The 60,948-nt window shown below is 32.7% G+C and overlaps 4 protein-coding genes, 1 non-coding gene and 5 pseudogenes across 9 annotated transcripts; 2 read left to right on the top strand and 8 right to left on the bottom strand.

Annotated features, from left to right (window-relative positions):
• Positions 1 to 2,823: 2,823 nt before the first annotated feature.
• NUDT9 (nudix hydrolase homolog 9) lies at positions 2,824 to 6,455 on the bottom strand. Of its 3 annotated transcripts, none has more exons than XM_022875123.2 (9): positions 6,104 to 6,449; positions 5,937 to 6,011; positions 5,785 to 5,841; positions 5,439 to 5,521; positions 5,175 to 5,233; positions 4,665 to 4,813; positions 4,414 to 4,557; positions 3,687 to 3,845; positions 2,824 to 3,143 (listed from the first exon to the last, which is right to left on the bottom strand). In XM_022875123.2, exons 1-9 carry the CDS (start codon positions 6,185 to 6,187, stop codon positions 3,048 to 3,050), a joined length of 906 nt encoding a protein of 301 aa, XP_022730858.2. In that variant the 5' UTR covers positions 6,188 to 6,449; the 3' UTR covers positions 2,824 to 3,047. The 3 variants fall into 3 exon arrangements, with proteins under 3 accessions (XP_022730858.2, XP_089619435.1, XP_022730857.1); XM_089763309.1 differs by having other exon boundaries at positions 6,179 to 6,448; XM_022875122.2 differs by lacking the exon at positions 3,687 to 3,845 and having other exon boundaries at positions 6,104 to 6,455.
• Positions 6,456 to 10,025: 3,570 nt separating this feature from the next.
• LOC111285648 (3-ketoacyl-CoA synthase 12-like) lies at positions 10,026 to 12,024 on the bottom strand. The gene has a single exon (XM_022875199.2). The coding sequence runs from the start codon at positions 11,772 to 11,774 to the stop codon at positions 10,377 to 10,379; it is 1,398 nt and encodes a 465-aa protein (XP_022730934.2). The 5' UTR covers positions 11,775 to 12,024; the 3' UTR covers positions 10,026 to 10,376.
• Positions 12,025 to 24,955: 12,931 nt separating this feature from the next.
• LOC111284221 (exocyst complex component EXO70H1 pseudogene) lies at positions 24,956 to 27,097 on the bottom strand (annotated as a pseudogene). The gene has a single exon (XR_016342675.1). The product of XR_016342675.1 is annotated as an exocyst complex component EXO70H1 pseudogene (transcript).
• Positions 27,098 to 36,002: 8,905 nt separating this feature from the next.
• On the top strand, positions 36,003 to 36,076 carry TRNAR-UCG (transfer RNA arginine (anticodon UCG)). Its single transcript has one exon. It is a non-coding gene; the product is annotated as a tRNA-Arg (tRNA).
• Positions 36,077 to 36,275: 199 nt separating this feature from the next.
• Positions 36,276 to 37,982, bottom strand: LOC111285697 (large ribosomal subunit protein uL29-like). Its single transcript, XM_022875264.2, has 4 exons — positions 37,883 to 37,982; positions 37,647 to 37,782; positions 37,391 to 37,547; positions 36,276 to 36,577 (listed from the first exon to the last, which is right to left on the bottom strand). The coding sequence occupies exons 1-4, from the start codon at positions 37,884 to 37,886 to the stop codon at positions 36,503 to 36,505; spliced, it is 372 nt and encodes a 123-aa protein (XP_022730999.1). The 5' UTR covers positions 37,887 to 37,982; the 3' UTR covers positions 36,276 to 36,502.
• Positions 37,983 to 41,911: 3,929 nt separating this feature from the next.
• Positions 41,912 to 43,939, top strand: LOC111286273 (protein SODIUM POTASSIUM ROOT DEFECTIVE 3-like). 2 transcript variants are annotated; one of them, XM_089763308.1, is made up of 4 exons: positions 41,912 to 42,428; positions 42,620 to 42,695; positions 42,896 to 43,041; positions 43,232 to 43,939. In XM_089763308.1, the coding sequence occupies exons 1-4, from the start codon at positions 42,012 to 42,014 to the stop codon at positions 43,241 to 43,243; spliced, it is 651 nt and encodes a 216-aa protein (XP_089619434.1). In that variant the 5' UTR covers positions 41,912 to 42,011; the 3' UTR covers positions 43,244 to 43,939. The 2 variants fall into 2 exon arrangements, with proteins under 2 accessions (XP_089619434.1, XP_022731891.2); XM_022876156.2 differs by lacking the exon at positions 43,232 to 43,939 and having other exon boundaries at positions 41,913 to 42,428; positions 42,896 to 43,215.
• Positions 43,940 to 46,716: 2,777 nt separating this feature from the next.
• On the bottom strand, positions 46,717 to 48,757 carry LOC111284220 (small ribosomal subunit protein mL103 (rPPR7)-like; annotated as a pseudogene).
• Positions 48,758 to 48,800: 43 nt separating this feature from the next.
• LOC111286023 (cytochrome P450 93B2-like) lies at positions 48,801 to 50,854 on the bottom strand (annotated as a pseudogene).
• Positions 50,855 to 57,379: 6,525 nt separating this feature from the next.
• LOC111286154 (dirigent protein 25 pseudogene) lies at positions 57,380 to 59,184 on the bottom strand (annotated as a pseudogene).
• LOC111286335 (uncharacterized) lies at positions 59,132 to 60,137 on the bottom strand (annotated as a pseudogene).
• Between the last annotated feature and the right edge of the window lie 811 nt (positions 60,138 to 60,948).

Below are 60,948 nucleotides of genomic sequence, written 5' to 3'. Positions count from 1 at the left end.
TATATAATTAAGTCATGAATCTTTTATTTCAAATTAGTTGAATTTTAACTCTTAAACATATATTTTCACCAAATTAAATCCTTAAACATCTAATTTTATCTAATTAAACCTTTGATTAGATAGAAATAATTTATTATTTTTCCTTTAAAAATATTATTTTCACCAAATAAATATTTGAGAATTTAATTAATTGTAATAAAAATAAAAAATTAAATAATTATTGAATTTTAATTTAAATTTTTTTAAAACTTTTTCCTTTTTTATAAATCATGTTTAATTGATGGATTTCAAATAATAATCAATCATATATTCCAAATACAATTTATAAGAATGTACAGTAATTATCTTCTAAATTTAAATAAATTTTATTTTTTGTATAAAAGATCATCTTACAAGAAAAAATGATATTAATATAAAAAAAAGTGTGGGTGAAAACTCAATAAAACCATGGAAATTGATTTATGTCGAAAAAAAAAAAGATTAATTGAAAAGCCAAAAAAGGAAAAAAAAAATTTGATAGAAGCTTAATCATTAGTCAATTACAAGTGAAGTTTTAGTATTCAAATTGTCATAATGATTGCGAACGTGAATATTAAAAGTAACACAAAGCTGACCACGCTCAAAAGCCAATGGGACCACACGTGGATCCACGCGGTAGACCACGTTTGCAATTTTGGACGGACTCGCGAACGCCCATGTTAGTGACCACTCAATATGAAACAAGATTCCCAAATTAATTCCATTCAATATTCACTCCAACCCCACGCGCTGTCACTGATACACGCCTTGTAGTTACAAATACCCGACCAATAATGGCACCACCATTGTGATTTTGCCCATTACCAGGTAACAACGGACTCTAATTCTAACCATATATTATACCAAAAAAAGGACCAAAACCAACACGATTCCTTCAATTTCGGATCCTACGCTAGATTGATTTAGCCTTAATTTTAGCAAATAAAAGAGTCGTGCTTCTTCACCTACTACTTTGTCTCAAACTTTTATATTTTTCTAATTTTTTGTCAAAATATTTATTACATGTATTAATTTTTATGAAATTTAAGAAAAAAAATTTTGATTTTAATAATTTAATATTAAAATTTAAATTTTTTTATAAAATTAAATTTTCATAATTTTTAAACTCAAAAATAAAAAATAATTTTAATATATAAAAATAAGAGTTTTAAATGTATAAAAAAAAAGGGCATAATTTTAGAATATTCTAAAAAATATATATAGACAAAGAAAATAGAACAATGAGAGTATAATAAAATCAATTATATCGAATATAAAAATCTTTGAATAATTAAATAAGTAAATTAATCAATAAATCAACAAAATAATTAGATAAATTTAATATAAAATTAAATAAAGCTCAAACATTTTTAATAATATTATAAGAACAAATATATCTTAATTTAAGTTATGCCATCTCCATTTGAATAAAAAGTAGGTTTGGGGGCAATTATAGAGGATTAAGAAAGCCATAGATGGATAGGTGAAGTTAAACGTGAAAGGAACATTAATAATCAAAGCATAAAATAGTTACTAGAAGAGAAGCCTATAACTTATCAAATTGAAAAAAAAAAAAAAAAAGAAAAAGAAAAAGCATTGCGTGGAAGAGAAAGAGTGAAAAGATACTCTTGAATAGTAAATCATCTTTTTAACATTTAAAAAAAATTTATTAATTGATCCATTATTTGAATAAACAAATTATATACATTTGATTAATGCAGCAAAAAGGTTAACAAAGCCAGTGGTGTTCAGCATAAGATACAACCTTTTTTTTTTACAATCAATACACAGGGAAAAGCGATTGCTTAGCATTGAAGGAAGCATAAAAAGCCTCAAACTTTTGGGTTTTATGCTTAAAGCAAATTGAAGTAAAATATACAATTAATTCACATGGAGCCATTGTATAATCCAAAACAAGGCCACCCCCATGGCTCTTCACATGGTTAAAATGAAAAAAAAATTGGGTCCAGCACAAATGGGAATCAGCCAGTCAGCTGAACCACCGTGCACGTGCTGTTTCAAGACATGGTTATGTTCTTTGGGGTTGGTGTGGTGGTGTCTTTGCTTAAATGACTGCCACTGCAAATAATGTTGCTGTTATTCTTTAAGGCAGATGTACTGATATAGTAGTATACTTAAATATATAAATTGCTTCGATAATGACCAGCTTTTATTGACCTTTGACTCACTATATTGGGAGAGATAGCTGATGAAGGACCATTTAAATGGTCAAATTTTGTAGTATTATTGAATTGGCGTGACATATATCTGATAAAAGTCTCCTACAGATGATTTTTTTGACTTGGAAAGGACCCTGCTGAAAGGTGCTTAGGTGACAAAATTAAATGATAATGTTTGTAGCTTGGAGATCAGATGAAAGGAGAAATATATGGAGGGTTTCAATCTGTATAAACTCCAACCCTAAACCCTCCTCTTGACAGAAGCCATCCTTCAGCAAACTACTCTGGAATGAATTTTTCTGGTCCAAAGAAAGTTGATCACGTTAACCTATTCCAGATATGTTATGTTTGTTAAATGCAACATGCCTCAAGTACCCTAAAACTTTTTCCAGAAAAGCTGGAACTGTTTGCGATCACATATGAAAGTCTGAAGTCCAACAGAGGAAAATCCCCTCAATAGAAGCAATAACTCCTCTGATTTTCTACTTTCAGCTTGATCCAAGGAAACTTGTATTGTTCATATATTCTGACAGACTGCTATATAAAATGCATCTATTCAATGTCCATAATTAATTGAACAAACACCGGATTGCTTGGAACTAGCTTGGAAATTCACTGAAAGCAGTTGAAATGATATTATTTCATCAAAATTTATTGATAGAATGTTGCTTCGACATCAAATAGCAAAATTAAGATAGAAATATATAGAGTGATGCATTTGCTGCATAGCCGTAGTTTGTCCTTAAGCAAGCGTATTAGCAATATAACATTTCTTCCAAAAATTACTAACTGAAGAAACTGAAAATAAAGAGGTGAAATCTTCAACAGACCAGCAGCATTGAACCATCATCAGATATTCTTCAAGGCTTCAACCATCAGTTTATAGAGAGCAAACCCACCTTGATGGCAGCCAGGCATTTTTGATGTCAAACTGTCTAGTTCAATCTGATAAACAGAAAAACGAAATGCAGTGACATGTTTAAAGATAAATGAAGAAAATAAATTTATTAACTATCAATAATAGCGTCGAAAGCTTTTTAGTTGGCATTTTTTACTCAATCCTAGAAGACTCAGCATGAAAAATTGTATATTCAACTTTTGAAAACAAATGGCTTTTACTATAGCATGGCCCCAATCAGGGGACAAAAGGGGGTTAGAGGGGAAGAAAACACTCCAATCAACTTACGGTCCTACCATACTTGACCATTGAACCCCTCCTTACCCTGCAATCTCAACCAGTGGATTCCTGATGCATGCCATGACACAGCCACTACCAAAAGTTTCACTACAACGTTGACATCACCACAAGAGCACTAATGACCACAACACCAAAAAATTGTGCCACCATGAACACCACCAAAGTATTTGCAAGACTTTGACTTGTAGTTTTTTTTTTTTAATTAAAAAAAAAACCAGTAATTTCAGCAAAAATAAATCAAGTTATAACATTTTGAAAGAAAAGATGAAAGGAAAAAGGGAAAGACTGACCAGTGAGACTGTATAAAGTTGAGTGGATTCATAGCCATCTTGTGCGTTAGAATACAGTTGCTGAATTTCTTTTGATTCGAGACTACATTTAATAAAGAAAAAGATAGCTGGTCTAACATTCAAAACCCTACGAGACATGCCAATAAAAAGTGGATCCGACTGCCAGCAGAAGAAAACCAAAAGCCATATCAAATATTTTTCAGAGAGAATTTAATAATTAAGAATGAACAAGAAAATCAATTATCAAGGAAAATGCATTGCAATAGAAACCAGGAAGGCAACTAGGGCCAGCAATATGGTTTTCTTTGACAGAAATAAGCTATTAATTCAATAATGACAACGGGATGAAAGCCATGTGAACATAACAAAGTCATTTTTCAACTGTCTGAAGATGAATTTATGATGGGGTTTTTCCCTTTTTCTTTTGGGAACACAGACTAGCATCTCTGATGGGGAAAATGTCATTATTGTTAACAAAATAATGCTACAACAATGAGGGCCAATTTGGACGAAATGTATATCGTTTGAAACAAGGGTCTCATATCAAGGACCAGATATTTAACTTCCCCTATTCTGAATTTCAAACCTAAACAGTTGTGAGGTTCAAACATTTATTTTGTGTCGATCAAAGAAATGACTAGCAGAGCTCTGCATTCCAGATATTTTGACAATTAAAATTAACCATAATTTCACAACCACGGGAACACAAAAGTGACTTATCACTTACCAGGGATGTAGTTGGTACTCCTATTTCCTCAACAACTTCACGAATAATACTATCAAACATCTCTTCAGAAACCCTTTTATTAACAAGCTCATAATCTTTTGAGTCCTTGCTGCATTTGTGTGTTTCTATTCCAACTTCTTGAGGCTGTCGGACCAAAGAAAAGTAGAAATACACCAATAAATGCAGCTAAACTTGGTATTATTAATTTTTCTGCGAAAGAATAACAGGGACTAGCTATCAAAAAGTATTACCTCAGGGTGGCCTCCTGGGAAAACAAGATGCCCAGGAAATTCACCAACATTATTACTTCTTTGCAGCACCAATATTTTCTTGTCAGATGTCTCCACAATTGCACCATTACCTACCGGGCTTGAGGTGTGTTGACACTGTGTTGAGTCATCTGCAGAAAAGTAAAGCTAATGGTCAAGAGATACAGAATCACATGTACAACAATCAAAAGGTTTGTAGCTTTGTTTGTATAAAACTTCAGCAGCACAAGGTATTTTGTGATTAATGAATAGTAGTGATTGATACCTTTCATTGGGGAATTGATTTCTTGGTGATTATCTTTAGTAGAAAATAGAAAATTTCAACGGTTTCATTTCTATGTTATTTTAGGACACAACCAAATTGTTAGCAGAGTATTTTGTTAATATGTAAGACGCAACATACTATATACCAATTTGTGTTAACTGCTAACAAGAAGAACAAGGAGGGAAGAGCTTATCTGCAGTGAATATTATAAATTTGCATTGAGATACCTTCTGATGCAACCAAGAATTTTTCCCACAAAGGATTCAAATTTGTACCCACAAAAGTTCTGGTAACAAGTAGAAGTTATTGAATCATTATTATATCAGAAGAACATCAATAAGATACGATATAAGTAAACACTCGCGTTATATGTTAGGCTACCAAAATGAGTGGATAAAGTCATTACATTTGAAAAGATAGTGCAGTTAGAGCATATGCAGAATTAGTAAGTTAAGAAATGCATGCATAAACAAATAGAGTGAAACAGAGACCTATAATCTGTCAATCCAAGGTGGAGGCATACAAATGACTCTTCGTTTGATCCATCTCCACTCTTCTGACTATATCCTCCATACTGTAAAAAATTATAAACAATGCCAACAATGATGACGAATGCTAATTCAAAACAAAATTTATCAAAATGAAATAACTTTGTGAATGGTGAAGCATGATCATCTTGGTTCTTGGTTTTCTCATATTTTACATTTGTTTATCATGTTTATAAAATACTTCATTACAGAAAAGGGATCAAATTTTCTTTCCTTGCACCTCAAAAGAGTACCCTAAAAGTTTACATTGAAAAAACAAACATAAGAGGTAAATAAGGTCAGAACATACCCTAAATTTCTTGCCATTGAATAAAGATTCATTTTTCTGAACCCTCTGATCCCATATCTAAGCAAACCAAAAAAAATAAAACATTAGAGGTAAAAAAAAACAGAAAAAAAAGAACATCTTGACTTTCAAAAACTTCAAAACTTTAAGTTTACCTCAGAAATGGAATTCTCCAAATTCATGTCTGAATGAGGAATTCTATCATATGATTCGTCAAAAACCACAGACAGCTTCATCCACCAAACCAAACAATAATTTCATAATAAATGAAAAATGAAGGCTAATACAAATGCAAAAGAGAATAAGACAGAGATGTTATAACCTGTGGCAGAGACAGACCAAAAGGGCATGAGAATAAAAGCTTGTAAGCAAGAGGAGAGCACCCATTACACCCTACCTTTTCCATTTTGAGAAATTTTAATGAAAATTCACGACTATTCGATTTCACCTCCTAAAGGTAGCCTTGGATTTTATTTTCTTCTTTTCACATCAGTGCTTCAATTGCAACATGAAAGTTGATTCAGGTTTTAAAGGTGCAAATGTGATTATACCAGATTTTTTATCCTGTCAGCAATCAGATATTTGTCTGAAGAGAACCTTTTTTTGACAACCTAAGCACATTTTTTTTAGTTGTGCTCTTGTTGTTGCTTTTTGACGTTAAAGATTGCATCCAATTCCTATGGCATGGGATCCATGAAATGGTAAGTCTCAATCAAATCCCAGTATCTTTAATCTGTAATCAATCTCATAATGACACTGTTGGGATTAAGAAAAGGTGTAAAATGAGCATTACTTGGTATCAAGACTTGGATTAGAGTGTCAGAGATCCTTTCAAAATGATGGGCTCTGAGTCCCAAACATAGTTGGATATGGTCCTATAATTTTGGGTGCAGCTGAGCTCCTGCCTTCTGGACCTGGCAAAATCTTTTCACAAACAAGTTTAACTCCTTGGGCTTTCATTATCATCAAAGTAATTTGTTGCATTAGAAAATGAACTTGAAACCCAAAAACATGTGAATCAACTAAGGCTTCGCACTAGGGAAGATCAAACTAAGGGTTGATTGAGCCCCAAATACTAAGAGAGGACTCTGTTTTAAAGGGCTTATTAACATCACTCCATCAGCAACATTTAAGCAATATCCAAGCTTAGCTCTGATAACTCAAGGGTGTTAAGCAAAGTTGACATGCACTGGCTTCATAATCCTTTTCCAAAAAGAAGAATTAAACTTGGGATTTAATTCTTATATTTAGAGACATGTCAAACACATGATAGTACTATTTAATTTCGGATCAGATTTCTCAACTTCTTTACCAAACCAAAGAAAAATGCAACGACTCTTTTAGTGTAGCTAAGAAATAGCAACCAAGATTGTACGTGAAGGTATTTATGAACCACTTTTAAATCTGTGACTAAGTCCCAGCCAGGATAGGCCTGATCACACTTAAAAATTAAAATATTAAAAAGTATTACTATATTAATATTTTAAATATTTTAAATATATTTTAAAATTGAATAAAATTTTTATAAATAAAATAATAATCCAAGCCAAACTTAAAATTTACATCACCCGATTGAGTTAAGTTCATAATGCGGATTTAGCTCAAACTGTGGACAAATCTAATTACACGTCAGAGAGGAAGAAGAAAAAATATGGATATTCTTGGTATAGTTATGAAACACTAGATTATAATTTGTATGTTAATATCCACATTGAAGGCCATTAATGTTAAATTGCTTGTGTCCAAATCCTCCAAAAATTTATGGTGAAGTCTATCGTTATGTAAATACAGCTAATTGATCACAACCATACATTGGACAACTTCACGTGAGTATGTAATGCAGTAAAGAGTGTTCTTTTTATTAATTTAACAAGCCAGCGAGGCGTCATAATTTCTAGTTTAAACTGAAAAAAGAATATTTTGGTTGACGAAAAAAGATGGAAAAGCTTGGCTGCTTCATGAATATATAAGCATACCGATGAGAAATGCAACTGCCTTGGTGGCGGCTGCTATATTAAATTAATGCTTCCTCAGACTTTCACAAATTGACCAGATGAAAAAGATTGGCCTCTAGCTTTAGAACGTGATTAAACTGCAGAACCTTATAAATTCTTGATCGTTCAGAACGCTTGTTTTTCTAGTTATACCTTCTTTGGGTGGGTGGGTGTGGGGTTTGGGATTGTGGCATCTCTGATCGTATTTCCTTTCTATTATTTTTAGTCTCTTTCTATTGACAACTTCTATCCACACTTCCACTACCACAAAACAAAAATAATTGATATTTTTTAGAAGAAAAATCCTTTTCTCCCCTGGAGTCATAACTTTGGAAAATGTTAATCATTTCTGCTAACATCAGGGTCTGGCTTTTCCTCATGGACCAACATTTTTGCCACAAACTTTGGGTGAGAAAAAAGCTTTTTGATTTTTTCCTTCAATTCTTTCTTTCCTTTCTTAGCTAGAAAGAATGAAGGTTAATAAAGTAGTAGTAATAAAATTTCCTGCCAAGAGAAGATTGCAGGATTAAGGAATTGAAAATTCAGAATCATATACAGCTTAAAAATATTATTGTTCCATGTAGGTAGCACTGAAAAATTTTCAGCAGACATACGCTGATTGATAGTTTTTACTGTTTAAGTGTTTGGTAGATTAAGTGATTTTAGAAATGCGTTTTTATTTGTTAAACCCCTACCTTTGCCTGTTAGGTGAGCAATCATTTTATAATATATAGATACCCAAGTCTTCACTTCATCTCTAGACTCTTGGAGGTAGGTTTTTTGAGCTGAGAAAAATGTCATTGGCCTTAAAGAGATCAGGAAGAAATTAAGGAATTTTTTCTTTTTTTTTCATATTTGTTCTCATGTTGTCTCTGCCAAAGGAAATGTTTTATTGTCAGTAGCAATCACAACAATGGCAAAGGCCATTAAATTCTCCATTACTTGATCTCTTTCTTTATCACAGGTAGAATCACAGAGATCAGTTGGAGTGTTAATTCCATGTACAATTGAAAATGGGGGTGACGAAAAGTACATTTCATCAATGGAGCCATGAAGGCCAAAGTGCAGTGCAGAAACATGGAGCCATGGCTGGCTGAATTGACCAATTCATCAATGGTGCATTTAAGGGTAAAAGGTGGCCATGGACCACTATGACTTGCTAGTTCCTAAGTTAACTAGGGACCAATGATTTATTGCTATCATTAAGAATTTTGGAGCTGGCTGGCATTTGCAGCTGTCAAACTTTTATTTGTGACCACGGGAATGGTGAGGACAGTTAAATTTACCAAACAAAAAAACCATTAATTGAAGAGTGGAATTTTTTTAATAAATAAAAAAAGAAAATCGATCTATTTTGAAGGTTTCTTCAATTCTATTCCTTAATTGATACATGAACACAAGTACTTTTCGTGAATTTTACTTTCAATGAATCATCATTGATGTGAAGTAATCAGAAAGCAAAGAAACAGGAAAGGGCTTTAATTGAAAAATTGTTGATGAGAAATCAAAATGAAGAGAGCAATTAATGAATAACTTTCAGCTAACACTATCTATTTTTAAGTCCAAATTTAAGAGCACTGAAAAAAAAAAATTCTTCATATTTTTTTACTTATATGCACTCCAATAATGCCTCTTAATTATTAATCACATCTTAAAGTGTGCATGGCCAGCATTTGTTTCAGTTTTCTAAAATTCATATGTTTACTATTCTTATTTAGACAATTTTTTTTCGTTACTAGGGAATGAGAGTACGCACTTTAAAGGAAAAAGAAAGAAAATAAATTTCCATCATACTCTAAGTGGTTCCTAATTGAAAAATCTCATGAAAAACAAAAAAAAAAAAAAAAATCATTCACCCCAAATTAATTTTGGATTGTGGTAAAACAAAGTTTGTAAAACAGTAAATTTGATGCATGAAGAGAAAAATGGAAGGATGGAAGAGACTACATAAATCCGAATTCAAAAGAGCAATAAATTCTGTAACCCTCTTTCATTAATTAATTCATGAAGATCAAGTGACAAGATCATGATATTTTTTCTTCTAAATTAATTTTTTGAGCATATTATTATTATTATTATTATTATTATTATTATTATGAGATGTATTAATTTATAACATTTCATGACATCTGGTATTGTATTTTTTATATTATCATCCATACTGGACCTCGATGGATGATCTTAAATGTTTTGGCATGAAACATATCAACAATTAACAACAAAAAAGAAAAAAAAGCAGTATTTCAGCATGTGCGTGGAACAGACTATTACTAACAAAAATATAATAAAGGCTTAAAGCTCTACTTTGTAAACTGTAACCCTCAAAATCCAACAATAAAGGAGTACCAATCAAGAAGGAAAAGAAAAAAAAACTAAAAAAAAAAAACCCAGCTCTCCAATAGAATATGACAAACTTCTCATTGTTTGAAGCTGCCCATCTTATTGGTTATGAATCCACCATGGGATTTAACAATCTAAGAACTTTGTAGTATACCATAAATGAAAGGAGCCATGATCTTTTTGAAAGGGTATGGGGAAGAAAAAAAAAAATGATAATTGATTCTATTTTCCTTATTATTATTCTTTTGCCTCTCTAGAATTTTAGTCCTCTGGAATTTTGAAGGTGCTAAGATCTTCATCCTGGATCCAACCGTACTTCTCCATGTAAGGATTAACCAATGTCTTTGGTGGGTACCTGTCAATTTCATCTTTCCACACATTTCCATCCCCTAAATCCCTTAGAACCTCCCACAAACAGCTGTTGCATTTAAAACCAGCCCCGAAGCTTATCATCAACACCCTGTCCCCTTTCTTCAACCTCTTTTTGGCTTCCATGTATGCTAAAACATACCAAAGACTACTAGCAGAAGTGTTGCCAAATCGATGCAGGGTCATCCTAGCCGGTTCCAGATCATACTCAGTGAGATCAAGGCTTATCCCAATCCCATCAATCACTGCTTTCCCTCCTGTGTGGATGCAGAAATGATCCACTCCACTCTTGAAGTTCACCGCAGCTTTAATACGTCCCTGAGTAGTTCCCTTGGGAGAACCATGTCGGTTCCATTTTTTAACAATTGACACTATCATGAACCGAAGTAGTTCCCTAACAGGCAGGATCTTTGGGGTAATCACCCTCAAATTGTCAACAAAAGAACGAGTAGCAGCTTTAGGAAGGTTTTTGCCAAGGTGAAATCCTACCCTTCCTTTCTCATCCTCCCTTTGAATACAACAATCGTATGACTCATCTCTGGCTCCATGATGTGTTCTCACCAAGCATTTCAATTTGAACATTGCACGATGCCTTAAGGACTTGTTGTTAGTCAAAAGAATTGCGCAGCCACCCGAACGGAACAAACAATTCGCAAGAATCATGGATCTGTCGTTGCCAGCATACCAATTTGGACTCAAAGACTCTGAGGTTACTAGCAAAGCGTACTTGTTTTTGTAAGACTTGAAGACATTGCGAACAATATCAAGAGAAATCAAACTTGCACTACATCCCATTCCGGTTAAGTTAAAAGACTTGATGTCTTGCCTCATTTTGTAGTGATTTATGATTCTAGAAGACAAAGAAGGAACTGCAGATAACATGGAAACGTTGACGACTAGGAGATCAACTTCCTGAGGGGAAATGCCTGCCCTGGACAAGAGCTTTCCAATGCTGTCATAAAAAAACTCTTCCATTTCCAAGATGCCATCTGCCAATGTTGGGCTCTCTTCTCTGCCTGAAAACATGATTCTTGGGGCGTAGGTTTGTTCCCCAATACCGGAACTGACAACGGCTTTCAACAGGAACTTGTACTCGTTGAGTCCAAGATTCTTGTTCCTTTTTATCACCTCCCCACAGAACTCAGTCCCGACCATTCTATCATCAGTTGGCTTGTAACATTGGTAGTCTAAAATGTAACATTCTTGGTCTCTCTTGTCATTAACCCACTTCCAAATTGTGAAGAAAAGGTGTAGGATTGGAAGAAGCAGCAACAAGGAGAGCAGCTCCATGAGAGAAAAATAATCAAGGGAGACGGGAAAACAAAGGGACGATAAAAGGCAAAGAAAAAGATAGAGAAACGGAGGAGGAGTGGAAATTTTTGAGCCTCTTGCGTTAGCTAAACTTGGTTAGATGAGGAGATCAAATGAAAGCCTTATAAAGGAGAGATCCCTGATGAGTTGGACACGTGAATCTGCTTATGAACCACTGCCATCAATCAACTCCCACCAACTGAATTTGTGTGTCATTTCGTATGAATCTTTATTACAAAGCTGAACACTTGTCACCCCTTGAGCAAGCTTATTGTTTTGGTCCGAAAGAGTCATGAATCTGATTCATTGGTCGTATACTAAAGATATCTTTTTAAGATACAAGTGCTCCCGTCATTTTTAATTCATAAAACATTTTTTATAAAAAAAATAAAAAAAATTTAATGAGTTAAAATAAATAATATCTTGTAAGTTAATGTAAATTATCTTAATATGTGAGAGAGAATAAAGAGAAAAATGCCGGCTTAAACCCAAAGAGCCAAGAGGAGGCAAATTGCGATCCTTGTCAACGTTTCTTTAATGACTTAAAAACTCCATTTCCTAAAACTATATTTTCCTAATTGATTTTACTTTGTTTTTCTTATTTCATTTGGGTCGGCAAGGTGTTAAAAATTCAAATTAAGTCTATTGTACACAAATGGAAAGCCATTATAGTTCACAGTTAGCAGCTTGCCCAATAAGGTCATCCCCATTTAAGAAGGATGAGGCTGATAGCCAGAAATAGAGACATATAAGGAGGGAAATAAAAAAAAGATGACCCTGCTGCATTGTTATTCCTACAAAGGAGCCATGAGTCTATGAAATTTTCACTATATATCGATAATGAGATCTATATCAAAATAACACTCATAATTAGGAATTGAGTGTTGGTATAGATATGCTGATTCAATTATGAAAGTAGTTTCTTGGTGTAAGTATGGAAGAATTGGAATGGACTTTGCTTGCATTATTGAAAAGAAAGCTCTGCTTAATTTTAGATTTGTTCTGCATACAAGTCAAGCTAGGGCAAGTATTATATATTATCAAAATACGTCAAGCATTAATACTGGCCCTATAGCAAAATATAGTAGAGGTAACCCTCCCTGTCTCTACATTATCTCGAAAGGCTTCCAGAAGTCAACTCCTGTTCAAGTAATTAAACCAGCATGTTTTGGGAAAAAAAAAAGTTCCTTTTTCAAGGGTGTGTAATCTATCCTTAATTTCTCTTAAGAACTAAATTTTTTTCAAATATGTATTTTTTAAAATTTTAACTAATACATATGTCATTTGAATTAATATTTAATTGATTTTCAATAATAAATCTTAATCGAGTATGAACAAATATTTTTAGGACACCTAGTATGAACAAATGTTTTTAGGAAGATGATCAGTGTTAGATTGGATTAGTGTCTCTTTTTTTTGGGTCAAGTATAATTTTACAAATTTCAACCTTTCCATGGAGAAAAGGAAAGAAGAAAAAGATAGAGATGATGCAAACATAGTAACTTCTTACTAATATTTTTCTAGTGGCATTAAATAGAGAGGACAGTGTAATAGTTAGGTGAAGAAATTAATAGCAAATAATATCAGACGCCTCCCAATTCAGTCAACTGGCTATTGGCTACAGAGATGTGCATTACAGACTTACAATATAGGTAAAATTCCATTACTCTCAATTCTCAAATCCCATAATGGAAAAAGAAACCTTTAACTTGCTACACTTATTTATCTATTATTTATAGGAAAAATGGGCTGACCAAATTAGGAATTTTTTAAAGATGATTTCGGAGCCTCCCACAACTGTTTTCATATAGTGACATGCATGAATGAAAATAATTCAATTTCTCACAACTCACGGACATTGATTTTCAGCCCCAAGGGGGGCAATGACTCGATTATGATCCCTGAGACACACTAATAAAGGTTTTCATACAATTTTCCCTGTCAGATCTTTATATAATCTCTCGATGCTTATATACTCATAAAAGCTTAATTCAAGCGCAATTAAGGTTCTATCCTTATAATGAAATATTGTTAGTAATACGGAGTCCAGTCCCATTCTTTTGGTTTTGATTATTTAAAGGCCATGAGCCGTTTAACTTAACGTGTAATAAGAACCTTACATATTAAAAAGACGGGCATTTTTTGGTGTGAAAAAATGAGAATGGGGGCACCAAAACCAAGAGGAAAAGAAAATGTCAAAAAAGATAGAGAAAAAAGAGAGAAGAAAGAGTTAGTTAAATCAAAATCGATCCGTAATTCAATTGAATTAAAATTTTATTAACATGTTCATGATGCAATGTTTTACATTTTGAAAGATGGAGATCAGATTTAAAGTTTTCTTGAAACAAATCTAGAGTATCCTTGTTAAGTCAACTATTTAGTGAGATTTTTTCAATTGTATCTCTAATTGTTGATTAGTTCTAGTTTTAGTCAAAGAAAAATTTTGTATATCTATTATTTGATAGTTAAGATTTTTTTTTGTGGTTCGTAATTTTTTTTCTTTACTTTGAAAGGTTTTTCACATAAATATTAGTGTACTTTATTTTTTTTGTGTTGTTGATTGTTGATTGTTATCTATTGACATGGGTTTATTGGGATATATTATTTTTGCATTATTGTGTTTGTCACTTCAGACCCAACAAATAGTATCATAACAAGAATTATTTTTGAGACATCAATACAGAAGTAACCCAAGATAGAAGTAAATTCTATTTGAGATCATGAAAGGTGATATAGGTTTCATGATAAAATTGACAGCATTAAATTATTCAATTTGAAAGCCTATGATAGAAGATCATTTATATTGTAAAGATTTGTATGAGTAGGTATTTGTGATTTAGCTAAGCTAGCAGATACGAAAGATGAAAATTGAAAGAAGCTAGGTAGAAAGATTCTAGTTACAATCAGAAAATAGGTTGATATCAGTGTATTCTATCATGTAACGTAGGAGACAGATACCCGCATTATTTAAAAAAAATTGATAGCATTGTATGAGAGGAAAACATGCATGAATAAAGTTATGTTTGTTAAAAAGCATGCAACTTTATAGTACAATGATGGACAATCGATCACAGAGCATTTGAGTGATTTTCAAGATATATTTAATCAGATGACTACTATAGAGCTTAAAATAGATGATAAAATGGTGTTATTTTTTTAGGTTAATTACCAGACAGCTAGAATAATCTAGTTGTGACTATTTTTAATTTAGCTCATGATTACAAGGTGATATTTTAGATGGTAAATGACAGTGTGCTTAATGAAAAAGCAAGGTGAAAAGATTTAGATCCTGGGAATCAAGATATTGTCACAGAGAATAAGGGTAAAAATATCGATAGAGGTTAAACTCAAAAGATCATAGTAAGCTTAAATATATATTCAAGTCCAAAAATAAAGTGAAATGCTTTCATTGTAGTAAATTGGGTCATATAAAATGATACTGTAAAATCTTGAAACAAAAACGAAAAGATGGAAAAAATAAGAGTTCAGATGATGGCAATGTTGCAGTAATAAATTCAGATAATGATTCAATTACTTTGATTTGTATACACAGTGATTGTAATCATGTTGATGATCCCGACATTGAGTGGATAGTTGACATAAGAGCAGCATATCATTATGTTCCTAAGAAAGATTTGTTTACAACTTACAAAACAAGAGACTTTAGTTACACCAAGATGAAAAATAAGAGTATGTCGCAGATTGTTGAAATTGGTGATATTATTGTACAAATTAAAATGGGCTGCATGTTAATTTTGAGGGATATCAGACACATTTCGGATATAAGAATGAATTTGCTTGCTATTAATGTCCTTGATAGAAAATGATATTAAGTCGACAAAAAAATAGAAAGTGGAAGCTTTTCAAATAATCTATGGTAGTTACAAAAAAAAAACTATGCTACACAATGTATAAGACATTGATGCAATTGAATAATAACTAGATAAATATCATTGTAGATGATGCTTCAGCAAATATATAGCACAAGAGGCTAGCACATATAACTGAGAAAAGGTTATAAATTTTGGCAAGATAGTCTCTTATTATCATAACCAAAGGTATGTTTTTTGATTCATGTGATCATTGTTTATTTGGTAAGCATTATAGAGTTTCTTTTAGTAAGAGTTTTCAAAGAAAAAAAAACAAATTTAAATTGTTTCATTCTAATATATGTGGTTTTATTGAGGTTAAGTTAATGGATAATAGTAGGTATTTTGTTACTTTTATTGATGATACTTAATGTAAGACTTGGGTGTATATATTGAAAAATAAAAGTAAGATATTACAGTATTTTCAAAAAATTCATGCTATGGTGAAAAGAATGATAAGGTTGTCTTTGAAATGTATTCAAACTGATAACGTTAGTGAATACACATTCAAAGACTTTAAATAATATTGTTCAAAATATGTGATCAAGTATAAGATGATAGAACCTGGAACATCATAGTATACTGGTGTAGCTAAAAGAATAAACTACATTATTGTGAAAAAAGTCAGATGTATGTTGAGGATGACAAAATTATCAAAGCTATTTTAAGGTAAAGTAGTCAATACAGCTTGTTATTTAATTAACAAAACACCATCAATTCTTTTGGTCTTTGACATTCTAAAAAGAGTGTGGATAGGAAAAGATGCTTTATATTCTTACTTGAAAATTTTTTAATATAAAGCATTCATGCATGTGCCAAAAAAGCAAAAGTTAAAACTTGACAGTAAAACCACATAATGTGTGTTTATAAGATATGATGATGAAAATTTTGGCTACAAAATATGAGATTCAGTAAATAAAAAAAAATCAAAAATAGAGATATGATCTTCTATGAAAAAAAATCATAACAGGCCTTAAAAAAAAAAAACTATATGAATTACTATTGAGTGTGATATTTTAATATTTATAGGGGTTCCATTGAAAAGAGCCATAGATAGAGAAAATAAGTAAAAAATAAAACTTGGGGATACGAATGATCTAACTACAGTTAGTGATAAGTTAGATGTAATTAGTTTTTAGTAAGGTGAGCAGTCCTCTCCATTAGAGAGTATTAAGTAAGCAGAGTTATCTTCGATATCAGGTAATAGAAAGTTTCAACCTACGAGATCTATTTAAAAGCATTGGCCATTTACCATGTATCCAAGTTTCAAGTTCAGATTTTATTTTAGCTATCGGTGAGGATGAGTCAGAAAGCTTTCAAGATATGTAGATTACTTCGGATAGAGAGTACTAGTTAAAAGCAATAAAAGAATAGATGAAGTCATTGTGAAAAAATAGTACATATGATTTTGTTAAACTTTTGAAAAGGAGAAGGTTGTTGAAGAATAAATGGGTGTTCAAGTTAAAAAAAAGATAGTGACAAACTAGTGAAATACAAAGCTTGATTAGTGGTAATAGATTTTTTTAAAAAACCCAATTTCAATTTTGATGAGATATTCTCTTCAATTGTGAAGATGAGTTCCATTCGAGTAGTATTGAAATTAATAGCTAGTCTGAATCTTGGGCTTGAGTAACTTGATGTTAAGACTGCATTCTTGCATGGTGACTTACAAGAGGATATTTATATGGATAAGCCTGAATGTTTTAAAAAAAAAAGAAAAAAAGCACTTAGTTTGCAAATTAAAGAAAAACTTATATGGCTTGAAACAAGCTCTGCCACAGTAGTATAAAAAGCTTGATTCTTTTATGGTGAGCCACAGCTATAAAAAAAAGATAACAAATCTTTGTGTGTATGTCAAAAAATTTTTTGATGATAATTTTATTATTCTCTTATTTTATGTTGATGATATATTAATTGTGAGACAAGATACTGGTATGGTTCATAGGCTAAAAGAATAATTGTGTAAGTCACTTGACATAAAGAATTTAGGTTCAGCAAAATAGATTCTCGATATGGATATTATCTAGGATAAGAGAGCTTGAAAGCTATGGTTATCACAAGAAAAGTATATTGAATTAGTGCTTAGTAGATTTAACATGCAGTAAGCTAAATCAGTTAGCAGTTCACTTACCAACCATTTTCATTTGAGTAAGAAATCTTATTCGGTGACTAAAAAAGAGTAACTAGCTATGTCTAGTATTCATTATTCTTTTATAGTTGATTTTTTTTATATATTTTATAGTTTGCACAAGACCTAACATTGCTCATGTAATTAGTGTAGTGAGTAGATTTCTTTTTATTTCGGGGAAGGTTCATTAGGAAGTAATAAAATGGATTTTCAAATATTTGAAGGACACCTAAAAAATGTGCTTGAGTTATAGAGTTTCACAACTAGTTCTAGAAGGATTTACTGATGCTGACATGACAGGTGATCTTGATAGTAGAAAATCTGCTTTAGGGTGTTTGCTCACTTTTACAAAAAGAGCTGTGTCTTAACAGTCTAAATTGCAGAAGTATGTTACCTTGTCAACTACAAAAACTAAGTATATTATAGCAACTGAAACAGGTAAAAAATGTTTTTGATGAAATTTTTTTCTTAAATTGAGGTTAAATAAAAAAAGTATGTGATATTTTATGATAGCCAAAGTACTTTAGATTTGAGTAAGAATGTCATGTACCATGCTAAAATAAAAGTACATTGATGTTAGATATTACTAGCTATATTCGATGATTGAGGAATAGTAGATGCAGTTGAAAAAAGTTCGTACTAATGAGAATATAATAAATACGTTGATTAAGATACTTCTTAAGAAAAAGTTTGAGCTCTGCACTAACTTGGAGGAAATGGGTTTCTTGGCCAAGGTAAGTTCCTAATAAGACTGATATAATAATGAATCTCCTCCTAATAAGGCTGGAGAGGGAAATTGTTAAGGGTGTGGGATCCAGTCCCATTCCTTTGGTTTTGACCATTCAAAGGCCATGGGCCTTTTTAACTTAACATGAAATAAGAGTCCTACATATTAAAAAGTTGGGGCAATTTTTGATATGGAAAAATGATAGTGGGGTCGCCAAAACCAAAAGGAAAAGAAAAAGTAAAAAAAGATAGAAAGAAAAATGATAAGAGAAAGTTGGTTGAATGAAAGTTGATCTGTAGTCTGATTGAGTTAAAATTTTGTCAACCGGTTCATGATTTAGTATTTTACATTTTGAACAGTGGAGATCAGGTTTAATGCTCTCTAGGAACAAATCTATGGTGTATTTGTTGAGTCACCTATTTGGTGAAATTTCTCCAATTGTTTCTCTAATTATTAATTAGCTCTAGTTTTAGTTAGAAGAGAACTTTATAGATAAATTATTTAATAGTAGAAATTTTTCTAATAATTCATGGTTTTTTTTCCTCTACTCTGAAAGGTTTTTTATGTAAATTTTATGTATTTTATTTTTTCTGCGTTATTAATTGTTAATTATTGTGTATTACTGTAAATTTATTACGACATATTACTACTGCGTCATTGTTTTTATCACTTCAAACCCAACAATATTATGAGAATTAAATTTTGAATAGACTAAATTAACTTTAAAATGTATTATTTGAAAGAAAAGATTAAGTCTAAATAAAATCTAAAACTACCCTTTATTGTATTATCAAAAACAAAAATTCTTACCACGAACTGGATTTCTTATGATGACTTAAGTAATAAACTGTTCATATGCTCTCAATTAAAAAGTTCAAAACTCTTTTGACCATAAAAGGGACCAAGAATATGCTGTAGAGAATAAGGGGTACTTGGTGGGGAGATTAAGCGAGAAATTTTATGGTTGATTACTAAAGTTTGAAGTAGTGTTTCAAACATTTGGGATTCAAATTTATGAAGTGACTTGTTCTAGCTGTAGTTGTTGTTCTTATTGCAACCATTTCAGCTAAATCACAAAGATTGAAAAGAAATGACGGATGGTTCCTAGGAGAGATAAGGACATGAAATATTGCATTGGTTAGTTGTATCTATGCTTAATTTTGTCAAAAGATTATGAAATTTTCTTGATTGGTCTAAATAAAATGGCTGGGGTTGGATTATAACCTGTTTTTGATAGGATGATGAGGTCTGATCTGGTCTACTTGCTGGTTTAAAATTAGCAAAAAAAAAAAACAAAGGATCATTCTAGGTGAAAGATCATACGAAAATATATACTATTAAGTCTTTGAATTACTGGATGCAAAAAAAAAGTCAAAGCATTTATAAGCTGAAAATAACAGCTTGTTTACTCACTGCCTCATCCCAAATTTTTTATTAAGGACAATGAATCCACCTTAATTGGATAGGAAACAATCAGATTTAGAAAGTGCATTCCATTGGCAGTGACTGCAATCCTCTCATCTGATTGAAAAGGACGGCAGGTCAAGACTCAAGAGCTAACATATGATTGAATTCAATAATTAATGGAGGATAGAGATATCACTACAAGAAATTTGACAATTAGCAAGAAAAATGTTATGTAATGTCGCAAAATGTCATGTTAAGAAAATTATTTGCAACAATATTTATGCACACTCACCGTTATTGCAAAAAGTAGTTTGCAAATTACAACATTTTATTTGACTTTTTATGTTATAAAAAATATTATGCCAATTGTTGAAGATGTTGCAAATAGTAATATTGTAAATATATATATATATATATTAGTAGTAATTTTGTATATATTTTTACTTCAAAATGTAACTTTTACTATCTTATTGATGCATAACACTGCTATTTATGCTAAGAATTACTAATATACATCCGATGCTAAATTAATGTAATTAACATTCACATTTTAAAAAAATGGGAACCCCATGACTTAAATTTAACATAGAGAAATGATCATGCACATTGTTCTGCCTGGCAAAAACCCTTCATATTGCTGGATTGATGGAGAGAGTACTTTGCATGAGACATTCGTAACAAGCTGCAGCATCATACATAGAGAAGGTAAAAAAACACGTAACCGATGGATTCTGATCCGACCCGATTTTTTAAGATCGATTTTTTTTTTTAAATTAGGTGTCGGGTCAAATCAGGTCTGGTGGTATGAAGAAAAAGTCAAGGTCGGGTTTTAAGCAAACTCGACCCGACCCGATATATATAAATATTTTTTTAATTATTTATTTAATTTTATAATTATTTTTATATAATTATATATATATTTAATTTTATATTTATATTAAAAATAATATTTTATTAATTTCGAATCGGATCGGATATAATTTTATATAATATTGAGTCGGGTAAAGTTTGGGTATAAAAAATAATAAAAAATTATCGAGTCGAGTTCGAATTTTGCATGTTTAAAATCAAGTTCGGAACGAACAAAAACTCACGCCAATCCAACCCGTTACCATCTTTAATCGTACAATATGCCACTTGACTTACAAGCCAAAAAATTTAAGTCCAATTGGGCTAACAGCACCAGTTGCAAGGTCATATCATGTTATCGTAATTAATATAATAGCAACAATATGATACGTACAATATAATATAAAATCCAAAACAATAAAATAATATATATATTTCAATAATTAGAGTTTAATTTCTAACAATAGGTATTTTGGAGTCTTAAGTTATTAAGTTTTCTTGGTTCCTTTTCTAAGTGACAGCAACTATAATTAACATTTAAAATGTTTGGAAGCAAAGTATGGCCAAACTTCAACGGTTTCCAAGTAACGTGCGGACCAATTTTCATTGAAATAGAATAGTGCCGTACATCATCAAAGATAAATTAAACTGAATGATCAATAGTTAGCTAGCACTTGCTTCATATGTACAAAAATGATCTGTTGCTTGGAAGGCAGATGAAATATCTTTGTAACAACCATATAACCAAACATAAAACCTTACAAATATATACGTACGCAAAAAAAATATATTCACGTCGTCTGGTATTTTCTCTCCCTTTTAGGTCATTGTTGGTTGATTATAACAACTGCTACTGTACGTTCACAGCAAAGTTAAAAGTTAAGAATAGGAGTAATAAATTGGATTAAATTTAATTTAATTTTTTTAAATAATATATAATATTTTAAATTTTTAAAATTTGATTCGAATTTGAATCGATCTTCTTTTAAAATCGATTCGATCTAAATTGATTTTTATTATAACTGCTATACTATTATAAAAAAAATTTTAATTTTAATATATTGAACATTTAATGTAAATATTAACCCTCTAATTAGATTAAAAAAACATTTTGAAAATTTATTTATTAAAACCTAGAACTTAATTCAGTTTTTTATATAACCTCCTTAAGCTGTAATATTTAATAAATTTATAATTTATATCTCAAAATATATAATTTTTTTTTTAGATTGTAACTTAAAAAAAAAGCTACTTTTTCATTAATGTTTTGAGTCCATAATTAATGTTTTTGTCCTTTTTAATAGAAAATTGACAATAAATTCTTTATAAGGCAAAGTTTTAATACAAATCTAGTTAATTAAGGAAGATATATTTTAAGAAACGTAGAGGGAAATTGGAAAATGGGACATATAATGCATGCTACTTCTATTTAAGTAATTTGTTGGAGGAGAAGTGAGGGTTTTTTTTTTTTTTTTTAAATAAAAAAAAAAGAAAAGAATTTTATGTGGAGAAAATCCATTTCCTAGAGTTAGGAAAAAAAAAAAGGTTGCAATCAATTAAGCATACAAAATTAGTTGTAAGTACATATTTAATCATGTTAATTGCCCACCGAATTTAATAAGTATAAATATATATTAAAATTTTTAATTAGTAATGAAATATAATTAAAAGAATGGTAATTAATTAAAAATAAGCCTAGAAACAAATAATTTTTAATTTAAAATTTCAATTCTCCAAACTTCAAAGTCCATAGGCTCATAGCCTCATACTTAGCCCTCCCAATTAAAAGTCTAAATTGTACAAAACTACAAAGAATTTGATGATATTGTGCCCTTAGCTAGGGGTGTTAAATTAACCCCAAACCATATACACTTTAAAATTTAGAAAAATAACAAATTTTATTTATTGCCAAACAACCCATGATTCAAAATTATGAGAAAATCACATTACATGTTAAAAGCATAAATTTTATTATTCATCAACAAAAAAAAAAAAAAGGAGGATTAAACTTTTGATTCAAATTCTTTATATATTATGAAACAAAAATGATGGACCTCTACTTACATTAAATGAGTAACATGGGAGGATCAAATTGGAGTAAAAGTTTTTAGACTTTTGAGAACATAACAAAGAAAGATAATTAAAACCCCATCTATTTATGACTCATATAAATAGTTTGAACAACTCATTATTTCAAATTATTATTATTATTATTATTATTATTATTATTATTACTAATAAATGCTCGTAAATTTTCAAATGTAAGTGAATGTCTTCTATGCACAAATAACCGAGTTTTAATTTATTTTCTTTTAAAATTAAAATTAAAAGAGATGACGGTGTTTATAGCCCACGATATGTGTGGTTTGATGGGTCTAGCAAACAAATAACGGGCCTACATCAATATCTAAACCTCAGACATCGATGCATGGATCGTGTTTCAGACAAGACGAGGCCCTAACCCGGTAAGTCCAGTAAAGTGAACAGTTAGGACCATGACCCATGACCATGAGCTTTGGTTGGGTTTGGAACTTCATCCTAGCTGGCCTTGGAACTTTCCCTCAATTGAACCCTATGGACTTAAAAGGAAAAACAGAAAGCTTCCTTCGCTTGTCTTGCCCTGATGAATGGTGATTCAAGACAAATACCCAAGTTAGATGAGGGAGACAAAATCTAAGCTATATTCATTTTTGGTAATTGAGACCTCCAAAGATTAAGCAATGATCATTAAAATTAAAAGCTTAACATTTTATTAATAGACAACATCATTGTTAGCAAAATCCAAGCAATGTCTAAAACAATCATTTGTAGGGCATATGTCTTTGAGTTAGAGAATTATTGTAGGATGGTTGAATTAGAATAAGCTAAGCAATGTCTTTGCTATTTCCGCCCGTTGATAATTAAAGCCACTAATTAAAACATATATTATTATACTATACTATTCTATTCTATGCTATGCTTATAATAGTTAATTACCTTATTCTTCCTTCAATCAGAATTTGCTTTCAAGTTTTCAAAATATATTCCAGAGAGAGATGAATATATACTCCTTTTACGATTTTTTAATTCAATCTCAAATTCAAAACATTCGAAGGAATATCTTATCAATTATCATCGGTTCGTTGACAGGTTAATGTTGTTGCTCTCCCATCATAATCTCAAAATAATATAAATCTCACGTCAATTATGTAATAAACTTCAACTAAATATATAAATATTTTAGTCATCTCCATTTTCTTTTATTATTTAAGACAGTCATGACATCATTCATAACTAATTCATTCCAAAAATAATTGAGCCTATAGTTTGATTGCTCAAAGCTTAATCTTCAAGTATATAACAAGTCATCAAAACTTATCCTTCTGGTTGGTCAAACAAAAATGTATTAGCCAATTATATTAAAGATTTTGCCAAAGTCAATGTTTTGCCTACAATTATATATGCATAAGCTTTCAATGCTATATTGAACTCATCTCCCAAGACAGCAAGACGCACGTTACTCGTTTTAACCTTATATATATTACAAGTTATAAGATGCTATCACCAAAGATCAATAATCCAAGTTTTCAATTTATATTCTAAAACTAACTATGTAAAACTTTACTTTTGAAAAAAAAAAATCAAATACTACATTTAAATGGAGGAAGAAACATAATTATCGTAAGCTAATTTCTTAGATAATGAAGAGTTTAATTATTACAAAATTTTATCCCATTAGCAATTAAAAACGAATTAAATGTGATGAAGATTATCACAAAATGTTTTTTTGGTATAAATGAAATAATAATTTAGAGATAAAAGAATTCAAATATGTTAAAATTTGAATTTGAATTATTTAAAAATAATTACATGAATTGATTGAATTAAAATTAAAATTTAAAATAATATTTTAACGAAATCATTCATATAATATATTATTGGAATTCACTTTTTCTCATCATTATGATTTCCTAAAATCACTTCTTTGGGCTTCACCTCTTTCCCAATATCTTGTATCGGTAATTAGAAGCTTCCTTTTAACGTAATTAATTAATTAATTAATTAATTAATCTACCTCATTATTATTTTATAAATCCATTTACTCATTTTTCCTTCAATCCAAAACCATAAAACCCTTTGGATCTCCCACACCATCACAAAAAAATTAGAAAAAAAAAAAAAACTAAACTATAATATGAGATAATAAATCAAAGAATTGTGTATTGTATATGAAGTGATAAATAAATGTGATAAATTATACAGGTGCACTACACGTCTCTTTGTCCTTGTTATCCGTAAAAGACACGAGCGTAAATTCCAACATGGACGGCGATGCTTTCCTCTCCCAAAAATGATCGGTCAACGACTCCCGCCTCCTCGGCTCGAGCTTGACGAAACACTCCCTGAACTTCCGCTTCCATAGAACAGATCAGACAAGTAATTTCCCAAATCATTAGGGGTATGTCTGACAAGTGACTCAACCCACATTTCTTTCCTCATCTGCACGCCACCATATCTCTCGTAAAAGTCCTTGTAGATCGGGACGATTCGTCTCGCCAACGAGATTTTGATATCATCTCGGAGTCTAGGGTCGGGTATGACCCAAGAAGTTTGTTTCATGTAAGCTTCTTCAAAAGCAAAATTAAATTTTCTGAAATGATCTTTCACTTGATCAACTGGAATCTCAGCCGTTGGATTTTCTGGCAGTGACGCAAGCACTTTGCTCCATCCCATTCTCTCGTAATTCGAAGTGTACTTTTTCACGTTCAGCTCGTGCCTCGTCACCCAATCGTCACCGAGAAGGAATTTCAGATTCGATTGACGGACTTTTCCGACGACGTATTGGAGATTATTGGCTAAGAACAAATAAGAAAGGGCCACGTCTTTGTACATCGTGGCTTTGCCGTCTAGTTTACAAAGCATGACGAGGATAAGCCAAGCTAACCGGACAGCAATCGTCGATGAAGTGCTCTCCTCCTTGTAGGGGCTGCCGAAGTAAGACTCTGGTAAAGGTGATGGAATCGTTAATGGCCAATCTGCGACGATATCGGAGAGAACCCCGCTGTAATCGGCGAGGAAACAGATGTAATTCATGACATAGCGTGTGAGAGGGTGGAGCCCACCGCCAGGAACCGTCGATTTGGATGAATCCTTTTGAATCGCCGTTTCGAAGTCCGTTAACATGGTTCTAACGGCGTCACCGAGCCTGATTAAGGAGTTAACGGCGGCTGATCGGACGGTTGAGGATGATTCGAAGCTGAAGATTGATTCAATCTCGGGCCAAAGATCGGAAACCGCTTCATATAAATCCAAGATACGGAACATTTTCTCGGGACTTTTCTTGCACTTGGCTACATATTCTGGGAACCCAAACAGAGCCAAAGCTCCTTCTTTCGAAACTTCCGTGAAACAAGATTCCCTTATAGCAGGCGAAATGGAAAACACTTGATCGCAGAGGATTCTCTCTCCGAGAAACAGCGTTTTAACCGCCATTTTAACAGCGTTTAACCAATTCTTCATTTTAACCTCCAAAACTTCCCAATCCATCTTCTGAATCTGCTGAAAAGTCAACGTCCTTTCAACTCCGAGATTGAAAAGAGCTTCATCGACGATCGATTTCCGAATAATTTTATAAACATTGATACATTCCTTGGCGTACCCAGCTGATATCATGGCCTCCGCAATGACTCTTAAATCCGCCATTGCAGCTAACGAGATTCTCTCGACTTCTGGGATTGAGTCATTCTCGTCCCTTGACTCGTTTTCAGAATCGTCTTCTTCGAAGTCTGAAAAGCTAGACCTGGAAACTGATGGTCTAGAAGATGAGTGAGTAGAAACGGATTCTGGGTCAAGATAATCCCGGTTGGACTTCAACATTTGGTAAAACTCCTTCTCGAGCCTTTTCATGGCGGTTTGCATCAGTGTTTGAGCTCGGACAAGCTTTTCCGAACTTGATTGGTGAGAAACCAAGTACTGCATAGTTTTTTGCAAACCCTTAAGGGAACTCAAATATTGTTTCACTTCTTCCCTATTATTGTCAGAGAAAAGAGAAGTGATATTACAGTAGGAGTTTTTGTCGGATGAGGAGTCCCATTTAGTGATGATAAACTCGGCAGCTTCAATGTTTTCTTCCATTAACGACTCGGAAAAAGTAGCGTGAAGTGGAGAAGCAGATGGAGTCATCCCGGTAGGAGACGGGGATTTGGAGAAGAGGTTCCTCATTCCTTTTCTTGGGATACTATACAAACCAATTCTTCTTCCGAGATCAGTCGTTGGAGCTTTAATAATTAGACAAGGAAATTGGAGCCAAAGAATTATGTGTTTGCCAAGCAGCGACGATGGTGAGAGTATGTGGGTGTTGGGGGGTATATATAGAGAGAGATTGGGGGGAGAGATGGCTAGGAAAGTGCGAGGATATAGGTGAAAAAGGGCGGTTTCGACTAAGGTGGGGTGCCAACGAAAGGTAAAATTAATAAGACAGCCAAAGAGTCCACGCGGTGGAAAAATCAAACTGTAGTGTTTAGATTGCCTGCTTTTCCTGTACGATGTTTTGCGTTGAGAAATTGGATACCGAGGGAGAGCTGATAATGACCAGTTCGTTTGTCAAAATATTAATTCGAGAATCGTAGAATCAGCCAATAGAATCAGGAAGACTCATAGTATTTGCCTGTTTCAGATAGCCAGCTTGTTGTCACCCTTTCTTGCTCTAGAAGAAGAATTACTGGGAATTTATTATATGATTATTACTACGTCTTAAAGTTGCAATGAAAATCGATGCTATTTGTTTACATATATTCATCTTCAAGAATTACTAGGAATTTATTATATGATTATTATTACTAGATCTTGAAGTTGCAATGAAAGTGATGCCATTTGTTTACATATATTTATTCTTTCTTTCTGGGGTAGTAAAGATCTAGAAAATTAATTTACTTTTATTTTTATTTTTATTTTTTGGTGGCGAATGAAACAAAGGTGGAGATTTTGTTTTTACTAATAAAAGAATAATTGATTTTTCCATTTTTCATGGATTTTGAGGATTGTGTGAATAATAATAATAATGTATTGCACCACAGGTTTTTAAAATTTAGCACAATATTGTTCCTTTTCAGCTTCTCTTTCTTTTGTCAATTTTAGGCCACATCAATCTTTTGGATTTATTGATATATTCCATCGAAAATTTCGAATATGAAAATGGCCAGCTCTGGTTAGGAAGAAAATTACAAAAGAGGGAAACACTCTCTAAGAGTTAAATTTTCAATTAATTTTCCACATAATACATATAATAGCCTTGGAGGGTCCAATTTTAATTTATTGCATATAAATAAATATACATACTAAGGTGCTTTTAAAATTTTTGAAACTTCCAATAAATTATGCTTTTTCTCCATACCATTTTAAAATTACATTCTCTCACACCGATTTTGATGAATTTAGAAATTTATTCTCAAAATGCTTACTTGAAGATCGAATCTTAACAAAAAATTTCTTTATTATCCTTATAGTGGTAAAACTTTAATTTACACTAAAATAAAACATATACGGAAATATTAATTAGCATAATTTATAATTAACTAATGGCTGGGTAGTCCATAATAAACCCGCCCCCCCCCCTCCCCCCCACAAAAAAGGAAAAAGACTCATCCAGGGAAGGATTTATATTTGTACAATAAGTTAACCGAAAAAAAAAGGACATTATTTTACTTTAGAATTATAAGTCTCCAATTGCCACATATATATATATATATAGCTCCGGTCCTACCCTGGCAAGAGTAAGGTTATTGTAATTTCATGAGAGTTGACGATGAAGCTAGCAGAAATACAAAGAGGAAGCTGTCATCCAATGTTAATATCTTGGTGCATAAGATTAGTCTTGGACCTGTTCAAGAATTAAACTCGCTTTTCAATCATCTTTCTATTATTTACATATATATAATCTTCACTTCTTCCTTTCTAATTAGTTTTTACAGGTTCATTAAAAACTTAGTGGTTGATAATTTCTTAGATCAACTTTCTCTTCATTTTTTTTAGCATTAATAAGTAATTTTTTTAGGTTGTCAGGATTCAAATCTATCGATCACTAAAATTAGAATCCAATATTTTGTCTGCACTAGGTGTTTAAATTAATAGTTATTCTATCAAAAAGTCTAGAAGAAAATTGAAACATAGCTGTATAAGTTTTGGAATTCCACTACCCAAAATTGCATGCATGCATGCATGCATTGTACGCCATTTTATTACAAATGATCTTTGTTCTTTTTTGAATTGAACGACAAAAGTAAAGGTAAAACCACACAAATTGATACACCGTGACGGTTTTCACATGCAATGGTTTCTGTCTCAGGTTTTGCAGTCATTTGTGCAAACATAGACAAAACTAACTTGTATAATAACAGTACAAGGATTTTGAATTTATATCAGCATTGGTGTTTCCTCCAACTCATGATTAATTGGCTAAGGTTTTTCATAATTCGGACAAAGAAAATATTACGAACTCTGCCAATGTTCTTCCAGCCGATGAATTTTATGTTTGGAAAATTCTCTTTGTGTCATTTAGTGGTAGGAATTCAGAAACTGTTTGCTGTACCAATTAACAGAGTCAGAAGATTGGGTCGTTAGAGGCAACAGTCAACAGGATATAATAATATTGGAAGGAAGGAACATTATTAACCGAGTAAAGTCATTTACTTTTTCTCTCAAAAAAGGGTATTATTCCAGAAGAAATCCAAGATTATCACATGAACACTGGGTGGGACTTCTCCAATTCCTTCCAATTCTATGTTGCGACTTTGAATAGTTTACTTGGAGTTTTGGAAGTGAAAAGGCATCGATAAAAAGGAATTAAAAGGATTGAGCTAGCTAGTGCCAAAAAAAGCAGCCGTCTTTGTCTTATAATAATTGTAGTTTTCTTTTACATCACCAAATACGTCATTGCCAATTGCTGCCGTTGGTAATGACGATGTTCACTCCCACTTTCTCATCTTCTTCTTCATTTTTGTTTCTTTGGATTGGCCCGCAGATGTTGATTGTCAGATGCAAACTGAATTAATTGATAGCTAGCTTTGAAAGCCATCACAATTAAGTTCAAAATATTAGGACGTTAACAATCGTTTAATATATGTTAATAAATGCTAAAGTTTAGTTTTATAGACCACACTTCAATTTTTAACCAAAATCTAACGTACAAATATATATATATGTACTATTTAGAGCTACCACTCAAGAAATAAAAAATAAAAAATATTAATATATAATATATTTCAATTAAAATTTATTTTTTAAAACATATTCAATAATAAACCTAATTTAAATAAGCGAATGAGTATAATCAAAATTAAGCTCGAGTTTTGAAATTATCGTATATATGAATATGTTGATTTTCTTCATTGACATCTTTATTAAAAAAAAATGGAAGAACTCCTACTAGTATTTTTCAAATTCTCTTGAACCGTACATTAATTAACACTAGGTTTTATTACTATACTCGAGTGAAATTGAGCTGCCGGGCATGCAGTCCAAATTATTCTATTTGCAGATTAATTGCATTTAATATAAAATTAATATAATTATAAATAAATATGAACTAACTTTAAAAAAATCTCTAAAACATTTGTTAACAAAATTCTTTGATAAACTAATAACAATAATTATAAATTAACCATATATATCGATTATTTGATTCCCAAGTCAACAAATCTCTGAAAAAATAATTTTGTCCAGAGCACGAAAAGTGGCATTCATAATTGATTGAGCTGATCGGGTGAAAACAAAAGCTGACACCATGATATTATTTTACTCTTTAGCGACATAATTTATTAGATGATGTCCATTTGGTTGGTAGAATGTCCAACGAGACATGAAAAAAGAAACAATTGCTACATAAATAAGCAAACAAAAAAAAAAGTACAAAGCGAAAAAAACAAATACTTAATTTCTTAAATATAGTTTAGTAAAACCTATTTAATCCTTGTATATATAATATGTAAAAAAAAAATTTTTAAATTACGATTAAAATTTAAATTCAAAATATTTATTTTTAAAAATGATTTTACTATCATTAAAACTAACGGTTCAATGATTAATATGTAAAAAAGTTTAAACAATGAAAAATATTATGTATTGAAGTTACAGTAGCCAAGTTAAGAGAAAAAAAAATGCTAAAAATTTCTCTTAAAAATTGATGTTCCCCAAAAAAAAAAAAAATGATTTACATTTCAACGTTCCAAAAGTATTTCTTCATTATATAAACCATGACGGCTTGATTTCTGACTTGAACCAATAATGTAGCTTGGGGCTATTGGCTCGTTCATTTTTTTATTAAAAGTTTTTAAATTGCCCGCCTCCAACACCCACCCGTGCGGTCAGTTTTCAGTTTTCAAAGAAATGAGGATATGATTGACTATTTCATGATTGGTGTGCGCCCCATTAATCAAAATCAGAAAAACAACGTAATCTCCGTCGTCACACTAATGTAAAACTGGGATTTGATCGATCAAAGCCTACAACATTGACATTTGACCCTGAGAAAATTCTAACAGAAATATTGAGAAATGTTTAAATAACTCTTGACTGAAGATTGTAAGGATTGTTTATTGAATGATTTCATTCAAAAATTCTTTAAAATCTTTGAGACCTTCTTTACTATATTGCTCTTAACTTTTATCCTTTTTCTTGTTTCGGCTGGCAGGTCTTCTGATATTATATATTGTTCAGAATATTTTAAATGACCAATTAAGCTTCTAGGCGCCGGAGTTTGGTCTTTTTCAACCTAAAAGCGAGGTTGTAATAATAGGACCGAACCCAAGATTTCCTGTTTTTGGTTCAAGATTCAATCGATCCAACCTATTTCAGTTACAAACATTATTATACTTTGAATGCATTGTGTATTATAAATAATGTATGTTAAATATGACATATGTTAAAAAAAATTCATTTGACGTAGTGATTAATGATTTAATAATCTTTTAAAGAATAGGGATTAGAATCCTCTCACTTATCAAATATTTTTAAAGATGAATAAATAATTAATAATTTAAATAATAAAAATAGTCAAGAGATTAAATGAAAAACCAGTCAAAATTTGGTACCAAATGAATGACACTAAATGTTTTCAAGTTTGCCATGCTTTTAATAGTAATTTCGATGAAGTTGCATGCTCTATGTAATTTTAATTTTAAAATACATTTGAATATAATTATATTAATATTCTAATTTTTTTAAAAAAAATTTTGAGTTTCTTGAGTTGATTATTAAAAATTTTTTTTAAAAATCAATCAAATTTAATATGATCCAATTATGAACACCTCTGTTTTGAAGTTTTTTTTTTTTTTTTTTTCCAATTCTTTTCCTTTATCTCATTCTGCCTATATATTTTAATATATTATATTGGTGTTGCTTAATACTACTACTTTCTTCATTGCTACATACTTAATGCTTGTTTTTCTTAAATTGAGCATGCTAAAATATTCAAAATTTTGGAATTGTTGAGTCAAATGTCAACAGTTTCAACTTTAAATTGCTACTTAGAACTATTCAATGGATGTTTCAGCCTTTGAATGATTCACTTCTTTACCATTTTGGTATCTTATGTTTTAATTTTAAAAAATTATGATAAATTTATTCGGTTTATATAATGTATAAATATATAGCATCTTAGACAGCATTAATTAAGGCAAGCATAGTAACGTAAAATTAAAGGATGTTTGAGCTTTCATTCATAATTGCGATGGAGAAAGCAAGTTTTCGTTGCTGTAATGGTGTTGATGTCAGTTTCCCATGGAATGTTAATTATAACATAGTGGGCAGTCCCCCGCCCCCCCCCCCTCCCCCCGCCCCCAACCCTTTTCTTACATTCAGCCAAGGAAACAAACCCAAGGAAAAGTCTTCCCTAGGACCCTATCCTTTTGTTTTATGATAATAGGGCTTCTGAAAACGTACGTAGTTTCTTAAATTTGGAATTTGATTTTCCATTTCTAAAGTATACAAAATATAAATTATTTGCCTCAAACGTGCCTCGAATTAGGGAGACTTTATTAATTATATACCAACATCTCGTAATGAAAATCCAAAATAAGTTGATAATTGTGTGGCATGTTGTCGGTCGGTGAAATATTAAGTTATGATTTTATTTTTTATAATTATTTTTTAAATGGATTTATATTTTATATATTATTAATGTATAAATTTTATATAATATGAGTGAATTGATTGATGTGCCTTTATTAATGAGTATATTTTTTAAAAAAATTAAAATTTTATATATTTATTTTAAGTATTGATATTTATTTATTAATAAGATAATATTATATAATTCATTACGGTATACAAAATTTATATATTGATAAAATATCAAATATAAATTCATTTCAAATATATATATATATATATATATTGTGGTGCATATAAAAAAAAAAAGATCACAATTCTCATTTATCAAAGAAATTAATTAAAGATATAGAAAATCAAGTAAAACCTGTTCTTGAGTCTCATCAACCATAGTATTTTTTTTTCCCTTACTTCACCTAAATTTGTTCATGAAAAACTTCTGGGTAATTAAGAAAGCTATACTGAGATATTTGTTCACACAAAAAGTACTGAAATTTAGGCCATGAGATTACTGTAGATGTTGAAATGTAATTTCCATGCTAAAAATGATTTCACTCTCAAGATCCATACAATTTTAATGGACACCACCAACAAAATTCTGCAGGCCCAAGCCATGTCGTTATGTACGTAAATATCAGACTCACCGCGTGTAGTGGTTGAAAAAGAGGTCCAATTAATGAACAACCTTTCTTGTTTTAGACTTGGAAATGGAGGTTTGAACTGATCATCGTGAAGGTTCTTCAGGGTAGATAGTTGAAATATGTGAGAAACATATACAGTCAATAGATTTCTAGCTTTTGCTGCAGCTGCAGCTTTGATAGCTGTCTATATGTTTTCAACTGTTCAGATTATTGAAACTGACCTGCTATTCCTATGGCCACTAATTGGCTGGCTTCTTGTTGTATTAGTGTCAAAATTCCTGGCTCCCGCTAATGTGAACTTACATTAATTCTTCCAAGGTGTTCTCTTTATTGACTAAAGATTTCATGGATGTGATTTCCTTCATAAATATTATTGGATGGCTTTATGTTAATGATTAAGTGTATGTTTGGATTCAACCATCATCAATCAAATTCAAATATTAATTCTAGTGAATTCTATTTAATATAAATATTTCATTAAATTTTTTTAATTACAATTAAAATAATATTTTTTTAATCACAATTATAATAATTTTTATTATTGATTTTAATCTTATCAAAATTAATTTCATCAACCATTCAAATGTATCTTAAATCAATTATACTTTTGTCTAAACTTTTTGCGACGCAACACTCAAAGTAGATCGAAAGCATGTACCTGAGCGTCTAATTTCCACAAGTAGTCAGAACACAAGATGCACCTAACGAATGCCCCCAACAAAATGAAGAAAGAGTGATCGTCATTTTCTTCGACATTTTGAGTGAAAGATATGAAAAATGAAAAAAAAAGAAAACAAAGTTGTTACGGATGCAATGACTCTTCAATCAGTTTCAGTTTGAACAAGAGAAAATAAACATATACAATGTCAAGGAATAAATTAATATGGTCGGTCGAGTCTCTTTGGGCCATTTATTTGTCAAAACCGAGTTAAAATTCTGTCGGACTAATGGCATATGTATCTCTACAGTACATTGCCTTGAGCTTAAAATTAAATTAACTTGATTGACATGACATGTCAAATGTGTTACCGTTTCTAGATACATATTTCCACTCGGAGTTTATTAATAGTTGCACCCACAATAACATTAGCAACAATCTATTAACAAATATGTCAAAACCGAGTTGAACAGTCTTCACCAAGCGTTAGAACTAAAAGTAAACATCTGAATGACGTTATGAATCATTACACGGTGCTGCAATATGCCTTCCTTTCATCAATTTATTTGCAGTTGTTTCCAACTCTAGTTTACATTGAAATTAAAGGTGCATAAGATTTCTACGAAAGTAGTGATTGTTTCCTACAATCTAAACCTTCTGCCAATATACACATACCTAGCAATTTCAAATCAATTTGTAACCTAAAAATGCATCTCATTTCTTTATTGGTTCATGCAAATTTCAAATTCTTTTTATCATTTTGTTGCGGAAGCACCCAAGGTTCTTCTTACCCCTTTCACAAGAATAGCAATTTAAAACCAAAATCACTATTGTCTCAAAATTAAGACAATCCCAAAGATGGGATACCAAATTAAGCGGCCAAATTAATTTGTGATCGAAAGTGAACGATGATGAACTATCATTACACTTCTAGTTGTGAGAGAATGGCCCACGCGGACAAACACAACCAAATCTTGAAACTTGAAAGACATAACGCCCTCTTTCTTTGCTTCCTCTTTTGAAAATTTTGTAGCCATATACATGGACTTCAAACGAAAAGTATATGGGAGCAGCCTATTTTTAAAAGTCACGAAGCATATCGAGCATTGGATGTGGGCATTATTAATACATTTACAAATTGCATGTCAACGTTCACTTTATCAAACTCCCATGTATTTATAATTACATGTTTTTTCACATGTTTGATTCGAAAAAAAATTTGGGATACTTTCTCTCTATATATAATTGTATTCGATAGATTTTAGATTAAAAAATTTTCATCTCATCGATCCATGCTTGGTATATATATTATTAACCAATTTTGATCTTATACAAAGAACCAAATCAGTTGAAAACAAAAAAAATAGAATTTACAGTTGATGCCAAGTTATTGACTGGTTGAACTAAGAGAACTAGCTATAGGTTGATTGAAGTCCACCCCAGAGTTTGAAAGCTACATTACGTTAGGGGGACCAAACCCATGCATTAAATGTAACTCGTTTCTAAGTCAAAGTGCAATGAAATATTCACATGGAACGAGTTACGTAGTTTCAAAATTTTTTTCCTGAATTTTTTCGCTTACACTCTATTAACAAGTACATTTAAAAAAAAAATTTAAGTTTAGATCTTGAGAATAAAGATTAAAGTTTGCAAAACATGTGACGTTTTTCCCTTCATTGATTAAAAATACTAAAATCTCGATGAAGCTGGTTTTACCTTTTATAAATTAACATGAAGCGTAAGGGAAGCATTCATGTTTCCCATTTTAGAATTAGATAAATATTAAAAAAAATGTTATTGTAACTTTGATAGAAGGCATTAGGCTTTGAACAGCAACCAAAAAGGACCGCATAGCGCAGCGGATTAGCGCGTTTGACTTCGGATCAAAAGGTCGTGGGTTCGATTCCCACTGTGGTCGGCTAATTTTGGGCCGAGCTTAACCTTTGGGCTCATTAGGCATCTCGTCTCCTTTCTCGTTTGCAGTGCGATTTTGTCAAAGAATTGGACCCAATCCAGTGAGACCCCAATGGCAGGAAGCACTGACGCGGGCAACAGATAGATTAGCTTATTCTCATATTTTTTGACATCACCAATATATTACGTTTGATTCATAATGATAGAAATCAAACTAGATTGTTAATCATAATGAATAGTTAGCACATATGAAAATTGTGGAGGTTCATCCATCCAACCTTGTCCACCTTAATTTTATGGTGAGAAAGTTGAGGGTAAAAAGGAATAAATATGAAGAAAATAAAATTCAACAACACAAAATTTAAAAAATATCCTTGAGTAGGCACTTCAGATCCAACACAAGGTACCCTTCCCAAGTTAAATGCCAAGCTTAACCCTTAATGGCATACTTCCTCGTTGGAAAGTACATCTCCCTCTTCTTCTCCCGCTCTATTTTCAAAGATTGCTGCATCAACCAAAACGCAACAGGTCAATTCAGAAGCTACAGAATGAACCATTATGGAGTGTTGTGCCCGAATAATAAAAGAGCAATACTATATTTTCGATCTTGGTTGCTACATTTTAGTATTGCTCTTTTATTATTCGGGCACAACACTCCATGGAAGTAGAGGAAAACATCTTAAAATGCATCTTCACAATTGTGCTCTTATTGCTCAACATGTCCTAAACAAAAACAAAACTATGATAGCAACGTTTAGCAAAGGCATGTTTTACCCAAATTTTATTAGTTTCTTCTTTTTCTCCACGTAAGGAATGCATTAGTTAAGACCCCACACTAGCCAAGTAGAAAAAGCTAGATGGTGCATACAAGGCTTTGAGCCTTTAGAATAACCAAAGTTAGACAAAGTAAGTTCAGCAATGCGCAGATGATGGATAAATGAAACTACTTGGGGTTAAGTTAAGGCTGGAAAACGTAGCAGCAATGTGGGCGGGTCTCAAGTGAAGTAAATTAGATTAACAGCTTTGAAAACATGTCAGAAAATGAAAGCCGTTAAATTTGATTATTTCACTTCCATAAATACACCCTAATTGGTAAATGATCAAAAAGATTTCAAATTGAAAATATCAAAACATCTCAACTATTACAGACTCCCTAAAACAAAAGCATCTAGAAATGTTCAAAACAACACAAAATAAGTAACTTTTAATTCCATACAAATATATATAGTTAAATCACAAAAATGCCAATAAATTCAATTAAAAAAGCTGCCATACAACAACAAAAGTAAAACATAGAGAACATGGGCCCATAGCTAACCTGGTGCTTGGTAAGGCGGCGGCGAATAGCTCTGGTCTTCTTGGGACGAAGATCAAGAGGCAAAAACTTCTTCTTCTTATAGGCTTCCCTCAATGCAGCCTTCTGCTTCTGGGATATCACGGTCAACACTTGTGCAATCGATAGCCTCACCACCTTACTAAAAACCCAAAATCCAAAAACAATACCCAAACTCAAAAAGAGAAAGAAAATGAAAAACCAACGAGGAAAAGAAGAAATGAAGAGGAAACGGAGTTACATCTTGGAGAGCTTGTTGGGGGCACCACCAGTGACCTTAGCTACACGAAGGAGAGAAAGTTCAGCTTTCAAGTCTTTGAGTTGGCTCAACAGCTCTGTCTTTGATTTGTTCCTCAACTCGTGTACCTTGATCCTTACTATAAACGATTAAAAAAAAAAAGAAGAGATTAAACAAAAATAAAATTAACAAACTTAAAAGCATATAGAGAAAGGGTTTTCGATTATTATTGTCATTACCCATGGCTGTCTGCCTCTCTTTTTTCCCCCTGAAGAAGGTGTGGACTGCGGTGAGAGCAAAGTTGAAGGCTTTGGAGTTTTCATATCAGTTTCCCTCAAAACACTAATTTGGATTGCTCGTGTGAAGGAAAGTGAAGTTATTGGACTCTCATTTGTCTTGGGCTCCGGCCTTGAAGGACTTCGGGCTTTGAAAAAATTTTTGTCTCAAGGAAGCCCTAATTTCTTTTTGGATTTAAAAGGTCATATTGGTTAATTTAAGCCCATAATAAATTTTTTTTTAAATTCATATTTATCATTATGTGATGGATCTAATTTATCACTCAATGTAATTTTTTCACTCTACTTTTTATTTTGATTTAAAATTAAAATATTGTTATTTTTTCACTTTATATTCTTTTACCAATACCTTTTGATATTTTTTTAATCAAATTACAAAAATACAATAAAAAATTACACTCCTTTTAAAAATAATTGGTGAATTTGATTCATTAATTTAATGGAGTGATAATTTTGGATTTATTCCTAAATCCTAGCTAGGATTCAACTGTTAAAACTTTTTTTTCCAAATATTATTCTCTATTAATATTTGCATTAAAGTATATGTAATAATTTTATTAATAATTGCGTGATTTATTGATATAATATTAGATTTTTAATTTTAATGATTAGAATTTAATATTAAGAACCTCAAATATAATAAAATAAAAAAATTGCTAATATTCATATAGTTTATAATGTGGGACCTTTAATTTTAGTAACAAAATACTAAAAAAGGTAAAATTATTTTAGTTTAAACAATTTAAACTTTGAATCGAACAAATTTTAAATTCAAATGAAAATAGCATGCTGCTTGCTTCGTTCAACCAAATCAAACTTGTTAACTTTGATAGCAAATGCATTATTACTTTGTTTATTCTTCATTCTAATTGGTTATAAGCCTTCAAAAGTTTTTTTTTTTTTTTTTTTGTTTGTTTGTTTTGTTTTGCTAAGCAGGGCCTTCAAAAGTTATAGTGACAGTATCCTGCTGATTCTTCTTTGTACCATAAAGACAAATGAAAGTTCCTTCAAATTTGCCTTGTAACAAAAACAAACGAAACGTCAGCTTTGTGCTTGTCTTGCTGCCACGGATTGAACAGTTTTTAGCTTGAGATGGTAACTTGGTGACACCTGGGTCACCCTACTCTGACCTTCAGGAATGCAGAACGATCCCGCCATTAAAAAAAAGAAAAAAAAAAAGAAAAAGAGAAAGGACTCAGCCATATAAGGACCTTAAGATTTTTATAATATATGGGTCTCCAAGATGACATGTTTCACATGCATTTCCAACCATGATGGTGATTGATGCAACCAATTCCTTGCTCTAAATAGGGAGGAATTGTTGAAATTTGAAACATATATATTTAACATGTTATTGGGCAAAGAGTAAATGAGCCCACTTGTTTGGTTCAATTTGCTACCAATTATGTGACTGGCCTTCAATTTGATGGTGCAAATACTTTATATATAGTACTAATATATATATATATATATATATATATTTTTAAAGAGTTGATCTACTTTCCAACGTAAATACTGGTTGATCATATAATTAAACTATAAACAGGCAAATGCGTGTGGGATTGGAGATTCTTTTCAGTATTTGATTATTACAAGGGCTGACTAAGAGTGAAAAAGAAGATATAAATATGACTGAATTCTTTTACAGGACTATGAGTTCGAGGCAACTGCTTGGAAACATGTAGCCAGGATCTCTTCTTTTATTCCTTTAAATATGGTTTGAAAAAGAAAAGAAAAAACTTAAAAATTGAGTAAAGAAAGAAAAAGAAAGCTGAGAAAAAAAAGGAGAAAACGCATGATTATTAAAAAATGGTTTGAATTAGGGAGACCCACAGAATTGCCATGGATAAGGGTTTAAAGGAGATTGCTGCTGATTTCAAAAGAAATTAATAGAGAGAGAGGAATCATGACTAACTTAAAAGGTAGCATTAAATGGATATACAGTTATATTCATCAATGTAGTTCATCATATTTTTTATGCAATTTTCATCTTGAGTGTTAGGGAAGTTTGGGTTCATTACTATTTCAGCTAAACAAGATTCCAAGTTGATTGGATTATACAAGAGATGGCTTGCAAAAGAAACATTATTAAAACCCCAAAATGATATGGTAATAATGCAAATTAAGTTGATGTTTGTGAGGAATTTTTCATTTTTCTTTTATACCTTTGTCTAGATGAGTCCCTAGCTACGAAAAACTTTTGATAATCAAAGAGCTGTAATTTTTGGGGTAGATTTTCCATTAAAAAAAAAAAAACCTTTTCCATAAGAAAATCAATGGCAGTAAAAAGTATATAGTGTTTAGTTAGTTATTACATGTTTCCTAAATGCAGAGGCAGCAGAGTGGGAGAGGTCAAGTTGATAAAAAGTGGTTGACTCTAATGCTAATCAGGTTGTAATTGATGACAGTACTTGGGCAACATCTTCAAAATCCACTCATTGTCTTGCAAAAGGGACACTTCGACCCACGAGGCTGCAGCCTTCTGATGGAAAACACCTCAGCCAATTTCCTAGGCATAATCATAATTACAACAATCAAGTTTAATTAACACTGTGGATTGACACTGCATCATAGTACTTGTGAGCTGGTCATAACAGTAGTACTATAGCAACATACAAATGCAAGAATATGTAAGCTTAAATTAATTCATCTGGATCCAATGTCAAATATGAGTATGACATGTTTTTGACAATTCATTTTTCTAAAAGAGGCGAGGGTTTCAAAACTGCTTAGAACTGATCAGATTTCCAGCAGCTGTCCGGATTCTTATGTATAAGAAAATGAACATTCAGTTGTTTTTATTACAGGTTACGTAAGAACTGCATGTGCTCCCACTCTGGTTTTTATGCAAGAAAATTTGTCCTAATGCATGAAGATCTTCATAAATTACTTTTTTTTTTAACCGTTGCTTTGTCTTGTCTTAACTGTAATCCCTGAATTCAGGCCCTAGCTAGATTGAATTGTTCCACAAGAAAACATCTTCTTGAACTCTGGTTACCTAGAATATTTTCTATTGTTTTATATTTCATGGACAAAAAGTTTAACGAAAGTTCCTGGAAGAGATTTGATGAATACTTTAACTGATCATGATATGCTTTTCACAAAGACAAAGTTATAGGTCACAGCGCAGGACAATGAAAATGAGAACAAATGAAGTGGGCATAAGGGAGCTAATTAACTATGTGTATGGAATAAAACTTGGATTAGATTATGGAATTAAACTTGGATTAATTTATATACTATGATGCAGCCGCTGCTCTGCCGGTACCGATCCCATCTTAATTATACAATATTCAAGTATAGCTATCATATAAACGACGAATTATACGAATTAAACAAAGTTGCTTATATTTGATTCAGGGTCCCTTAGTTGAAGAAGGGCAAAAGAAATCGAGCTTGGAAAGATGTTCTTAGGCAAAGGAAGGGCAAAATCGAGCTTGGAATTAAAATGGATTAGATTATGGAATTAAGCTTATGATTTTATGTAAACCAATTTGATATGATCAATCTTTGTTTTAACCTCAAAATTATGATTTTTCCCATAATTATGCAGGAAAGCCATTTACTAGTTTGCTAGTTCATGACTGGGGAAGCATGAACACTACAGATTTCAGAGATGGATATAGGCAAACGTAGGCAGCTATGATCAATGCTCAATTAACCAAATAATGTTTTAATCATAAGAGCATCTAGCTTTGTTTCTAAATCTAGATCCTCACATGATCCTAGTAGTAGCAGTAATCATATCATACAAAGTTGAACCCAATTTTTTAACCCCACGAGCAAAATTTTCTAACTAAAATAATATAAAGTTAATCGCAACTTTGAAGGTCCAGAATTTAATCTCATATATTTTCCAGGGTATGATTAAACAACACTTCAAGTGGGGCCTAGCTGCTGCTTTTTCCTCTTTCTCTCTCTCTCTCTCCCTCATCTACCTACTTTAAATGCAGATTGGTTGGCCTTGATGGGGAGATCCTTTTTTCTATTTCAGTTTTTCTACCCCAAAACTGTAACATATATTCAACTTAACCAAAACTTGTCTCAAAGTTACTCCCTCTCTTCTCCAAACATGAAAAAAATGGATCTTTTCTGTGCTTCTCCAGCTTCCACAGCCATCTGCTCTAGCGTGGACCATCGTTCCATGGTCCGCCGTGGACATAGGCCGATTGATCGCCAAAATTCTAAGCCTTATGCACCTTGTTCATCCCAGTTGCCTATAATTCCTAGGCCTTACCATGAAAAGAGTAGAAAGAGCTCTGTTAAGCCAAGTGATGTACGTCGAAAAAGCTCTGCTGATATTCATGATCTATATAGTCCTCCTGGTTCCTCTAGATATCTTCTAAGTGATAGACCCTTTATTGATGGGTTATCAGAGTCTGATCGTGTCTCAGCATTGGTTCCTTCTCAGCCTGCAAAGCCTAAGCATGTAAGCTCCAACGATTCTCCTGCTTTAAAGTCTTCTTCATCTGCTCGGTCTCATGACCAGGTTTGTCTTAATCTCTCTTATTTTCTTTTGTCATAAGAAACAGCTATGAAGTTAAGGTTCGCAGACCCTGGTTTCTGTTTTTGTTCCAAGAAGTAAAGAAAAGGCAGAAGGACTTCAAACTTGAGGAAGCTAAATCACTATTTTACATTTTTAACATAGTATTCCATTTCTTGTTGTGTTTGAAATAACAGGTGGTGGTTTTGAGGGTGTCAATCCATTGCAAAGGATGTGAAGGAAAAGTAAGAAAACATATCTCGAAAATGGAAGGTGAGAATTGGAACGGATAGCAAAGCTTGCTTATAAGTAAATTGTCAAATATTACCTTGGAATCCTTTTGCAGGCCAAAATGGCTACATTTTATTAGTTATTTATGAATAAAACCACAAGTAGTTTAGTGGTTTTGGATTTGATCATAAAGAAAATGCACTACTATATTTTAAGCATGGTTTTTCGCATATTTTGTGCAGGAGTGACATCATTCAGTATAGATTTGGCCACGAAGAAAGTGACAGTAATTGGGGATGTAACTCCCTCAAGCGTGCTAGCAAGCTTGTCCAAGGTGAAGAGTGCTCAGCTCTGGCCATCGACAGCAGCACCTCCATCTTCCTCAATGGTGAAAATGAATTACTGATTGAGAAAAACACTAGGGTTTTCTTTCTTTCTTTTACGACATATCAGCAGTTTGAGTGTTTTTCCCTGTCTAGATGCATGCTTAGATACTAATCAACATTTGAAATGTAATGTAAATTAATCAAATGTAAGCTTTTTTTGGGGATTGTTGTCATAACCCTTTGTTTTTGTAGAGGCAAAGCTAAAGAGGAAGTTTGATGCCCTTGCGCTTTCTGATCAGGCTGATCATTTCTTGGAGCAGGCAAATGGAATCATTACAAAATATTCCTTTACCCTTTCTCTCAATTTAAAAATCCTTGTCTTAGGCTGGCACCTCTCGGAATCTCTAATTTCTTGTTTCTCTCCCAGACGATAACCCCAGCTGTTAGTGGGGGCTAATCTGCTGTAGCATTTGCGTGCAACACTAGTACTTACCATGTGAACATTTTTCAAAATTTGATCTCCATGTTCAATGGTTGCCATAATAAAGTGTTATAAATGGGGAAATTAGGCAAAACCCCTAGAAAAACTTGCATTAGACTCTGATCAAACTACATAATTGGTCCCCAGGCATGAACTCTCGCCGTCTCGCGTCATTTGATGCACTAATGACAAGTGCAGTAAGGGGAGCATGATAAACAATTTAGGGAGATCAAGCAGTGGAATTGTCGGCAGTCAGTGACAGAACAGAATTTTTAGCCTGGGACAAAACTATAGTGCACTTTTTCTTCTGTCTTCTGGACGAGCCAATAATCTAGCGGGCGGTTGTATGTTGTTCGAATGGTCAAAATATCGGAATGTAACAAAACATTAAAACTACTTAAACATCCACAGTTCCACACCACCTTTGCTTTTAGAGATCAAATTTGTGATTTTATTAGCGTCTCCCTGTTGTTGGTCAAACCACTAAAGGTTCATTTGTCTTAATCTTACATTCATGGAAAACCCTGAATTGGGAAACTACCAATGACAGCTTCAAATTTGACCTTCAACTTCAAGCTGAGCAACCAAAGACCAGCCATATTTGGCCATATATTTCCCTTGGAAGTTTTTTGGGACCAACCTAAAACCATCCATAGGAAGAAAAGTATAGAATAGAAAGCTTAAAGCACATGGTAAAATACTAAAACTGTAAAACCTTCTTTGTTTTGATTTCGTTCCAACTATAGAACATCAAACAAAAAACCAAGCCAAGTCTAGACCTGCCTTCAATTAATCCTTGGTGGCATATCATTTTCTTAGTGTGGGCAAAACTTGTACGTGCCTTCCCTACAATAAACCAAATGATGATCCCCAAGGCACACTTTTCTTTTTGGTTGCATGTCCATGTCAATTTGTTTTCCAAAGAGTGGGGCTTACTCTGTCTTGCCCTTTTTTTTTCTTCTTCTTGTTCTAATTTTGCTTTTAAAACTTTATGGTCTCCTAACCAATTCATTATTACTCAAGGGACAAAAGGGAATTAAGAAATTTCTATAGGTGTGGTGGAAGTGAGAAAATTTCCAAATTTCTCACCACATTGATGATTTGAATGTTTGTGTTTTTTCTACTACCCTTTTTCTTTTCTTTGGCCATAAATGTTTTGATAACTTTTTTTTTTTGACTAATTTTTTTGGACGGCAAGATATAGAAAATACTAGAAAAGGTTAAAAAGGGTCCACTATCTAAGGATTATTTTAAGATTTCCCTTTGATAATAGGGTCGGCGCACTACCTAAGGTTATTGGCAATGAGAGAAATTTTCTTTTCATTCCAAGGAAAAACATTGGATCTTGGACATGAAATTATGTTTGCGTAAGAGAAGAAAATTTTTTTTTTCCTAAGGCAAGATTAAGTCATGAATTTATGGTAATAATTTAAGCTAGGCAAAAAGTCAAAGGCTTGTAGTAGCAACCAAAGGGGAATTTGATTATTTTTATGTAATGATCACATAGATGATGAACATATAAACTTTTGGAAAGGCAATTTTTAACAAGTTTAGAGATTAAATTTTAGTATTTATAATTTTTTTTCTCAAATTATGATTTTTTATATATAAAAAAATTGCTTGTCCTTGAAAATGTAGCAATGGCAATGACTTATACCCATTGCTTTTTTATCTTATAATTCTTTCATAATTAATTAAATAATAAGAAGGTAGAAGGGGAGAAGCAACTTGAGTTCCAAATAATTTCCAATATACAACCCAATATATGGTAGAAAAAAGATGAAGATGATAGGGCAAAGAGAAAGAGGGACCAAAGACTAGTAAATGTCAAAATCAAATCCTCATACTATCCAAAATATCTTTGTTTGGTTTCTCTACTTTTTTGAGACATGATGCTATAATTTATCAATTATTGGGTTAAAAGTTTTAGTTAATTTTCCTAAGATTAGATCATATTTGTACAAATTTTATAACAGCACGACAATTAAAGTGGTTAGGACTTAGCTAGCTCACTGTAAAAGGACATATCATTAAAGGACAATCAACCATTCCATGCCATTAAATTTTCAATTTGCAGGCTAAATTTTGGATTTTGAGAATGAATTTGAATCATTAAAATTGCTAAACGAATTAATTTATAAAATTAAAATAGAAGGTTAATCTTATTGCATTATATTTGTTTAGCATTTAAATTTGTTAAATAAGATTTTTTTTATATTTAAAATTTTTAAAAATTAAATTTTAATTACTAAAATTAAAAATTTAATATTTTACAAACAAATTATAACACTGTTAAATTTATTTCGGTTTAATACATTTTATTTCCAATAGAGGCAAAACTATGTGTTGCTTCTTTAACAAAGGAATGGCACCATATTCCAACATTTTTCTTTTCTTTAGTATTTGTCCCATGGTGTAGATCCAAATTGATGGCAAGGCTCTAGTCCTTGGATGCATTCATTGCTTTTATCTTTTGACCCCATAACCAAGATTTTCATGCTCCCCCCTGTACCCTAAAGAAAGATTTCATGCTTCCTGTCTTGACCTTTCTTTTCTTTCGAGTAACCCATTCGGACCCAAAGTGGACTATGGCTTGAATTTCAAAAAGTTACTTTCAAATGTGAATTGGTCCATTGGGCCATATGTCAAAGGTTAATGGGCTTTCAAGGTCCACTTTCTTTTTGCAGGCTTAGACGTTTTTAACCCAAAACACAGTTCACCACATTTAAAGATTTAACAACGCCATTTGCCTAAAGTCAAGAACAACAGAAAAAAAAAAAAACTTCAAACACGATTTTGCCTACTCCACCTCTTAACTCTCATTCATCAAAGCTATATATGTAAGCCTATAAATTCATCTTTCTTTCAACTCCAACAAGGAAAGCCATCAATAGTTGCGGCTTCACAAAGCTAAAATGGTCAAAGAGCTACAAATGAAGGGCGCATTTCACCTCCTGCTCTTAGCCATCGCCATGAAATATGTCCATGGAGCCAGGGTCCTCACTTTGCTAAATTATGCCAAGGAATAAGAGCCAGCATAGGAAAAAAAAGAATGCACTTTAATTGAGAATGTAAAGTTACAAACAGATGCCGTAGCATTATTATGGCCATGTTCAAGGAAGTTTACTGGTTTGCTTTATTATGTTATTTTTAAGGAGATAGCCATGAAACAAAATCTTTACTCACTTGAAAGTCTGTATATACCAACCAGATTTTTAAGCAAGATTCCTTTATTTCATTCACAAAGATCCTTCAGTATTCATAAAACTTGCACATATATTTTAGCAAACTAGTCGCCTTTGAACGAAAACACGTTAGTAAGCAAGATAAACAGTGAACTGCAGCAGAGTCTCCAATCCATCTGTTTCATTCTGGTTGGTAGCTGGAAATGTCTTGACAATGGCATAGCCCTTAGCATTCAACAAGTACTTGCCAGTGCCGCCCATGATTACGAGGTGGGACTCGGAAACAGCTGTCCTATGTACACCAAAGACGCTTATGCCTAACCATACAAAATCGATCAACCATCATCCTATATGTAACTGCATTGGGCTCACAACCTTTAATCTGCATTTCAATCAAAACTTTATAGGCCTCTCCAACTCTACCTTCCTTGCAAAGATAATTCACCAATAAATTATAAATCACAACTTCTGGCTTAAACCGCCTTTTCTTCATTTCACTAAGCAATGCTTTTAGCTTCCTCAATCTCCCCTCTCTTTCCCAGATAACTCTTCAAAACACCAAAGTTAATAACCTCTGTTTTACAACCTTTATATTCCACATCAAACATCATCTTTTTAGCTTTCTTATATTCACCTAAAAACCACAGACCCTTCCATCAACAAAGCATAAGTCACAGTATCGGGATACTTCTCTAGTTTCCTTTCTTAACCATAACTTCAACTAAATTTTTAGCTTTTTCCTCGTCACATTTTTTACGCAAAAACCTTATAAAACTATTGTAAGTAACAACACTAGGCTTACGTTTCTTTCTAGCATTTCATCAAACAAATAGCAAACTTCATCAAACTCTGCCCTTTCTAGCAACCCTTTGATCATTACGTTGGATGTTATCGAATTCGGATGAAAACCCATTTCTTTTGACTTACGAAAGATCTATTTTGCATCAAAAACCTAGTAAGAACTTGGGGTTAAAAAACCATAAGAAATTGAGGAAAAACTTCAAGATATCACTTTCCCCCTCACGATTAATTGATATGTAAAAGAGTTATTAACGATATATTTTGAAATTACAATAAAACTCAATGATTAACTTTGTTTTGTATTGACAAAATGAGTATTCACCAATATAAAAACAAAATTATTTAATTTGATTATAAAAAATTTGTGAAGTTTTTTCTGATTTTTGTTTCTTGGAGAAAATATATTTTCTGTCTTGTATCTTCTAAAAATAAAAAAAAGATATATTTACGATCAAATAGATTTTTTTATACAAATATATTTGTTCATAAAACAAAAAATATATATAAACACAATTCTTTATGAAACATAATTCTTATTAAATAATTATGTTATTTAAAAAAATATAATCTTTCACTATCATATTCAATTCATGAGATCTATTATTGTAAAGGTGTTCCAACAAACTTATTCGACAAGAACAACAGGAAACAAATTTAAAGATAGAAACGTGCGAACGCAATTAAAAGAAGGCATTTTATGGAAAAGTTAGATTGCTTTTAGAACAAAGAAACAAAAACGGTTTCTTTGCAATGAATATTAAGTTTTATAAATAGCCAAGAAGGGTTTCAATATCTTCCAAATTTCAAGACTTTGCAAGCTTGTAAATAAGAGAAGAAAATGAAGGACAATCACGTTTATAATTATATCCATTTGGCAAGAAAAGACTAAAAAGAAAAAGCTTCGTCTGGGTCATGTACTTCTTTCACAGTTGCCACAAAAGGGGGTTGTTCTTTTTGGAGTCGGTTTTTTGTGCCTTTTTTAGGGGAAAAGAGTTAACTAAATTTTTTTTTAAGTGAAGTTTCTGAAATTTTTTATTTAAAATAATTAAATAAAAATAAAAATAAAAATTAAAAATTGCACATTATTATAATCAAACATTAACTTTGCTCCTGTAAATGCAATATTTTACCAGTTATAATTTGTTGATAAAATGAAATTAATTGATTTTAATAATATCATAAAATTAATTAATTAATTAAGAATTGCAAAAGCTTAATTGAAAAAGGAAAAGGGAAAAATAGTTTACTACTTTTGGACTGATAGGCAAATAAACAACGTTCTTACATTACATTAATTAGCCATTGACACATACCAAAATAACTTCACTTATTCAACATCTTAGTACTATATATTACCAAAATAGTAACAACAATCTTGCAAAAATGTTTGGAAGACTCCAAACTTATTAGTTATTAGTACTATTGTTCAGATTATTTCCCCAACAGGTTCGAGGACATTAAGCAGATTGTTCAGTCGTGGCACCGGAATGCAGACAAGATCACGAGCTCTTGGGGATGTTAATCCATTCCTTGCAGTCATATCGACAACATTTTCGCCGGTAGATTTCACCCCGTCTGGGGTAACCACCTTGAAATCAAAGTATTGAATGGTAGCTGCCACTGCCGTAGGCAATTCTTGCATGGCTAAAGAGATACCAAGGCAGCCCCTCCTCACTGAACCAAATGGCAATAGCTGAAAATGCTGACCTTTAACGTCTATATGACTTGCTCCATCCGTTCCATTGCTTGACAAGAATCGCTCAGGACGAAATTCCAGAGGATCCTTCCAGTACCCGGAGGCCGGAGTGTCTTCCAATCGACCATACGTTTACAAATACTATTGCATTTGCAGGGATATCATATACATTAATTTTACAAGCTTCTACTGATTTTCTTGCGACAACGGGGATTGGTGGGTGAAGCCGAAGTGTTTCCTTTATAATAGCTTGGATGTAGGGAAGATTCGCAGTGTCAGATTCTTGTACGATTCTATTAGTTCCCACTACTTTGTCAATCTCCTGCCTTGCTTTCTCAAGCACTTTCGGATGGTTCATCAGCTCTGCTAACGCCCATTCAATTCCTCCAGCTGTTGTATCAGTTGCTGCCGTTGAGAAATCCTATGTATGTTTGCCGAAGAAAGAAAAACAATGTTTCAGAAAGAAATAGTTTTCGATAGGTTAATATAAATGAAACCATTCGTGCTTTTAGTTCTCGTTTTTTCTTTTTAAGGAAAACTATGATTATTTTTCCATACAATTGAACAAGGTCTACGTACATATTTAGGTATGGACACATGCATTAACATTTAGACCTAATGTTGGTTGGTCACCTTGAATTGGGCAAAGAATATAACAATGCATGCAAGTTCAGCAAGAGACATTGAATTGAAGTTTTTTTTTTTTTTTGTTTGGGGGGGGGGGGGGGGGGGTGTTGCAAACCTGAAATCAGCCACTTACCAGAACCAAGGCCTTAATGTTATCTCTTGTTAATCTTATATCGGAATTCTCATCCTCCATAACATCGAGCATAATGTCATGAAAATCCCTCATCTCATCTTCATCATCACCTTGATCATTTGTTTTTTCCTCCATTCTCTTCTTTCTTTTTAATTCCCTATCTGATATAATCTTCTCCAGCAACCCATCATACCTTCAAAGTACATGGTCAATTTTCTTTCTAAATCTCTGCAAATCTAAGTTCTTGCAAAACCAAATGAAGTCTGAGGAATTAAATTCTGCGAAAAGCTCTGTCACTTCACGCACCAGATTTTTAGCCTCGTCAGCCTGGCTATCAGCCCCTGAACACCTTATACTCAGCATCATTTGAGAGATTGTATTGTTCGTCAGCTTCAACAACTCCTGAGAGACATTAACACTTTGACCAAATTTAGATTCACTCAATAGGAGTTGGAGGAAATACCGCAATTCTTGGTTCGAACAGGAAGAAACTGATTGATCAATCGGCTGCCTACAAGCTCTGAAGTTCTTAGCCTTTTGGTGAATTTTGAGTAAGGTCCATAATGTGCAAATGCATAGGAAGCCTTATAGGTAAGTTGATCGACAGCTATGCTACACTTGCGGGTAGAGAATGAGAGCTTATTGGTCATAAGGAATTCTTTTGCAAGTTCAGGATTAGAGGCCACGATAGCTGGGACAGAACCGAGCCTGAGATAAATCAAGGGGCCATAGCGAGACGATAGGTTGTGGAACGTCTGGTGAGGCAAAGTGCCGACGATCAAATGAAGGTGGCCAATGATTGGCAAGCCTGGTGGGCTTGCAGGAAGGCGAAGCCGTGATCGGTTTCGCAAGAGGAATATTAGGGCAAGGGGTATGACAATGAAGAGAATGGCAAAATCCTTAAGCTCAAGTATCATAGCTTTCGGACAGGGAAGGGAAGCCTTAACTCTGAGAAACTAGTTTATGCCTGATCGAATAACCATTGCCAGGGATTCAAATTGCGGTTGCGGACACGTTTTCGGTCGCGTTGCATTTGTCGCAATTACGTATATAACGAAGATTATTGCGATCATTACAATTATCAAGGTCGTAAATTTTTTTTAATTTTTTACAATTTACTATAAAATGTAGTAATTATAATTATAATAATAAAAATTAGTACTTATAATTTTTAAAGTAATTTATGATATTTTAATTTTTATTTATAAATTAAAATGATTTTTTCATGTTTTGTAGTTATGATTCAAAATGAAAATGCATATTATAAATGTTTTTTTTATTATACTTATGAAGTTCAAAGACAGGAATATTATAAATACATATGATAGAAAAAATATATCTTATATGAAGTTAATAAAGATTATAATTAATTTAATTAAAAAATTAGTGTTGAATATCTAAAAGGAAGAAGGAAAACTGACGGTTTTCCTACTGAAAGAAGTGGAATAAGCAAGCAAAGAATCCAACAAGTGATTCTCCTTGACCCGACAAAAAAAAAAAAAGGAACCAACCAAGTGATTCTTCTTGACCTGACAAAAAAAAAAAAGAACGAACGAGCTTCGCATCGGGCACAGCTTCCCATTTCAAGAAACAAGAAGAAATGAAGAGGGAAGTCCGAGCTTTTCCATGAGCTCATGCCAAATTCTCTTTGAAATCCAGAATGAAAAGAATGACCTATTTATTGGGGCTAGGAAGCACCCCATATGGCCGAAATTGATCGACTGCAATGGCTGCTCGCGGCCATTATGATTGTAAATTTCATTCACAACCCAATTTCGGGTACGTAGCGGTGGCGGAGACTACCGAAACCGCAAAATAACGGCCGCAATGCCGCTACACAACCCCTATTTGAAACCCTGACCATTGCCATGCATCCACACATTTATAAGGATTTATCATTGATCAAAATCATCAAACGAAAATTGCTAATAATTAATTAGGATTAAAACTATACATATGATATTTAAGATTTTAACTCATAAAAAAAATTTACTTTAGAAATATTCCTTTTATGAAGTGTGATACTTGTGGATGGTGTTCATGAATATATTAAAAAGATAAAAACATAATAAAAGAAAATCTCACCCTCCTATTATATTTTTAGTTCGACAAGTGACCCATATATATTATAATAAGAAAAAAATTATATGAAATTTTACAAGTAAAATTCATGAAATTAACCAAATGATGATCGTCAAGGCACACTTTTCCTTTTGGTTGCACACTTTTGACATTTATTGTATTTCCTTACCAGTTTGATCACATTCTTCCTAATAGTGGGCCAATAATAGTCCTATCTTAGCATTTTATAAGTCAAAGACCGAGGTTTGAGGTGGTTTTCATATATTCTTTCGTGAATTTCTCTCAAGATGTACTCTGCCTTCTCTTCATCAACACATTTCAAGTAGAATATACTAAAGGATCTCATGTATAGTTTTTTTAACCATTGTGTACTAAGGAGCCTTTCTTACTAGTGCTTTTGCTCGAACTCTTTTATCATGTAGCACTTTCGTGGTTAAGTATGCTTTGATTGGCGTCATCTATTTTTTTCTGTGACCTATCCCACAAGCTTGTCTTCGGTGCTTTTATGCACTATTTTTTTTACTAGAACTTGGTCCGGGCTTCTCATTACTGCTTCTGAAGCCAACTTGGATAAAGAGTCTACTATTGAGTTTTTTGACCTCGATATCTTTTTCACCTCAGCTTTCTTGAAGCTAGCTATAATGCAAGTGCTTTGTTGAGGTACTTTCAAATTTTATCTTTTCGAGCTCCGAACTTCTCATTTACCTAACCGACCACTAGTTGAGAGTTATTATAAGCGGTTATGTGTTGAACTTTTAGCTTAGTATCCAACTTTAGGTCAGTTATCAGGGCATCATATTTTACTTCATTGCTAGATACCTTAAACTTAAATATCAAGGTATATGGGTACTATAGCTTTTTCGAACTGATTAGAATGAAATCGACTCTTCTACCCTAGCTTGTAGCAGATCTATTAACAAATAGCTTCTAATCATCTTTATCTAGAGTTTTTTTTTTTTCTCTAACTATCTCTCTAGTTACATTGAGGTGCGTTCTACTATGAAGTCGGCTAACACTTCTGATTTTAATGTCGATCTAGGCAAAAGGTGTAGGTCAAATTCGATAAGCTCTACTACCTATTTGATTAGCTTTCTTAACATTTTAGGCTTCTGTAATATTTGTTTCAATGGCTGATTGGTCAGGATGTAGATCGCATAAACTTGGAAGTACGACCTAAGTTTTTTGGTTAAGGTGACCATGGCATATGCTAATTTATTTATACTATTGTAGTTAACTTCAGGCTCTATTATTACTTTGCTTACAAAATAGATCTATCATTATTTTCCTTTCTCTTCTTGAACTAAGATCGAGTTGACAGCTTGATCTATGTTGGCTAAGTACAAGTGCAATGTTTCATTAGTCCTCAGTTTAAATAAGATAAACGAGAAGGATAATAATTCTTTGAGTTTATCAAAAACTTTTTGACATTGTTGAGTCCACCTGAAATCAGAGACATATATGAGAATCTTAAAGAACGATAGACATCGTTCTACCGATCTGGACATGAATCAGCTGAGCATGACTATTTTACCTGTTAACCTTTGCACATTTTTTATGGAGGTCGATGCTTTCATTTTTAGAATTGTCTAAACCTTTTCGAGGTTCACCTCTATCTCTCTTTGGTTGATTATATAGTCGAGAAACTTGCCCGAAGTAACCCTAAAAGCATATTTGCTCAAGTTAAGCCTCATATTATACTTTCTCAAAGTATTAAAGGTTTTTCTAAGGTCTTTCAGATACTCAATCAAACTCTTACTCTTGACTATCATGTCGTGTACATATACCTCCATATTGTAGTCGATTTGTTTTTTGAATACTTTGTTGACCAGTGTTTGGTAGGTCACCCCTTCATTCTTTAGTCTGAAAGGTATGATCTTATAACAATAAAGGCCTTTCTTAGTAATAAAAGCTATCTTATCCTTATCCTCTTTTAATATTTTGATTTGATTGTAGTTAAAATAAGCATCCATAAAGCTTAAAAGGCTATGCTTGGCACTATCATCTACCGGTTGATTTATGTTAGAAAGGGAAAAATTATCTTTTGGATAGGCTTTATTTAGGTCAGTAAAGTCTACGAACATTCTCTATTTTTCGTCATGCTTTTTAACTATGACCACATTGGTTATCCATTTAGAGTAGTAGACCTCTTTGATAAAGTTAGCTCGTAACAATTTGTCAACCTCTTTCTCAATGGCCTGTTGTCTTTCATGGATAAAAGTTCTTTTCTTTTATCGAATTGGTTTCACCTCGGGATTAGTATATAGTCTGTGTAACATTAATTCGATATCAATCCCAAGCATATCGAACGATATCTAGGCAAATAGGTCAACATTATCTTTTATAAGTTGAATCAATTGGTCTTTATGCTGGAGCTTGACTTTAATCTGCTTGTATTTTTTAAGAGTATTATTCTAGAATGAAATTGTCATAAAGTTTTCAGTCAACTCAGGTTAGTTTTCATTCGAGTTTGATCTTTGATTGATTATCTCTTTTTGTTCTATTAGGTTAGGATCATTTCCTATGAAAATAGGTCTTGACATGATGATTAGTATATTAAATAACTTTCTGAACATATTAGTAGAAGTGAAGTGTATTCTTCATTTAATGTTATATTTTAGCTGACGTGTTAGCTTGGTCCACGTAACATTAAACAAAATTAAGAGATCGATCATTTCCACTATTATCTCAAAAAATTTAAAAAATTAAACAAAATTAAACTTTTATAGAGCTTAAGAGCTCAAAGCGACTTAAAAGTGCACTTCTCTTTTATTGGTCTTACGTTTTGTGCTCTCATTGTCATTTTTTTGCTCATTGTCAACTTTTTTTTTATCGGTTTCTCTTTGTCTTCCACCTCGAAATTGGTCGAGCTGTCTGTCTACTTCCCAATCCTACATTTCATCATTGTAACATAACATTGTCGTACTATGAACTGGTCTCTCTGAACTTTTTCAACCCCTACAAGAATTGAAATTTTCACTTTCAAGTGGGGAGCTGAGCCTTTGAGCTATATAACAGACTGACTAGATCGGTTTAATATCATGTTATAGGCAGATGGGATATTTACTACCATAAACTCCATAACTGAGATGATCATCTTCGGTTTTATTCTTAGAGAGATCAAGAGCTTGATGGTTCCTCTTATTAGCACCTATTCATTTCTAAAACTTACTAATGTTGTGGTGATTGACTTCAACTAATGTTCACCAATCCCTATTTTCTTAAAATAGCCATAGTACATAACATCGATCAAATTCCTATTATCAAATAATATTTTTTTGACCACATAGTTATAGACCAAGGTTATGATCATTATGGCATTATTATGTGGGTGTTGAATCCCCTCCAAATCTTTCAAGTTGAATGAGATCAGCTTGTCTTTTCAATCTTTTTCTTTCTTAGCCGAGGTGTTTATTGCCATTACCAATCCTAGATTGAACTTTTTTTTTTGTCGAGGTGGAGCTACCTTCTGTGATCACATTAATCACCATGGCGATTGGCTTGCTATTGTCAGCTTAGCCTTCTTTTTGATTCAATTGACCTTGCCTTATCAGAGCCTTAATTTCATTTTTCAGGTCGATACAATCTTCTGTATTATGACCGATGTCCCGGTTTAAGGCACATTTTTTTATTGGATCCCGCCTTGTATTTTGTCTTAGTGGTTTAGGCCATTTGATATCGAAATTTCTTTTAATTTGCATCAAAATCCTTTCACGAGAGGTATTTAGTGTAATGTAGTTTTTTTCTCTGCTGGGGCTTCTAGCCTTGTATTGTTTTCTTCTTGAGGGAGAATCGTAGAATTCTTTATTTTTTTTTTTTATAATTAAAGAGGCAGAATGAGCCTTTCTTACCTCAACCGTTAAGAATAAGGGATAAGCCTCTCTCATTTCGGTTTATTTTCATTGTAATTTTAGTGTTGATATATTTCTCTAATATTAGTAGGATGTCGGGCAGAGTTTTAGGTAGCTCTAGCAACAATGTCAACTTCAAGTGGTACTCCTTATTATTGAGTCCACTAGTTAATACGACAACAGTAGCCGTTTGCTTTGGGCTTTCAACCTGTAAAGTTTTCGCATTAAAAGGTGTGACATAGCTCTTTAAAGTTTCATTTATCCCTTGATGAATTGACATCGGGCTTAGGTTGTTTTCTTTGCTTTTTGGCTACTCACAAATCGAGATAGGAATGAGTGGCTGAGCTCCTTGAAAATAATGATCGATCTTGACTTTAGGCAATTATACCAAGATCGAGCTGCGTCTTTTAAAGTAATGGTTAGACCCTTGCACATTAGAGTCTCGTTTGCCCTCTGTATCATCATGTTAGTTTTATAAAGTTTCAAATGATTAAATGGGTCAAAAATACCGTCATATGTCTCAAAAGTTGGCATTTTGAATCCCTTGAGAGGCATAGCTCCATCGATCTCTTCTATAAAGGGTAAGGTCTCCAAAACTTTGAGCTCATCCTCAAGTGCTATTGGTTTCATTTTCACTTCTTTCTCCATAGCCCGCATCGAAGTTTTCAAATCTCTGTTCAGTTAGGGTTCATAGTTTGTTTGTTTGAACTTTTGGGTTGTGGCATGTGTAGAATTGTGGCTAGGGCGGGAATGAGTTAGATTAGTGTGTTCTTTTTCTTTGGAGGTCGAAAAGCCTTTCACGTATTCGTAGCTCGACTATCCAACAACAACTTCTTAATCCGGTGTGACTAAATCTGGCACTTTAAAGACTTGTGGTGGGGCTATAGTTTGAAGCATTTGTTTGAAAGCTTGTGTTTGTTCGGGTAGGGCTTGAAATTGCTCCATGGTTGGCCTCACCCGTGATTGAGTTGGGTGGACAGAATGTTGGCTTTGGTGAGTTTTCGTTCCAACTAGAGCTGTTGTCTCTCCTTTCCTTTGGATTCTTTTTCTGGGTGGCATTGCTTTGTGCTTGATTATTATGAAAATGCTCGCCCTTTACCTGGCCGCCAAATATTAGTGCTGAGCTCTGACCTAAAGGTATTCCTATAAATACAGAAGGGAAGACTGGTTAAAGACAAAGGCATGGGGTGTTCTTGCGATTGCATTCTGACGCGCAAGTCAATAAGAATCAAGTCGGAAAGAAAGTGAGAAAGTAGGAAGGAGCGAAAGGTATGAGTTAGATGAACCTGGCTTCATGGTGCTTGAGTCTCCATATTTATAGGTAAGCTAAAGAGGACAAAAAGGGGATAATTATGATAGAGCTGAACTGAGGTGGCACTGGAGATGTCGGACCAACTTGACATGTCAAGTCAACACAAATGATCAAGATACCCCTAGTTGTCTGCTAAAGACTGAAGGAAGAAAAGAGACCACTATGCCCTTTTGATCATTATATGCCCCTAACACATTATCAAGGCCATGTTCAAGGAAGTTTAATGGTTTGCTTTATTATGTTATTTTTAAGGAGATAGTCATGAAAGAAAATCTTTACTCACTTGAAAGTTTGTATATACCAACCAGATTTTTAAGCAAGATTCCTTTATTTCAATCACAAAGATCCTTCATTATTCATATAACTTGCACATATATTTTAGCAAACTAGTTGCCTCCAAACGAAAACATGTTAGTAAGCAAGATAAACAGTGAACTGCAGCAGAGTCTCCAATCCATCAGTTTCATTCTGGTTGGTAGCTGGAAATGTCTTGACAATGGCATAGCCCTTAGCATTCAAGTACTTGCCAGTGCCGCCCATGATTGCGAGGTGGGACTCGGAAACAGCTGTCCTATGTACACCAAAGAAGCTGATGCTATCGGCATAGCCACCGCTCTCAAACATGGCTGTGAAAGCCATGGTCTGGCCGTTCCCATCAACAGAACTAGCCACATAAAACCCCTGTGCCTTGCCAATCAAACCTGAACCAAGCTCATGCCCTTCAGTTAGCTCATCGTCTATAACAGTCAATGTGCCAAACATGAACTTTTGAATTGTGCTTCCTGCAGGGAGTTGACCTCCATTCAGGATTGCAACTCCCCCAGAGCCATTATTTATTGGGTTGTTTCCATTGTTTTGAGCTGCATTGGCTGCCTTACCGCCAAGGCCAGTAAGAAAGGGGACGTTATTGTTGTTAACGATTCCATTATTATTGCTGTTGACAGAAACACCATTGTTAACTGGGAGGTTTGCACCATTAGGCTTGGCAAAGGGCACCTGACCACTGGCTGCTGGATTGGAGACAATCCCAGTAACAGCTCTTGCTGAGGGGTTTGATCCGCCAAGTATGTCATGCATGAAGAAAGTAAGAGGATGGTGGGGGTCTGCGGAGGCCACTGTTGCCCCAGTGGCTGTAGCTGAGGCAGCAACAACAGGTGCTGCACCAGCAAAGGATGGTGTCACTGAATCATGTACATTGGGAACAGTGGTGGGAACAGGTTTGTCCTCGTCAAGAGCTCGAGCAGCAGCTGAAAAGGTGATTGTGAGAGTTAGAAGTGTGATGGAGAGCAGGGGTGTGAAAGTTGCCATGAATTTGGGGCTTAATATGAAATGCTGTGAGGTTGGTGATTTGAGATTTCTTCGGCCAGAAATGATGACTTAAGAGGGGTAGTAATGCAGATAAACATATATAGAAGCTAAATTGAAGGCAGAGTGTTGTGGAGTTGATCAATGGAGTAGGTGCTTGCGTTTTCATCCCAATAGTGTTTTAGTTAGAAGGTAAGGATATTATCCCTCTTTTAAGATGTAGATCTAAATATGGTGGATGCATAAGCAATATCATATCCTTCTGTCCAATATTTTCTACCAAATCCACTGCCTCTTAACTCGAACACAACTAAAAATACCATAATAATGACTACTGACTCAGTATTGATGGGGCTAGCCTTGATGAAGTCATTCACATCTGCTAATTATATTTTAATTACAAGGTAAATTACAGAAGAAACATGAATAAAGAGGAAAGATAAAAGATTTACTCTTAATTGTCATGCATTTGGAAGTATTAGAACTCAATCATCACACTTCTTAATACCAGAAATCAGACCATCCAAATTTCAAGGTGATGACAAGTTAAATCCTAATGCAACAACAAAAGTAGGGGAAATCTAGCATGTTTACTAGTTAACTAATCACTATTGACCAAGATAAGTTGAGTTAGAAGTTCACTATTATCAAACCCACTGCAAGCATCCCTAACCAAAGCTCCTCAACCCTCCAAATCAAAGCTTATCTTTCTCTTTATCTCCAAAACAAAAGCAAGCACCATCAATCTTCACACACTTCAATAGCCCTGCAACCAACTGACAAAATGTTGCCAACCGCGGACAATATCTTCTCGTTGACATCACGTTCAAAACCTTCAAAGCTCCTTCAAAATCCCTAACCATACAAAATCCATCAACCATCATCCTATATGTAGCTGCATTGGGCTCACAACCTTTAACCTGCATTTCAATCAAAACTTTGTAGGCCTCTCCGACTCTACCTTCCTTGCAAAGATAATTCACGAATAAATTATAAATCACAACATCTGGCTTAAACCGCCTTTTCTTCATTTCACTAAGCAATGATTTTAGCTTCGTCAATCTCCCCTCTCTTTCCCAGATAACTCATCAAAACAAAAAGTTAATAACCTCTGTTTTACAACCTTTATATTCCACATCAAACATCATCTTTTTAGCTTCCTTATATTCACCTAAAAAACACAGACCCTTCCATCAACAAAGCGTAAGTCACAGCATCGGGATACGTCCCTAGTTTCCCTTCTTAACCATAACTTCAACTAAATTTTTAGCTTTTTCCCCCGTCACATTTTTTACACAAAAACCTTATAAAACTATTGTAAGTAACGACACTAGGCTTACGTTTCTTTCTAGCATTTCATCAAACAAATTGCAAGCTTCATCAAACTGTGCCCTTTCTAGCAACCCTTTGATCATTACGTTGAATGTTATCGAATTCGGATGACAACCCATTTCTTTTGATGAATTGGCCTATTTTGCATAAAAACCTAGTAAGAACTTGGGTTAAAAAAATTAAGAAATTGACGAAAAACTTCAAGATATCACTTTCCCCTCACGATTAATTGATATGAACTAACGATATATTTTGAAATTACAATAAAACTCGATGATTAATTCTGTTTTGTATTGACAAAATCAATTATGAAATATTTACCGGTATAAAAACAAAATATTTAATTTGATTATATAAAATTTGTGAAGTTTTTTTTTTTTTTTGGTGGACAAAATATATTTTCAGTCTTGTATCTTCCAAAAATTAAAAAGATATATTTATAATCAAATAGATTTTTTTATACAAATATATTTATTTGACTTTTTTTCTTAATTAAAAGATCAATTAAAAATCATATAAGGCGTAAATTTTATCCCGTCATCTTTCTTCCTCTTTATAAGGACAATAGTTTTCTTTTGCAACCAAAAAATTATTTGTTCATAAAATAATATATATAAACATAATTCTTATTAAATAATTATTTGATTTTAAAAAATATAATCTTTTACTATCACATTTCATTCATGTGATTTATTATTTTAAAGGTGTTCCAACAAACTTATTCGACAAGAGCAATAAGAAACAAATTTATAGATAGAACCGTGCGAACGCAATTAAAAGAAGGCATTTTATGGAAAAGTTAGATAGCTTTTAGAACAAAGAAACAAAAACGGTTTCTTTGCAATGAATATTAAGTTCTATAAATAGCCAAGAAGAGTTTCAGTATCTTCGAAATTTCGAGACTCTGCAAGCTTGTAAATAAGAGAAGAAAATGAAGGACAATCACGTTTATGTCCCATTTGGTAAGAAAAGACTAAAGAGAAAAAGCCTCGTCCGGGTCATGTACTTCTTTCACAGTTGCCATAAAAGGGTTGTCCTTTTTGGCGTCGGTTTTTTGTGCTTTTTTGGAAAAAAGAGTTAAATAAAGTTTTTTTTAAGTGTAGTTTTTTATTTAAAATAATTAAATTAAAATTAAAATTAAAAATTAAATTTGCACATTACTATAAT

Source organism: Durio zibethinus, chromosome 6 (assembly GCF_047325235.1).
Source record: "Durio zibethinus cultivar Kanyao isolate XHJ-2024 chromosome 6, ASM4732523v1, whole genome shotgun sequence".
Classification (NCBI taxonomy): Eukaryota; Viridiplantae; Streptophyta; class Magnoliopsida; order Malvales; family Malvaceae; genus Durio; species Durio zibethinus.
This window is presented reverse-complemented; position numbering and strand designations above follow the sequence as displayed.

Coding starts and splice junctions, on each gene's coding strand:
- LOC111286273 (XM_022876156.2), top strand. CDS start 42,012: ATGAAAAAAATGGATCTTTTCTGTGCTTCTCCAGCTTCCACAGCCATC. Junction 42,429..42,619: donor CTGCTCGGTCTCATGACCAG/GTTTGTCTTAAT, acceptor TTGAAATAACAG/GTGGTGGTTTTGAGGGTGTC. Junction 42,696..42,895: donor ACATATCTCGAAAATGGAAG/GTGAGAATTGGA, acceptor TATTTTGTGCAG/GAGTGACATCATTCAGTATA.
- NUDT9 (XM_022875123.2), bottom strand. CDS start 6,187: ATGGAAAAGGTAGGGTGTAATGGGTGCTCTCCTCTTGCTTACAAGCTT. Junction 5,234..5,438: donor CTTGGATTGACAGATTATAG/GTCTCTGTTTCA, acceptor ACTTGTTACCAG/AACTTTTGTGGGTACAAATT. Junction 4,814..5,174: donor ATTCTTGGTTGCATCAGAAG/GTATCTCAATGC, acceptor ACTTTTCTGCAG/ATGACTCAACACAGTGTCAA.
- LOC111285697 (XM_022875264.2), bottom strand. Junction 37,548..37,646: donor CCCAACAAGCTCTCCAAGAT/GTAACTCCGTTT, acceptor TTGGGTTTTTAG/TAAGGTGGTGAGGCTATCGA. Junction 36,578..37,390: donor GCCGCCTTACCAAGCACCAG/GTTAGCTATGGG, acceptor TGGTTGATGCAG/CAATCTTTGAAAATAGAGCG.
- LOC111285648 (XM_022875199.2), bottom strand. CDS start 11,774: ATGGAGCTGCTCTCCTTGTTGCTGCTTCTTCCAATCCTACACCTTTTC.